General features: G+C 41.3%; 1 protein-coding gene, 1 non-coding gene and 1 pseudogene across 2 annotated transcripts; 2 read left to right on the plus strand and 1 right to left on the minus strand.

The window, feature by feature from the left end:
* Positions 1-2,750: 2,750 nt before the first annotated feature.
* On the plus strand, positions 2,751-36,347 carry LOC116880882 (cytochrome b reductase 1). The gene is made up of 5 exons (XM_032880285.1): positions 2,751-2,795; positions 3,910-4,186; positions 20,961-21,169; positions 35,328-35,482; positions 36,014-36,347. The coding sequence occupies exons 1-5, from the start codon at positions 2,751-2,753 to the stop codon at positions 36,309-36,311; spliced, it is 984 nt and encodes a 327-aa protein (XP_032736176.1). The 3' UTR covers positions 36,312-36,347.
* Positions 10,029-10,135, plus strand: LOC116880974. Its single transcript, XR_004385311.1, has one exon. It is a non-coding gene; the product is annotated as a U6 spliceosomal RNA (small nuclear RNA).
* Positions 12,613-13,455, minus strand: LOC116880873 (annotated as a pseudogene).
* Positions 36,348-72,089: the final 35,742 nt, after the last annotated feature.

Genomic DNA, 72,089 nt, shown 5'->3' on the forward strand with positions numbered 1-72,089 from the left:
CACTTATTCCATAAAGCAAACCACTAGGCAAAATTTATTACACTTTACATTAGAATAGTGGACTTCTGCGTCCCCTGGGTGGCTCAGTGGGTTAAGCCTCTGCCTTCAGCTCAGGTCATGATCTCAGGATCCTCTGATCGAGCCCCACATCAGGCTCTCTGCTCAGCAGGGAGATTGCTTCCCTCTCTCTCTCTCTGCCTGCCTCCCTGCCAACTTGTGATTTCTGTCTGTCAAATAAATAAATAAAATCTTAAAAAAAAAATAGTGGACTTCTGTATGCACCAAAAGAAATGTAACAATACCTCATGCATCTAGGACACCTGGTTCCTGATCTCATGATGGGTGGGGTTTGGATTTTCTTTCTCTATCCCTTCCGGTCCTATCTCTTTACTCTGCATTCTATGTCTGTCAGGGACAAAACAAAACCTATACCGACCTGTGCATGTTTGAAGCATCCCAGGGTTTTAGGAAGACTACCTGTGGTGTGCATTGCCCCACCCCCACCCCCCATCTTCCCCCACAGACATCAGGAATCCCTTTCATAGCATTGCTGACAGATTATCTAGTCTGACTTTGGTGACAAATTGTTTACCATCTCCCAAGGGAAACCTCTGGTATTGAACAACTCCTGTTTTAAAAAGTTGTTAATACTAAGCCACAACAATATTTATTAAAAATGTTTCTCTTTCAAGTGACAAGTTTTATCAAATTTAGGTCCTTCAAGGATATTAAGAAACAAATGGAGACCAGGCTTGAAAATTGCCTGAACAGACAAAATGAGTTTAGCCATACAGGCAAAGCTTAATTTAGCTCACTTTGTAAGACTAATTTGCCAAAGTCATTTTTGGCTTATGCCTCTGGAAATCATAACCAAAACTTGGAGTGTTTCACAAGATTGATATGAGATAACCACTGATCAATTCTCTATCTTTTACAAAAATCTAATATTAAAACCAGTCACTGAGAGGGGCGCCTGGGTGGCTCAGTCCTTAAGCGTCTGTCTTCACCTCAGGTCCTGATCCTACGATCCTGGGATGAAGCATCCAGCTCCCTGCTCAGTGGGAAGCCTGCTTCTCCCTCTCCCATTCCCTTTGCTTGTGTTCCTTCTCTCACTGTCTCTCTCTCAGTCAAATAAACAAATAAAATCATAAATAAATAAATAAAATTAAATAAAAAAGAAAATCTAATATTAAAATCAGTCACTGTGAGGGGCGCCTGAGTGGCTCAGTCGGTTGAGCATCTGCCTTTAGCCCTGGTCATGATCTTGGGGGTCCTGGGATCCAGCCCTATGTCAGACTCCCTGCTTGGTGGGGTGCCCATTTCTCTCTCTCTCTCCCTGCCTCTTCCCTTGCTTGTGCTCTCTCTCTCTGTCAGATAAATAAATTAAAAAAAAAAAAACAACTTTGAAAAAAAAATCACTGTGAAAAACTAATAGTCCCGATTTCTCACTACATAAGCTGCTTTATAACAATATACCTGTATCCCTGAACTTCATTCCATGTTTTGATTTGAATGCTCCTAGTCTGTAAACTGTCTTTTTGCTGTGTGCCCAATAAATAAACTTTTACTAGTAACTACTTGCATGATTTATTGGTTTCCTGTTCTTTCTGAACTCTTGACAAAAAGACTTAAAAGTTGAAATCCTTTCAGTTTAGCCTTTAAGTGCAAGATAATTCAACACCATCCGTACCATTTGGCCATGTTTTCATTCTCCTAAGATGTTTTGTTAAATGGAATGGAATCTATTAACTGGATTGAATGGAATCTGGAATCCCAGAGATTCTTATTTGCTGCTTCTGTGGAGCAAAATAAACTCAAGAGTGGAGTACAGATGTTGAGTAAAGGAGGTGAAGAAGTTAACTGGGGACAAGGAACAGCTACGTTAAGGGAAAAGAATAGGGACACAATGACATTGTTAAAGAATTACTAGCTGAAGATCACAAAGGAAGAGAAACAGCATAAAATTAAATAGGGAATGTTTACGGCACTCAGGAGCCAAAAAAGTAAAAAAATAAAACTGGACGATTCGGTGATAGTTTCTGTTCATTCCTATGGATTTGCTTCTACCCTTTTCCACCCTGCTGTGTGTCCTGGAAGGCTGACCTGTATAGACTACATCAGCTACCCTCTGGCTTCTGAGAAGGGTCAGCCATTTGGGACCCTGGACAGGAGATTGGACGGGAAGAGAGTCAGACTGGAATAGTCATCCTGCCTCTCATTCTTCCTGCCTGTGAGGTCGCTGCAGGCTCAACTCAAGGCCAGAACCTCAGTGAGACTGCCCTCTTTACACAGTTCTCTCGATTCCAGTAACCCTCTTTCCTTCAGGCCTGGGCACTGCCAAACCCTTGTGGTTTCCTATGCCCTGCCCACAACTTTGCAAATAGTCCCGTTCATTATTAAATTGCCCAGTTGGAATGTGTCATCTATTTCCGACCAGGATCCTTATATGCTCAGTCCGCTTCATTTACTGAGTAACTACTAGATGCCAAGGAAGAATAAAATGATAAATCAGACAGTTCATACTCTCAAGGGGACGGTCTGGGGAGTGGAGACAGCCACAGGAACAGATGATTACATCACAGTTTGAAAATGAAACACAGAGGCACTGAATGGGGAGGTGGGTGAGTGGAGGCATAAAGCAGAGGCAAGGGCAGATCTGGAGAAGGTGTGTTGGTGGAGATGGGGTCAGGAAAATTCAAAGGCAAAGATGTGAGTAGAGGGGTCAGGAGCTGGGTGAGAAGTTTACAGCTATGGACGTCAGGGCCAGTCAGGGTGTGAAAGGACGAGAGCGGAGGGTGAGGCTGGGCCAGACCATAGAAAGCCTTATACTGCAGGCACGGGGCCTTCTTTCTCATGTACCTATTCTCCCCCTCTTTCTCCACTAAGGGAAAAATAATGACACAGGTGAAGTGTGCAGCCTCCTACTCTTAACCCTTAATCCTGCCCTACCACCAGGGCTCGACACTCCTACTTCCTTGGTCTTTCTGTTGAAAATCACTTCCACACGCTGCCTGCACATCCGGAGATCTTTCAAAATGGCAACAAGACAATATGGTAAACCAGTCCTTGGAGATGAGCTACAGGAGAAGGCTAGAAGTGAATGTTCCCAAATGCATTCTAGAGGCCCTAACACCCAGAGCCACGTTTTTGGTTTTGTTTTGTTGTTGTTGTTTAAGATTTTATTTATTTGACAGAGAGAGAGCACAGGCAGGGGGAGCAGCAGGCAGAGGAAGAGGGAGAAGCAGGCTCCCTACTGAGTAAGGATCTGGACGTGGGGCCCCATCCCAGGACAAAGGCAGACATGCTTAACAGACTGAGCTACCCAGGGGCCGCGAGAGCCACTTTTTCTTTTATAGCAATAGACAACAGGCAACAGACAGTCTAATGGAGACGGTAACAGGGATGCTGGAAAGAGCGGAAAGAGTCAAGTTTCATTTCATCAAAGTGGGGCTTCGGCCCAGATTAGTTTGTGTAGGTGGGCATTTTTATGATCCATTATTTATCACACTGTGTAGGCAAATTCAAGGTCCAGGAGATGTCTGTCTTCCCTCTCTAAAGCGCAAACTGCAAGCAGTTTTCTTGTTAGGTAGGGCCTCTTGGGCACATTCCTGGCATCTACTGAAGACAGCCAGTCCTCAGGGCTGGGGCTCAGCAGGCTTCGTTAATCAAAATCAATACACAATCCCATCCTCTCTTCTCAAAACCTAGCGGTAGCCCTACTCCTTAATCATCTCACAAACAAGGGACACGGCAAGCGGTGGGTATGGAATCCTTCCAGCTCTCGCACCAACAACGAACTAGATGGGTTATTGGATGCCGGGCCAGGCATCCAATATTCCAGTGGCCCAGAGATTCCAGCGGCTGGCGGGGAAGCCCCTCCTCCCGGGCGGAGGCGGCTCCCAGGAGTAGAAGTCCGAGTCCCGCCCCGGAGTCAGCACCTTAAGGCCGCCGCCGCCTCCTGGCAGAGTTCTTGCGGCTGGCTATGGGGCTCTGATAGCCATGGACGGCTACAAGGGCTTTCTGGGGCTGCTGGTGTCGTCGCTCCTCGTCGGCTTCCTGTCCGTGATCTTCACCCTCATCTGGGTCCTCCACTACCGGGAGGGACTCGGCTGGGATGGGACCGCGCTCGAGTTTAACTGGCACCCGGTGCTCATGGTCACTGGCTTCGTCTTCATCCAGGGCATCGGTACTGGGCATCTCCTGGGAGGCAGCGGGGAGGGACGCAACGGCCGGGGCCCGGGACGGATCGCTCTCACCCGAGTGGGGCCGACGTGGGCGAGCGAGGGAGTGAGGGGGGCGCGCGGGGCGCGAGCGGAGGGTGCCCTGGCGCCGAGACGGCGGGGCGCGGCGGCGGGACCGAGTTGGGGGCCGCGGGCGCGCAGAGCCGTGACTCGGCCGACGTGGGCTAGCGGGCAGCGGCGGCCCTGGGGCGGCGCGCGGGCCGGGGAGCGCGGCCAGACGCCTCGGGGAGGGGGGAAGGCAGAGCACAGCTGCAGCCGGGCGGGTGGCCCGCTCCGCCGGCCCCACTTGGTTAACTCTTTGCTGCGAGTGTCGGGGGCGCGCTGGAAGCGCCCGGTGACCCCCGTAGCCGGGACGCGGGAGGGAGGCTGGACGTCCCTGTGGACGGAGCCTGCGCGGTCCCTGGCGCAGAGAGGCTCTTTAGGCGAGGCCTTTCTCGGAACTTTCTTCAGGGGGGCAGATTGGGAGAGAAACGCAACGGGGGAAATGGTGGGGCGAGAATTTGTCGGTCCCGGTCCCAGCCTCTGTCCTGAGTGAAGGGGCCGGCCGGTCAGCCGGTGGCCAGGGTGAGGAAAGCATCAACTGGGGTTTCACTCCTCGTAGAGCGTTCAGTTCAGTGCAGTCCGGGAAGCCTCCGGGACTCAAAAGGGTGTTAGGCTGCCCTGCCTGGTCATGGGACAGACTTGAGCCCAACTTGTTTTGGTGGCTGCCGACCAGTGAAATTTCCCCTGCGGGCCTTCCCGTTGGGCGCTGGCCCCGAATCGGGCAGGAGATGCCAGGTGAGGGCCTGAGGCCCGCCGCCTGGCTCCCAGACGGGCTTGTGCTTGAGACATCCCTGGGGTTTGCCGTGTCCATGTTTGGCCCCGCACGAGCCAGCTCCGGGCCTGCACTGCCTGGGATGAGGCTGACCGAGAGGGAGGGTTCTGTGGACGGCAGATTTTGTTTTGGTTTTTGTTTTGGGGTATAATTGACACATATGTTTCATGTGTGTAACATGGCCAGGTGTATGATTATATTTAGGATTTATAAATCGGAATGGTCACCACAGTAAGTCTAGTTAACATGCACCCGCTCACATAGCTACACAGTTTTTTTTCTTGTGATAAGAACTTTGAAGATGTGCTCTCTTAGCGACCTTTAAGATCTACTTTCTCATTCACGGCTCAAATATACAATATAATATTATTCATGTAGTCGTCATGCTGTGCTTATTTTATACCTGGAAGTTTGTAACTTTTGACCACCTTCACCCATTTCGCCTCTGCACCCCCGCTTCCTCCCATCCATGGTGGTTTTTACTGTGGCTGTGTAGTGCCACTCAGTGTCCTGACAGTTTCCTTCCTCTGCTGCTTGGCTGGAAAGGAAGCTTTAGCTAGTGGTGCAAGCCCCACTTATTTGTAGACACTTTTCAAAAAGTGGAGTTAAGGCCTGGTTGATAAAGTATTTGGAAGAAGGTAGAAAGCGGTGTGTGTGGGCGGGTGGTTATAGCTCAGAAAACAACGGATAGAAGCATAAAGGTTTCAGAAAGAGGTGCCCACCAGCTGAAACCTCTAAGCCTTGTCTTTGAGCAGGCCACGTTTTCTCCATCAGTATCTGGCTCTCCAAAACAAACAAGTGAAGAAAAGAGCTCTGATCTCTTTCGCAAAGCAAAGATTTTTGTTTCCTTGTAAAACGTTGCTGCCCCCTTCCACGGGTGTGGCCAGCACCCTCTCACCCTGGGATGCAGTGGTAGGTGTTGCTCAGGCTTAGTTCACCTGGGTTGCCATAGGCAACGGGGTGTGAGGGCCATCAGGCAGCCAAGTTATTTCCTTACGTACGTCTAGGTGATTTTGCTACTGACCGAAAATGAAAAAAACATACTCCAGTTCCAAAGTCGCTGTCATCAGAAGCATTCTTTCCTTGGTGGTGGAGCCCTGAAGTGTGGCCAGAGCTGTCAACGTCCTCTGTTTGCTCAAAGTAGGAGAAACAGTCTCTTCATCTCTTCCAACCAGCACTTCAGAGCAGCTCCTAATACCAGGAAATTTTCCAGAGTCTTCTCATAATTGTGAGGATAAGGGAAACACAGATGATACTAGTTGTTTTCTGACTGACCCAAGAGGAGATGGTCATAAAATAGTCACTAACATTTATTGAGTGCTTTCTGTATGCCCACTAGTGCGTTCTTTCACAGGGATTTAAGAATAAACCAAGGCACAGAGCAGCTAAGTACCTTACCCTTATTTTCAGGGTTCATTTCTCTGCCTTTAAGGTAATATACTTACATTCTGCAAAATATTCTTAAGAGGAGCAAACACTTCATCTAAAATACACCTTGAAATTCTTTATTCCTGTTAGAGTCCATTAGAGTTTTCCTAAAAGGGCTTCTAGTTTCTCTAAACTATGCGCTTTTCTTAATCTGTCCATACTCACTTTGGGGCAAAAACATGTAAATGGAAGGGCGCCTGGGTACCTCAGCCCATTAAGCTTGATTATGGCTCAGGTTGTGATCTTAGGGTTGTGACATCAAGCCCCACCTAGGGGAGTCTCTCACTCTCTCTTAAAAACAACAACAACAACAACAACAACAAACCAAAAACTTGTAAATGGATATTTAGGGAATTTTCATCTGTTTATTTTATGCAAACTTTGTTTTCTTAAAGCTTAGTTACGGTATTTGTATCAGTTTTGGAATGTCTGTCCTGTTTACTATTTGGATTCCAGATTTGCAAAGCACTTAAATCAGATAATGCATCTAATCAACATAAACATAAGTTTCTTCCTGCAGACAGGCACATGCATAGTACTCCCGAGTTTTTACAAATCTCAGTGGGCCAGTGTCCCCTCGGGTCCAGCAGTGGAAGGGTAAGTGTTCAGTAATCAACATTATAGGCCAGGAGGGAAACACACATTACAGACCAGTCATGCTAGAACAGGGATTTTTTACTGTGTGTAATTGTTTCAGGGAGGAAATTTTTAGGTTTTGCTCTTTCAGATCTCTAGTAATGAACAGGATGCAACTGAATTTGTCTGTGATGCACAAATATTTAGAGATGAGGAAGGGAAGGCTAAATTACAGTTATTATTCTAAGCATAAAATGCCTTACAAATACAATACACAAACAGTAAGCAATACTTAAAACCATTTGAGAACAATCAAGAGTCTTGTGAAACACCTTTAAAAAGTAAGCTCTGGGGTTAGGTTAACTAGCAGAAAAGTTACAAAATAAATGTGTATACATAGAGGCCCGCAGACACATAGTCCAGATATATTTTGAGAAATACATGTGTTCTAAAAGAGAATATAGCCAACAATGGGATATCTAAAACTGAAATAAAATTTTAAACGAGTGGGATATCTAGTAATTATCTAGTGATTAAGAAAGAGTTTCAGGGCGCCTGGGTGGCTCAGTGGGTTAAGCCGCTGCCTTCAGCTCAGGTCATGATCTCAGGGTCCTGGGATCGAGTCCCGCATCGGGCTCTCTGCTCAGCAGGGAGCCTGCTTCCCCCCCCCCGCCTCTCTCTCTCTCTGCCTGCCTCTCCATCTACTTGTGATCTCTCTCTGTCAAATAAATAAATAAAATCTTTAAAAAAAAATAAAAAAAATAAAAAAAAGAAAGTTTCAAAGAGAACTTAGAAGAGGCTTTGTGCTTCTCTGAAAGGAATGTTTCCCATGAAGTAAATACACTGCCAGGAAACCAGAGAAACAACCCTCAAAAAGAAGGCCGCAGAAAAGACTGAAACAAATAAACCCTCTCAAAGTGGCAGCTGACCTTTTAAAAGGTTCAGCAAGGTGGAATGTGTTATTCAGTAAGAGGTAGAAAATCCAAGTATTTAAATTTGCGGAATAGAAGTCTCAGCAATTCTATCCTCCTCCCTTTTCCACATGTAGAACTCCGTTTACTGTATAAACTGAGGGGAGAGAAACTGAATTGTGTAATGATCTCAAGTTGGCTTTGTGAGAAAACGTAACTACGTTTCAGTAACATTAAAAAAGCTAACAAAAAGAAACTGAGTACTTCTTAAAAGGCAGTTGGCATATCCGATTAATGCCCCTAGAAGTGACCACATTCCAAGTCCACTTAAGTGTATTTGAAAATGCTCTTGGGATAGAGCCTGGCCAAGAGGACAATGGAGAGAATGCCCCAGATACCTACCCCAAAACCAGCCTTGGGAGCACCACCGAGAACAAAACCTACCAATTTTAGGGAAAGGAAGCTTGCTACAAAGCATAAGGACACAATGCAAGGTAACCCAAAACAGAATTTTTGTTATAAATAAATACATGCAGATCTCTTTGTAATATAACTAATAAAAATGTTATAGAAATGATTATTTTGCTCAGTTTTTTTAATATCTGGCTCTAAAATAACACCTAGAACCGACAGACAGTAAGCCAATAAGAATGAAGGAGTGATTAGTTCTGTACCTTCATTAAATTGTTAGTAACAAAATGCAATTTTACTCATTTGGGATGATAATGGTAGCATCTAAGGTAAAAGTGCCCTCCCTTGCCCCTCAGTGATTAGCCTGTTTAGCCAGTTTGGGTGCACAGATTTATTTGGGAAGAACAAGCATCAGATTATATTGGAAATGCATCTTTCTTCTAAAGACCTCAGGTGCATTAGAATGTTGCCATCTAAGTACAAACTGTGTCTCCTCTTGTCTACCAAAGACATCAATCCTCCCTTTTTCCTTCTGCATCATAAACTTTCTTCCCACCGTTGGATTATTTCCAACATGTTATAATGTCTGTCCTCATAAAACCAGCAGCACTCTTAACGCCATGTTTCCCCTTCAGCTACTGTTTCAGTTCTCTGCTTGCATTACCACAGAACATTTTTGGAAATTTTTGTCAACACCTGAAGTATAGACAAAAAAGTATCTCCCATTCCTCTCCCTTGTCCTGTTTTGAAGCCACTCCAGTCAGGCTTTTACTCCACTGCTCAGTCAAAATTGCTCTTAACGTAGTTACTAGTGGCAAGCATGTAGCTAATTCAATGGTCTCTTCGCAGCCCTCATCTTGCCTGATCAGAAAGCAGCATTTGGTGTAACTGACCTCCTTGGGACACTTCCTTCACGTGGCTTCCAAGACACCTGGTGTGCTTGGCTCTACTCTCTTCACTGGCTATGCCTTTCAGTGCCTTTCGCTTGTTCCTCCTCTTCTCCCTGATCCTTTAAATTTACAGTGTCCAAAACCCAGTCTTTTGAGCACTTTTCCTTTCTTGATGCACTCATACTGTTGGTGATCTCATCCAGTCTTGTAGCTTTCAACACTGTCTATTCTCTGAATCCGATATTTTTGTCTTAGGCTTGGACCTCTCCCCGGAACTCCAGACCCACACATCCATCTGTCTACTCAGAATCTCTGTTTGGATGTCAACTAGACGTGTCCAAACCTCAGCTCTCCATCTTCTTCATACCTCCAAAACCACTCATCACACAGGTTCCCCATCTTAGTAAATGGTAGCTTCATCCTTTCTGGACGTTCATATGGTCATCCTGGATTCCTCTTTTCCTACCATACTTCTCATCCAATCCTTCAGAAAATTATATTGACTCCAAACTCAAAATACAGTATTATCCAGACGCTGACCATTGACTATTTTAGTTATTTTTTCATTCATTGTCTGTCTTCTACTAGAATGTAAGCTCCCTTGTCTGTTTTTATCACTGCTGTAGCCATTGTGTGTGGAATGCTACTGAACATATAGTCCGCATTTGATAAATATTTACTAAATTAATGAAAGTTTGGTCAGTGTTCTAAACCAGGAGCCATACTTACAAGGATGGTTTATAAAATCAATATGAGAGTGCTCGCTTCGGCAGCACATATACTAAAATTGGAACGATACAGAGAAGATTAGCATGGCTCCTGCGCAAGGATGACACGCAAATTCGTGAAGCGTTCCATAGTTTAAAAATAAATAAATAAATAAATAAATAAAATCAATATGAGATGGTATAGCACCCACTACTGTGTCTTCCTCTGTTCAACTAAACATTCAGATACACAAGACTGCCAAGACCACACTGGGCACCAGAGCTTGCTGCCAGGGCAGCATTTGGTATTCTTTCGTAATGGGCATCCTTTCTGCAATTGTTTGTATAGCAGCCATATAGCCACCCATAAACCAGTGTCTCTCTGGGAGACCGTTCAGACACTGGAGACAAGATCTGCATTGGTGGCATCAGAGCTTAAGGTCCTCATGCCCCACAAAAGCCAATATGTTATTTTATTTTATTTTTTTTTAACAGATAATGTATTTTTAGTCCCAGGGAAGGAGCCAGTATCTTTTGTAATACTCTACAGACCTGGTTGCCAGTGTCCTTGAAGGGGATATACAGTGAGTTGAACAATGGCCCCCAAAAGACACGTCTAGCTCCTAATCTTACAGATCTGTGAATGTGACTGTAGTATCTTTGCAGATGTAAAGTTAAGGATCTCAAAGTGAGATCATCCTTATTTAGAGTGGGGCTTAAATCCAATGACTTGTGACCTTAGAAAAGAGAAGACTTGGGACACAGACACAGAGGGTGGAGATGATGTGAGGATGGAGGCAGAGATTGAAATGATGTGTCTACAAGCCAAGGCACACCAAGAGTTGCCAGCAGCCACCAGAAGCTAGGAGAGAAGTATGGACTGGATTCTGCCTCAAAGCTTCCAGAAGGAACCAGTCTTGCCAAACACTTTGATTTTGGACTATTGGCCTTCAGAACTGCGGGAGAAGACATTTCTGTTGTTTGAAGCCACTCCGTTTGTGCTAATTTATTACAGTAGCCCTAAGAAACCATCACAGGTTATAACAGTTATTGCACTCTGGGAAGCCCAACGTTTGGCTTTATTGGGTATTTGTAGAATTTTTATTGTTCCTCCCAGTCCATCAGGGGGTAATTTTTATTATAAATGGACGTTGCCTAATAACATTAGTGTCAAGCCCCTGGTATCTGTTTATGACAGTTAACCAAAGGTCAGATCCTCGTTCAACAAAAGGTAAATGCCGTGTGTGTGTGTGTGTGTGTGTGTGTGTGTGTGTGTTGAGAGCGGAGGGGGGATTATAAAGAGTTAGAGAGCGCCTACTCTGGACAAAATAGGAAACCTCTTAGCTGCAGCGAAATGTGGCTGTATGGGGATGCCAGCCCAAAGTGCCTAGAGCTTCCAATTATCCAGGAGAAGCCAGATTTTTAAAAACTGGTTCAATCTAGGGACGCCTGGGTGGCTCAGTGTGTTCAAGCCTTCGGCTCAGGTCATGATCTCAGGGTCCTGGGATCGAGCCCCACATCGGGCTCTCTGCTCGGCAGGGAGCCTGCTTCCTCCTCTCTTTCTGCCTGCCTCTCTGCCTACTTGTGATCTCTGTCTGTCAAGTAAATAAATAAGATCTTTAAAAAGAAAAGAAAAAAAAAAAAACCCTGGTTCAATCTAAAAGTAAACCAGCCACAAAACCAAAACAAAACCCCCAAACATGATGCTGATCAAACAAAACACATGTATGGACCAAACCCATTCCATACCTTCCAGTTTACAAGCGACTCCTGCTAGAGCTTCTCATCTTGATTTTGTGGGATTTAAAATTTTTCCCTTAAAAAGTAGAACAATCTTCTCTTTTAAGAAATTAGGCCAGAAATCTTTGTTATAACTTCTTTTCTTCCTGTAGAATCTTTCTTAAAAGGCCAAAATGGGCTTTGAAATAACGATACAGACTTAGGCCATACTTTTCTAAGTTCATTCATTCATTCAGTTTTCATATCTCACGCTATTTAACTGGCATACATTAATTAAGCACTTATTGCATGGCAGACACTCTGTAAAACAAAGGAGTAAAATGTAGCTTTGCCTACAAGTTGTTCTTATTTGAATTTGCTAGAGCCAAATTATGGTTTCCTTTTGGAAAACCTGAGCCATAGGATTTGAAGTTCAGTGCCTGATTTTAGAGATTTTAGAGATCACAAAGAGGTGATATCGGAGCCAGTACTATTTCTAATCTGTTATAATATTGATACGAGGCATAAGAAAATATAGCTGATGTTTCTAACATGCAGGATTTCTGGATATTTATAAATGTCTAGCAATTAATTGGATTTTTCTCTCTTCACACACTATTTGTTACCAACTAGTTGCCTTTGTGATTTCAGTCACTTCAAAGAGATGTTTAAGTGCCAAGATACTAAAACAAATCTTCCAAATCATCCAAATCCCTTCCTGCATTTTGATTCTCTTAAGGTTTTCAGTTACATGATATTCATGTAGTGAGACAGTTTGAATACACAGGCATGTTTCAAAACTTAGATTCTTTTTTTTCCCCCCAGTGGCAGGTGGATTTTATTGGACTGGGACACACCGGGGATCCTCACCCATGGCAGAGAGTGGGGGACAGGTTGAAGATAAAAATCTGATGGTCACTTGTGGTAGCACCACAAATTCTGGGGCTTTGCTGGATGAGAACCAGGTTGCCTGGTAACTGGGAAGCCCGACTTTACTGCTGGTTGCCTGTTCCCCAGAAGCTGGAGGGAGGCAAAGAGTCCCCGGGGTGCAGGCAGAGCTTGGGGATACATAGGGTGCAGGAAGAGTCAGAAAAACCAGTCTGTTGGTTTCATCTGCTTTTGTAAGGACAGTCTACCGCCAGGCTGTAGGAAACCTGTCTGGGTGGGCGGAAAGTGCACTGCGTAGAGCTGTGGCTTTGGCTGAGACAGGTACCATGCTGCCGGAAACGCCAAAGGTACTCTGAGCTGCAGACTGGGCCTAATGGCTGGCTAAGTGGGTCCATAGTGAGGCAGGCGGTTCCGTAGGCACTGCTGGGGCCGCCTTGGAATTGACCGGGCTCTGGGCTCCCTGCGAAGGCAGGGGCTGAGCCCACATAGTGCCCGGTTCCAAGCACTTGGCGTCTGAACATCTGCTTGGCCCTCTCAGCCACCAGGAGGGTGCCTGGGTAACTGTGTCTTCCAGGGCTCTTTTGCACGCCGAGGAGGTGAGTCCCTGTGTGAGCAGCCAGGCTCTGCGGGGCGCAGCTGATGGCAGAGCGGTCGGGTCCCTCTTCGCGCCCATTCCTCCTCCTCACGTAAAACTTTTCTTGAGCTGCAGGAAAAGCTGGTGCTTCTCTTCCTCTAGGGCCCAAAGCTTCTCCTGCAACTTCAGATTTGTTCCTTGGACTCCTGCAGTGACATTCTCACGTCCATCTCCTTTTTCTTCCTTCTCCGCTGCTCCTCCTTCATCTTCTGTTCCATCATCTTGTCCCCCTCTTCCTCCTACGGGGGTTTGCGCGCAGTCTCCATCTCGATGTTCTGGTGCAACACCCTGGGGGCCAGGAGGCTCCAGAAGGGCAGGCGTGGTGCTGCCGGGGCCCTCGAGGGGGCACCCGGCTCTGTCGCTGCCAGACGTGGAACCGGCCCTACCCGGAGGTGGGCACTCAGGGGGTCACAATGGGCGGTGCCCCGTGGGAAAGCCTGCAGGCCTCCACTGCTGCCGCGTCACCGGGTCCCTGGCCCCGCCCGCCCCGAGTGCTCCGCGTGCGCAGTGCCTGCAGGCTGGGGGTCTCAGGCCTCTGCGCTTCAGAGTTCAGATTCTCTTTGAGAGCCACTGCAGGAATATAAGAAGATTATTTTATTTTATTATAAGATTTTATTTATTTACTTGTCAGAGCTCAAGCAGGGGGAGCGGCAGGCAGAGGGAGAAGCAGACTCCCCGCTGAGCGGGGAGTCCCGTAGGGGACTTGATCCCAAGACCCTGGGATCATAACCTGAGTCAAAGACGCTTAACTGAGCCATCCAGGCATCCCCCCAAGAAGATTATTTTAAAAAACGGTTCTCTGCTTTTACGTGTTTTGTTTTAAGATTTATTTATTTGAGAGAGAGAACACGAACAGGGTGAGGGGCAGAGGGAGAAGCAGGCTCTCCACTAAGCAGGGAGCCTAATGCAGACTCGATCCCAGGACTCCAGAACCATGCCCCGAGCCGCAGGCAGACGCCTGACTGACTAAGCCCCCCAGTCACCCCTGCTTTTACGTTTAACCTTGAGGTCTTTGGATACATTCTGGTACATTTTTGGGTGCACAGGGAAATTAGTTGATAATACTGCTTGGAGCCTATACCGAGGATGTCAAAACAATACTTTATTCAAAGAGTTAAGAAAAGTGTAATAGGTACCCCATATTTAATTAGAATGTATAAGCGTTTAAAATTAGCATATAAAATTACAGTGTACTTCAAACAATAACTTACTCTTATTTTATTTTGGGGTTCACTTAAATCTAACCTAAAGCTGTTTAGTGGGCCTGAGTGTAGAGTACCTATTACTTACTTAAAAAGACTATTTGGTCTTATATGAACTAACACTTGGATCAGCAGTACAAATTGTCTTGAGTTTTTGATTCATGCATTTAAAAGAGGATCTGCTCACTTCCTGGGGAATACTGAATAAGTTACTGTATTTCATTAAATTTATTCATTCAACTTAATGAGTTCTACGGTGTACCAAGCTGTGTGCTAAATGCTGAGATATGGCAGTGAACAAAATAGACATGCTCCTACCTCCATGGATCATAAGATTTGAGCACAGAAGAGCTAGAATCAAATTGTTGTCTATGTTTGGGGACATTTCTTCTTCCAACTGTCCCTCTCTCCACATACTCTTTGACAGATTCCAAATTTGCATTGCCTACGTCAAACCAGAGATTACATCTTTGAAAGTATATATTTTCACATATTCCTGAATTGATTAGGCAGTGAAGAGCTGAGAAATTTTCTAATAAATAAATTCCATTCAAGTTACTGCATTTTTCACCTTCATTTGTCCAAAAAACAATTAAATACAGGTGTTGATTTCCTTTTTCCTTTCCTCCCTTGCTTTCTTTTTAAGTTTATCACAATAGCATATTCCACTACCAATAATTTTTCTTTTAAAAGATTTAACATGGGGCGCCTGGGTGGCTCAGTGGGTTAAAGCCTCTGCCTCCAGCTCAGGTCATGATCTCAGGGTCCTGGGATCGAGGCCCGCATCAGGCTCTCTGCTCAGCAGGGAGCCTGCTTCCCCCTCTCTCTCTGCCTGCCTCTCTGCCTGCTTGTGATCTCTCTGTCAAATAAATAAATAAAATCTTTAAAAAAAAATTTAACATGTATTTCTCATATATATGTGTTCATGTTTTCCATCATTTTCTGGGGGGAAAATGGTCTTGCCAACAAGGGCCTCTAACAGAAAACCCTTGTTTCAGTTACAAGTAGCTGTTTGATGCCATTTCCCCTCTTCATGGGCTTATGAGACCTTTTTCTTCCTTCTCGCTGAACCTCAGGAATGGTGTCTAAGTAAATGCCAAGCCAAAGAAGCAAGAAATATTTAAATTCCGCTCTCCAGGAAGTTTTTATAACTGTTGAGAGTAGCTTCTTGTTTAAGAAATGTCGTTTGATTTGTTCAGGTTGCCCTTTTCTCCTGAAGTCCACCATGGCTTGGTTATTTATACATTTTTAAAAACATGTAAACACCTTATGCAAATGTGGTATTTTGCAGTTATCCCTGATTTACCTAGAGAGCTTTTGAATGATAGTGAACTATGTAGCAGAACTACATAGCCAGGATGGGCAGAAAACTCCATGCCTCACTCACATGAGAACCTCTCCAATTTCCAATGACTTAGTAGAGATTAATTCACTCTTAGGTTTGTGAGCTTACGAAAATATTGTTTTAACTTCAAAACTATTAGAAACTCTTTCAATCATACAGAAAATAACATAACCAATCCCCATGTATTCATCACTCTGATTTAACAGATGTTCCGATTTTTGCCAACATAAAGATTTATAGACTAGAACTTAAAGCTGGTAGGAATAAAAGATAATTCAGGATGATGGAGGGAGGGTAAGCACCCTAACCTGAGCAAGATACTTAAAGAGGAGATTGAAGAACTCTAAACTAGATCCAGGGACTGGAAAACCGTAATTGCCTGGGCTCATGTGAATCAGAGACAAGCCCCTCTCCTGCTCAAAGCCCCTAAGGGCTTTCTCTGGCAAGAGGAGAATATGTTTCATTGGTAACCCCAAATCCACAGTGAAAGATTGAATTGTGTTCCTTTTGTGTTACTGCTGGAGAAGGAAAGCTAGTGTGCACCCAATCTAAAATCATTTAGGTAAATGTGAAAGGTTTAAAAATCCAGTTTTAACATTTAAAGGGGAAAGATTTTAGTTTTATCACATTCCTCTGTGACGCCTGTAGTATTTAGAAGAATAAAAATTCTTTGCTGAACATTTTTGTAGATATTTTAATGAAGAACCACATACATGCAGAAAAATACCTAAATCATAAGTTACATGTTTTCATAACGTGAACACACTCATGTACCCGAATCATGAAACAACATCCCAGGCATCTGAGAATTTTCTTGGTAACCATTGTAACATCTCTCAGTCATGATAACTGCTCCTGACTTCTAACATCAGAGGTTAGTTTTGACTTTGGAAAAAATGCAATATAACAGGATCCAGATGGGGGAGAAAAAGCTGTTGTGATTTATTGTTCATAATTTCCTTTTCAAGCGAACATATTCCAAGTATTTCCTTTTCATATGTAGGTGTTCAAGTTTCCTCATCTAAGATGAGGGCAGTGTCTGAGTGATAGGATGGCAATGAGGATGATGACGACAATAATAATATTAATTTTAAAACACTTATTAAGATTAAGCAAGCTGGGGCGCCTGGGTGGCTCAGTGGGTTAAGCTTCTGCCTTCGGCTCAGGTCATGATCCCAGTGTCCTGGGATAGAGCCCTGCATCGGGCTCTCTGCTCAGCGGGGAGCCTGCTTCCTCCTCTCTCTCTGCCTGTCTCTCTGCCTACTTGTGATCTCTGTCTGTCAAATAAATAAAATCTTAAAAAAAAAAAAAAAGATTAAGCAAGCTACGTAACCTCTCTGTGCCTTAGCTTCCTCCTCTGTATAATGCGCATGGTAACGGTAATCATCCCTTCCTCACAGAGTTGAGGTAAGAATTATAATGTAAATGTAAACATGTAGAGCACTTAGCATGGCGCCTCCTATCTAGCAAGGGCTCAGTTGTGTGTGTGTGTGTGTGTGTGTGTGTGTGTGTGTGTGTGTAATAAATGAGGTTAACTCAGAAGAGGGTGAGATGATTGTTAGATTTTCATATTAGCTACATTTTTATTTTACTACAGCCTGATCACACATATTGCAAAATGCTCTCTACTGTGTGGATGAAAGGTCACAAAGGCATTGGGTCAAGAGGCACTTGTTTTTCTTGAGAACTAGAAAATCCTATATGGTGCGCCACTGAATCAGAGGAGAAAAAGCATAAGGAGGGGAGGCTGTGTGTTTGAGTTGACTTCAGTTTTATTTCTAGACTTTGATCTGCCTGCAGAGAGTGTTTTATATTTATTTTAAAAACACTTAATGGGTCACATACACAAATAAAACTAATGAAATCTGAATTAGGTCAGTGGATTATATTGACGTCAGTTTCTTAGTTGTGATATTGTACTATGGTTATGTAAGATGTTACCATTGGTAACACCAGGTATTGCTAGCTGTGTGAAGAGTATATGGACTCTATCTGTATTATTATTTTTTTTAATTTATTTGACAGAGAGAGAGAGATCACAAGTAGGAAGAGCAGCAGGCAGAGAGAGAGGGGGAAGCAGGCTCCCCGCTGAGCAGAGAGCCCAACGTGGGGCTCGATCCCAGGACCCCGAGAGCACAACCCGAGCACAGGGCAGAGGCTTAACCCACTGAGCCACCCAGGCGCCCCTCTCTGTATTATTTCTTATAGCTGCATGTAAATCTATAATTATCTCAAAATAAGAGTTTAAAAAAAACATGCCTATGGAGCCACATACTTTGAGGCCAGGGCTGTCCTAGTCTCAGGGTACAAGGAGAAACAACAAAATACATTCTTGCACTCAGAGAGGATGAGAAGGGACTTTGAACTAGATTTTAAAAGTTTAGGGGTGCCTGGGTGGCTCAGTTGGTGAAGGATCTGCCTTCAGCTCAGGTCATGACCTCAGAGTCCTGGGATCCAGTTTTGAGTTTCTGGCTCCTTGCTCAGTGGGAAATCTGTTTCTCCCTCTCCCTCTGCCCCTCCACTCCGCTCATGCTCTCTCTCACTCTCTCTCTCAAATAAATAAATACAGTCTTAAAAGAGTTCCAGTTGACTCTGGAACAGCACGGGTTTGAACTGTAGAACAGGTCTACTTACAGGTCAATTTTTTTTTTCAATAAACACACTTTACAGTACTGTAAATGTTTCTCATGATTTTCTTAACATTTTCTTTTCTCTAGCTTACTTCATTCTAAGAATGCAATATATAATACATAAAACATATGAAATATGTGTTAATAAACTGTTTATGTTATGAGTAAGGTTTCCAGTCAATGGTAGGCTATTAGTAGTTAGGTTTTGGGGAGTCAGATGTTATATGCAGATTTTCTTTTTCTTTTTTTAAAGATTTTATTTATTTATTTGACACTCAGAGATCACAAGTAAGCAAAGAGGTAGGCAGAGAGAGAGAAGGAAGCAGGCTCCCCGCTGAGCAGAGAGCCCGATGCAGGGCTCGATCCCAGGACCCAGAGATCATGACCTGAGCCAAAGGCAGATGCCCAATCCACTGAGCCACCCAAGTGCCCCAATATGCAGATTTTCAACTGTGTGGGGATCATTATCCCTAACTTTGCTCAAGGATCAAGCGCTGTAACCTTGTTTAAGGATCAGCTGGTCTACCTGGTTGCACTAAATGGCTTGAAAAGATTCATCAAATATAGAAATGATTATCCGAAAAGTCTCCACGTCCTCAAGGAAGTATAACCAATCATACTCATAAGATATCCATATATGCACTAAAATTAGTAAGTAACAATTCTTCAGACTTTGGATTAGAAAAGAATCCTGTCTTAATGGTGAGGGCTGTCAAGTGTTGTGGAATGGAATGAAAAGATAGGAAGATTGACATCTTGTGCTGAAAGCTTTAAAGAGGCTGAATTCACATCTTTCTTTGTAGGTTTATATGTGTCTCTGCCTGAGAATGGATTAGATAATCTCATACATTTTTGTGATCCTATGAAGTTCTTTATATTCAAATTATAAATGTCTTTAGTAGGAATGTGCCTTTTTTTTTTCTTACTAGAACTAAGCAATATACAGGATACACTGTGGATATAATGGAATCTATCTTGCAAGGAAATATTCAAACTTTTTCAACCTGCCCTACATTTTTAGATCCCTAAATTTTCCCTGACATGGACTGGAGATGTGGGAATGAGGGTGGGTAGCAGCAGGATATTGTCTTCAGAACAAAAATTAATCACATGCTGGTTAAGGTGACCATATAATCTGTTGCTTAAACCAGGACATTTAAAAAAAAATGCTTTCAAAAATGTTTTTGTTAGGGGCTCCTGGGTGGCTCAGTGGGTTGGGCCTCTGCCTTCGGCTCGGGTCATGGTCTCAGCGTCCTGGGATCGAGCCCCACATTGGGCTCTCTGCTTGGCGGAGAGACTGCTTCCCCCTCTCTCTCTCTGCCTGCCTCTCTACCTCCTTGTGATCTCTGTCTGTCAAATAAATAAATAAATAAATCTTTTTAAAGAAATGTTTTTGTTGAAGTTTAATCTACATGCAAGAAAGTGTACACTGAATCTCCCTCAGTGAACACTTATGTAACCTGCACCCAGACAGAGAAACAGAGTATTAGCAGGAAGCTAGGAATCCCTTGTATGTTACTTTCCAGTTACTGCGCACTTTCCTCACAAGGGTAACCAATATCCTGACTTTTCTTATTGCAGAAATGAGTTTTTCTTGTTTTTATACTTTGTATGAATTGAATCCATACAGTACATACTTGTTTATGTCTCATTACTTGGCCTCAACATTATAGGTGGATTCATATTCTTGGGTGAAGTTCTAGTTCTAGTTATAGATTATTATATATATTATGTATATATTTTTATATATAATACATATATATTATATATAGTTATTATTCATTCTCTTTATTGTGTATTCTATGGTGTGAATATATCACAATTTATTTTTTTAAATTTTTTAAGATTTTATTTATTTGACAGAGATTACAAGTAGGCAGAGAGGCAGGCAGAAAGAGAGGGAGAGGAAGCAAGCTCCCTGCTGAGCAGAGAGCCCAATGTGGGGCTCGATCCCAGGACCCTAGGATCATGACCTGAGCTGAAGGCAGAGGCTCAAACCACTGAGCCACCCAGGCGCCTATATCACAATTTATTTATTCATATTATTCATTATGGTCATTTGGGGAGTTTCTAGTTTTTGACCACTACAAATGGTGCTGCTAATAATGTTCTAGTGCATGTCTTTTGGTGAACATAAATACATACTTCTTTGGAGAATATACCCAGAAGTAGAATTGCTGGATCATAAGTTATGCTCAAGTTTAGCTTGTATAAATACTGCTGCTTTTCCAGAGTGTTTGTTCTCATTTATCTCCTGCTGTGGGACATGAGAGCTCTGATTGCTTTCCATCCTCTCCAATACTTGGCATTTTTCATGTTTCTCTTTCTATTTTTGGATGTAGTTTTTGGTAAAATACTGGGATATATTCTTTTGTCTATTTAGATCATGGTGCATATTTTTCTATTTCTTAGTCTATCTTTTCTCATCAAACTAAGACGTACACACACAGAGAGAAACAGTCATAAGATTTCATGCAAGGGAGTGTTAAGTGCATCAAAGTGTTCAACTTGTGTTGATTAAAAAAAATCAACACCTCATTCTGTCTCCCTTCGTCTCTTTCTAGCCATCATCGTCTACAGACTGCCATGGACCTGGAAATGCAGCAAGCTCCTGATGAAGTCCATCCACGCAGGGTTACACACTGTTGCCGCCATTCTCGTAATTATCGCTCTGGTGTCTGTTTTTGATTTCCACAATGCCCTGAGTATCCCCAACATGTACAGTCTACACAGCTGGGTCGGACTGACAGTTGTCATACTCTACATCTTACAGGTCAGTGTTTTGGTGTGTTTATAAACACGTTATAAAAAGTAAAACAGTTCAGATACCAGAGATGTTTTCTATACATTTGTATTTCTTGGAAATCGTCTTGTCATTCCCCCACTAGACTCTGCTCTGTTTTCTTTCCATTGTTAGTATTGTTCCCTGAGGGGCCACCAGAACTGCAGAATTCAGTCTTGAGTGTGAGAGTTTAGATATGGGCATATCTATGTAGGGAAACTGCCATCTCCATAACACAGAGGCTGCCATTATGTAGACCTCAAGTTCTATGTGCCAAATAAACAAGCATAGGTAAGAGCTACAGATTTCTTCCCCATATTTCCTATCACTTCTATTTTCTAACTTTATGAATGAAGATGTAAATTTTACTTCTCTGTTAGATTTTGTAGGCTCAGCGATTAGTTTAGTTTTCCCCTTTCCTCACTTAGTAAAAACACATACTTTGGAGAGCACTGTATTTAAACATAAGTTAATGGAGTTTGAAAGGGATGTGGCTATTCTAGGTCACTGAAGGGAAAGGTTAATTTTAGAAGTCTTTTTGGTGTTAACCACCTTGATGAAAAATCTTTGTCAACTATGTCAACTCATTTCCCTTGTCTTGTACAGCATATATCCAACTACATAATTAGGATATCAATGTAAACTTCAGTTTTCTGTGAATATAGGAGAAGAAACTGGAGTGAATCTACAAAACCCCAAGGCATATCTTTTTTTTTTTTTAAGATTTATTTATTTATTTGAGAGAGAGAGAGAGAGAGAAAACATGGGAGTAAAGGGCAGACGAAAATGGAGAGAGGATCTTAAGCACAGAGCTCAATATGGGGCTCAATCTCATGACCCTGATATCATGACCTGAGATCATGACCTGAGCCAAAACCAAGAATCTGACTCTCAGCCAACTGTACCACCCAGGCACCTCCTGCCACAAGGCATATCTTAAAATATATGAATGTATGACCTCTTAGAAAAAGACCTCTTACCAGGTATCTGTCATTTTTCTTTTTAAAGAAAGGCTTTTAAAGCCATAAAGCTTCTTGAATTTTAATTAAATAAAAGTGAATGTATGTCTGGACTGTATTGATTATTTAAGTTTGCATTACCATGACTGGAGCTAGGGATCAGAGAATGAAAAGGGGCCAGACAGGATGGGAGCACAGAGAAAACCCTGGATCAGACACGATCTTACTGATAAGAAGGAAAAAGAAAAGTATCTCTAATTGGATAGCTGAGCTTAGCTCAGATCTCCTGTCCTCAAGGTGGATTTTCCCTCTGTGTTCTTGTCTGGGAGGCAGCTTCTTTTGTCCCCCAGCAGCTGGTGGATCCTCCCCGTTCAAAGAAAGGGAGGCAAGAACAAAGGCCATTGAGATGCTGCCAGTTGCTTTAGGGCCCCCTTGGCTTCCTGTTGTGTCTTCAGAACTTTCCTCAGCTCCGTGTTCTGCTCTCAGCTGTCCATTCCCCTCACTTTGTCTCAATTCCTCTGCACCACTTCAGAATGCCAAACACAGAAGCCAGAGCACTATGTGAAGCATTCTTCTCTCTCCTGGTCCTTCGTGGGAGATGGCCTTTGCCAGGGCTGAGGAGGCACGAGTTACACAACCAGTGGCAGGGCTGGGACTCAGGCCCAAGTCCGGGGCCCTCCCCACGAGCACTTAGTTCTGCCCTTCCCATGATGTCCCCATGATCACTCAGCTAGCCTTCGAGCATCCTCATCTGGAGGGTGTATCTCTGAGGAACAGAATGGAAACCACCCCAAAGCTATGTAGCTTTCCTGTGAGAGAGTTCTGTGGTTCTGAGTGCAGTAATTAAATCGGACTAGATAAAATAACTTAACTGAGTCATGTGGTTGTATAGAGCTGTCCAGATAATTCAAGATTATCTCCCAATCATAAGATCCATAAACTAATTACATTTACAAAGTGTCTTTTGCCATGTAACATAACATATTCACAGCTTTCACGGATTAGGGTGTAAATATCTTTGTAAGTGTTGGGGGCAGCATGATTTAGCCTACTACAACTATGAATAAAAAAATAGAAGAAATTCTAAATGAAATGAAAAGCTGATTCTTTAAAAGAATAGACAAACTATTGCAAACCTGATTGAGAAAAAACAAAATATACAAACTTCAGAATAAGAAAGAAATATAATCATAGTTACAAATAATATTTTGAAATTAGGACAGGTTATTAAATTTTAATACACAGTAATATACTTAAAAATCTTAAAGAAGAAAGGACTGTTTTCTTACTAAATATAAACTACCAGATTTGATCCAAGAGGAATTAGAAAACATAAACTGGCTAATAATACTAGACAAAATTGGTAAGTTTGTTTGAAATCTATCACTAAAAAAGGCATTGGGTCCTTACTGTTTTATACCTTTGAACTTCTAGGAACAGGTACTTTCAACTATTCCAGGACACCAAGAGAAAACAAATTTTCTTAGATATGGCCCCATTGTGCATTACATACCACACCCAAGATGGCGGCTCCAATGAGAAACATCTTTACTAACACCAGCTGAAACTGTGAAACACTGAAGACATTTCTGTCAAATTGTCATTCAACTTTACCATTTTGGAAATTTTAGCTACAAGATGAAGAAAAAAATCAGTATAAATAATAGAGAATTTATGGCCTTTTTTTGATTTGCGGATCATGTGATGTATGTCTAGTAACCCAAGAGATGGCTAGAGTAATACGAGCATTTGGAAAGGTGGCTGGATATAAGATAGTCATTCATAATTAATTAACTTTTGCCTAAACTGGAAATAACTACTTAGAATAAGAAGTAGAATTCATTTAAAATGTAGATATAAAATTATAAAATACCTAGGGATAAATTGAACAATGAGGGTATAAAATCTATATGTAGAATATATAAAATACTACAAAATCTTATTAAGAAAACATGGTATAATTAGAGAGATACCGTGTTACTAAAAGAGAAAAATTAATATGGAAATATCTGTCCCTCTTCAATCATATTTATGTTTAATATCATTCTCATTTTAAGCCCAATGGGAGTCTTAAACTTGCAGAGCAAATACCAAGGATAATAAAAAAAATTTTGAAAAAGAAGTGAAGGGATACTTGCCTTATTCAAAACAAGTTATTAACACAAAAGTAAACAAAATATAGTCATGGAAAGACCAGAGAGGACAAAAATTGTCCAAGTATGTAGGAGAGCTTTTTTTTTTTAATGACACTATGGTGTTTCAATTTAGTGGGAAAGAATGCTTATTTAATAAATGTTACCATCAGGGGCACCCGGGTGGCTCAGTCCATTGGGCATCTGTCTCCCTTCCACTTGGGTCATGATCCTGGGCTCCTGGGATTGAGCCCGGCATTGGGCTTCCTGCTCAGCTGGCAGTCTGCATATCCCTCTCCCTCTGCACCCCCCCTTGTGCATGTGCACACACACACACTCTCTCTCTCTCTCCCAAATAAATAATATCTTTTTAAAAAAAAAGTTATCATCATAATTGGTTATCCATTTGGAAGAAACCAAATAAATAAGCAAAACAACTCTGCATATAAAACAAAAGAAAATAGATTCCAGATAGATTAAAGTCCTAAATATTACAAAAAAAAAAAAAAAGCCAATGAAAAGAGAAGAAGAAAATTAAGAAGCAGATAATCTGATTTTGGGGAGTCCATAAAGTTGATATGAAATCCAGAAGTCATAAAGGAAAAGAAAGACCTATTTGATTACATAAAATTTTTTAAAAATTATATGGGACGAAAGATACCAAGGTCAACAGAAACTGCACCAGGGGATATGGGGAATAATCATGTCGTGTGTTAAGGGTTAATGCATTTAACATATAAAACAATTCTCTCTTTTTGTTTTAAGATTTTATTTATTTGTCAGAGAGAAAGTGCACAAGCAGGGGGAGTGGCAGGCAGAGGGAGAAGCAGGCTCCCCGCTGAGCAGGGGATGTAGGACTCCATTCCAGGACCCTGGGATCATGACCTGAGCTGAAGGCAGACGCTTAACTGACTGAGCCACCCAGGTGCCCCTAATATATAAAACAACTCCCAAAAATTAGTGTTAAAAGGCAACCTCATAGAAGAATAAACGGAAAATTTGTATAGGCAGGTCAAAAAAGAAAAACTTAAATTACCAATAAGCATATGTCCACCCTCACTAAGAAGTTAGGAAAATGTAAGTGAGGACAATAAATTGGTCATTTTCCCCCACAAGATTATCACAACAACGGTGGTGATGTTCCTTGTTGCCAAGGGTGTGAGGTAAAGGGTGCTCTCTTCTGCTTTTCCACTGCTGGCAGGAAAATACATTGTTACCAAATTTTAGGGAAGTAGTTTGTTAATAACTACTAATTTTTTTTTTTTAATTTGGTTACCCTTAACCTAACAATCCCACATTTGGAGAGAGTGGAAATTAAAAATACTGTTACATGAGGAATTCTAAAAAGGATTTTTAGTGGGGCACTGTTTATACAGACAGGAAGCAACTGAAATCTCCATCAATAGGAATGGTTAAATAATCTGGGGTAAATCAGTGGTGGATATTATAAAGCTACTACAAGGAACGTAGCTCTGTCTACTGACCAAAGTAAAATCATGATACGTTCTTCAGTATAAAAAAATACTGAAGAGGGATGCTTGGGTGGCTCAGTCACTTAAGGAGCTGCCTTCAGCTCAAGTCATGATCCCAGGATCTTGGGATCGAGTCCTGCATTGGGCTTCCTGCTCAGAGAGCACAAGCTGGGGGAGGGGCAGAGGGAAAGAGAGAAGCAGACGCCCTGCTTCTGCTCAGTGAGCCAGAGTCGGAGCTCGATCCCAGGACCCTGGGATCATGACCTGAGCCCAAGGCAGATACCTAACCGACTGAGCCACCCAGGTGGACCCCTACATAGTTTCTAAAACTAAACAAGCAAATGGGTGCCCCTCACCACAGTTGTTGAGTACTCACGTTGTGCTTGGTGCCTGTGGTTGTTTAGGAACCAGGTGAACAGTGTCCTGTCAGGGAAAGAGGACTCCATTCCAGCTTTATTCCTTTGTTGCATGACGGCTGTTTTCAAGTTATTTGCATTGCTTCTCCATGGAAGTAACAGAACTGATCACCCAGGTGTGCTCAGGAAATGATTACACGGAAGAACATTTCCTTTCCCAGAGGAAAGAAACCAATTGTCAGCTTGCTTTCTTCACTTCAAGCTCCCTCCTCACTATGATTTACAAAGATTCCTGCCTGCATAGTCTTAGTTGTAAAAACTGATGAGCCACAAAAATACACTTCACCAGAGACCTGCTTCTGTCAGATTTCTGAAGTCAAAAGTACAAAAGGGAAGCAGTGTCTCTGTCTGAACCAAGATGAGTTCTAGGCGGAGGTTCTTGGAGCTGCCACTTGTGGGTGGAGAACAGGAAGCCCCAGTTTCTTGGAGCAGCAGTAGCTGCCATTTTTCTGTCGGCTTCCCTGGCCCCCCGCAGCCTGCACTAAAGTCCCAGAGTTTAACTGTGTGTGGACCATTCACCGAGTTTGTGAGGTTGGTTTGCACTCCCTGCCCCTACCCAAGAACACTTCAGGAAGCAGTCCTACCACAGAGCGCAGAAGAGATGGTCAAGTTCAGATCCTCTTACCTTAGCGCTTAAGGTTGGCTTAGCTTCCCTGTCAGGATTTATCCACCAAGTGAAGCCAGTGTCAGGTGATTTAAGTAAGTAAAGGAAAGGAAGCAAGGAACAAAGGCCACAACCAGAAAAGGCTGAAAGGTCTTCCTCCTTCCTCAAGTTTCGCTATGGATTGTAAAGCGTTTCAAGTGTAGAATTCTTTTCAACTTGTGACATCTAGCCTCTGGGGCATTTTTTAAAAATAACAAACTATCAGAGGTCCAAACTGTACTCTGGGCTGTGTTGTTGCCTATCTGACCTCTGCTCCCCTCAGCCTGTTGCCAGGGTGGAAATAGGTGGAACCTACGATCCTTGAGCCTACCCCCAAAAAGAGAGGGCCCATCTTTCCTGAGTCCATAGATTAAATTCCATAAAAATGTGTTTGGGTCTACTTGTCTGTTAGATGTTTTCTTGACTGAGGTACTTGGGCCCAGGGTTGGACCAGCCTGGATCATCTAATCTGCTGCCTGCCCCCTGCCCAATTCCACAGCCCCGGAAACAAACACAGGAATGATTCCCCTGCCAAGCAGAGATCCTTTGTTTACCCTTTGGAGGAGGAAATTAAGCTGAAATTTCTTTATGAGAGTCTTCTCCCAGATTTTGCTAACACATATTTTCTTAAGATTTTATTTATTTATTTGACAGAGATCACAAGTAGGCAGAGAGGCAGGCAGAAAGAGGGGGAAGCAGCTCCCTGCCGAGCAGAGAGCTTGATGCGGGGCTCGATCCTAGGACCCTGAGATCACGACCTGAGCCGAAGGCAGAGGCTTGACTCACTGAGCCACCCAGGCACCCGTATTTTCTTTTCCTTTTCATCTCTCTGAGGTATTCCTTCTCTCTGCTTCCAAGGCATCCTCTTAGAGTAGTTCTCAAAGTCTGGTCCAAGGAACCCTGGGCGAGTGGAACCAAGATTTTTCAGGTGGTCTTTCTGTTCAAGTTCTTTTCCAGTTATTTGCATTGCTCTTTTCATAGTACTTTTCATAAGACTAAAATGGTATTTGTCTTTGTCACAGTTTCTCACAAGAGTTCAGAGGGCTTTTCCAGAGGCTGCATTATATATGCTATCCCATAAGACTGAATGCAGAGACAAATAGAGGAATCCAATTACCCATTATTGAACCAGATCTTAAAATGATTTGCAAATGCGCTACTCAGTTCACTATTTGTTTGTCTTACATAATATAGTTATTTTTCCACAAGACATGTTATTTATGTAAATATATAGAGAATTTATTATCACTGTTAAATGAATAAGTATATTTAGAAGTTTCAGCTTTAATTTCTAATATGGTAAATGTCAATACACATAATCCATATAAATAAAAGCTCTTTGGGGTTCTTAATTTTAAAAAACCCTATTGTATGTATTTAGAAGTTACAAATCTTGATAAAGTTACAAGATCATGATAAAATTAACCAGTGCTTCCACTATGCAACCTAATTTAGAAAATATAGAACCCCTACCCACTCCTACCTCAATCCCATATCTCTCTACCTACACCATCCCCCAGTGATAACCATTCCCAGAAATTTTTTTTGTCATTCCCTGTTTTTCTTTATAATTTTGCCAAGTAATATGTTGTTTATTTTTCCTTTTTTACTATTTAAAAAATAGTCTTGTAATATTTGCATCCTATTGCAACTTTTTTTTATTCTGCTGATTCAGCTATTTTGATTCCTCTAGCTATATTCATTTTTATTTTTGTGTCCCATTGTACAAATATGTCATGAATTTACTTATCCATTCTTCTGTTATTAGATATTTGGGCCACTCTCATTTGTTTTTTGTTTTTTTTTTTTAGATTTTATTTATTTATTTGACAGACAGAGATCACAAGTAGGCAAAGAGGCAGGCAGACAGAGAGAAAGGGAAGCAGGCTCCATGCTGAGCAGAGAGCCTGATGTGGGGCTCGATCCCAGGACCCTGGGATCACGACCTGGGCCGAAGGCAGAGGCTTTAACCCAGTGAGCCACCCAGGTGTCCCTCTCAGTTGGTTTTTGTTCCAAACAATGCTATATTGAACATTCATATACAATAGCCTTCATAGGCAAAGATTACTCTGGGTGTATATTTATGAGTAAAATTATATACTCAACCTAAAAAAGAAATGCCAAGTTGTTTTCCAAATTGGTTGATCCCAGTGTGTTCCTGCCATCAGCATATAAGAGTTCCCTATGGTACCTCCTTGTCAACATGTATCCTCTTCAAACTTTTTAATGATTGCCAAACTAGTGGTTATAAAATAATGCCTTCTTGTGGTTTTAATGTTTATTTCACTGATTACTCATGTTTCTCTTCTCAGAAATACCTGTTTGTATCTTTCGTACGTTTGAAAAATGAGGTTTTTTTTTTCTTTTCCTTGAAGATATGTAGGAGTTCTGTGTCAGATTCCTTTTCTTTTATATGTATTGCTTATCTATGTCTTCCAGTTTGAAGCTTATATTTTCTCTTTTATTGGTATTTTCTGATACATAGAAATTCTCAATTTTAATGAAACAAATTAATCTTTTTCTTTAAGTCTATTTTTTTTTATTTCATTTTGATAATCTGTTGGTGAGATTTTCCTTTCCCCTGAGGTCAAAATAAGCCAGAAAATCAGGTTCCACTCCAGATGACTGGATCAGAAACTGGTGTGGGCCCAGCAATATGTGCTCATAGGCCCGCCTGGGGGTTCAGAAGCATGCTGTTTGAGATCAATTAAAAGCTCGTCTTCTTTAATCTATCAATATAATCAATTCAGTAGATTTTTCTAATGTTAAACTTGGGTGAATTAAAAACATTTTAAATGTCTCAAGGTTCTTTTGCTCTCTGAAATACTCAAACTCTTATCTTTTGTTGTTTTATTTGTGTGCTAACTAGGCTTCTCAGAAAGGTCATTTCACAACTTTATGACTTCTGTTAGCAAGAGGAAATATGACCCCTTGCTTCTTTCTCGCTCAGATCCAGAGAGCAAGTAGTGTTTAAGAACATGGGATTTGCTGGGGCACCTGGGTGGCTCAGTGGGTTAAAGCCTCTGCCTTCAGCTAAGGTCATGATCTCAGGGTTCTGGGATCAAGCTCTGCCTCGGGCTCTTTGCTCAGCGGGGAGCCTGCTTCCCCACCCCCCCACCCCCCCGCTGCCTGCCTGCTTGTGATCTCTCTCTCTATCAAATAAATAAATAAAGTCTTTTAAAAAAAATGAACATGGGATTTGCAATCAAGGAGGCCTCAGTTTGAATCAGGTTCATCCATTTGTCGCTAGTGATCTTAAGACAAATTATTGAATCTTTCTGAACCTAGTTTGCTCAACTATAAATTAAGGCTTTTGATATATCCTCCACAACATCATAATCAAAGCCAAATAATGCATAGAAATGCTCAGCCTACGGCTTAGCATACTAGATTGGCACAAGTCAACTATTGTTATTAGAACTTTAAGTCTTGTGGAAGGCTCCTTTCTGACCCGAAGAGGGCATTTTAAATTTTATTTCTGCTATAGATCCCAGGCACCTTCGTGGTTGAGAACATATATTTTGTGTCAATGAAATCTTGTTCATGAGTCCATCCACTCGTTCAACAAAGCTAAATTACCTACTGTGTGTTAGATTCCTTGCTAGGCTGTAGGGTATGTGTTGTTCCACAAGACAAGCATGGATACAAAGAAACATGCTTTCTGTCCTCAAGCAACTTGCAAGGGAGACTGGTCTTTCCCTATTTGGTAGATAAGGTGGGTATGGAGTGTTCTGGGAGAGCTCTCATATGGTATAGGGATTAAAGGAAATCAAACCAAAACCTGAAGTCATGAGGTTGGTGGTGAAAAGGGCATATTATAGGGGGATGGGACAGTATGTGGGTATAAGTTTGTTTTGTTTGAGGAACAAGGAGGTCAGACTACCTGGAGTGGAGTATGGTAGATGAAGTGGAGGCTGATTACTCATGTTTCTCTTCTCAGAAATACCTGTTCGTATGTTTTGTCCATTTGAAAAATGAGGGTTTCTTTTTGTTTTCCTTGAAGATATGTAGTTCTGTGTCAGATTCCTTTTCATTCCTTTCATGTAGATATACTAGCTTGCAAGTATTTATAGAGTTTCAAATGAGAAAGGATTGTGGCCTGAAATGTAGCAGTAGCAGTGACCAAAGTGGATAGTTTCAAAAGATAGTTCAAAGGTGAAATTAATGAGATTTGGAAAGTCAGCATAAATATGGGATGAAAGTCACTTGTAGGCTTGAGCAAGTAGGGGATGAGAAAGGAAACATTAGAGGGGAAGCAGAGGGCTTGAGGAGTGTCAGATGCTCTAAAAAGTCAACGAAAATAAGGTCTGAAAACTGTTCTTTGGGTTGAGTGACCTGGAAGTCGCTGATTACCCTGGAGAGCAATTTTCTTGGAGGACAGAATACAGATTTCAGTGGATTGAAGAAGGGTGGAAGGTGAAAAATAGGCAACTCAGGAGGTTTGGCTAAGAAGGCAAGGGGCAAGAGAGGATGGCAACTGGACAAGGATGAGAGTCAAAGCAGGTGTTTGGTTGTTTTTTCTTTTTCTTTCTTTCTTCTTCTTCTTCGTCTTCTTCTTTTTTTTTTTTTTTTCCCACTTCTTTTCATTGTGAGAAGCTCCGGTGTGTCAAAATGTTCCTAGGATGGCCCCAGTAGAGGAGGAGAGGTTGTAAATGCTAGAGTGAATCTATAGCTATGTCTTCAGGAAGCAGGTTGCCAAGCCCAGCTGGAAAATTGAATAGTAACTATATTGTAATTGAAGAAAGTAGGAATTGTTGGCTTGGGGTGCTTTTTTGGTTTGTTCGATTTGGTGGCAGAAGAGTGAGACTCTGTTTTTCCCATGAGATGGTAATAAACTCATCTGCTGATAGAAGGCACACAGGACAGCAAATAGTTTGAGGAAGAGGGAACTTGGAGGACGAGCTGAGAAATCGGACCATTGAAGGATTGTTGAGCAGTGTTGAAGTGCTCATAGCTGTGAGCATCATAACCATGATTTATAGTGATGTCATTCGCTGTGTGATTTACTTCAGTCGTACCTAGCAGACCAGAGATAGTCCTGGAGATGGCTGAGCCAGTGCTGGGGTATCACCATGTGCTCGTGATGCCAGACAGTGCAGCAAGGAGATGTGGGATACTGACAAGGAGAATGTAGTGTTCACTTTGTGTGTCGTCTCTCTTTATAAAAAACTGTGGACATATTTTAGTTGGTGCTGACTATATTTTTTAATCGCTGGAAGAAACATGCTTTTATATTTGAAGAATGCAACTTGGAAATGGCCCAAGACAGAGCTTCTCAAAGTTGTGGTCCCTAGAACAACATCATTAACATCACCTGGGAAATTAGAAATACAGATTCTGAAGTTCCACTCCAGAGCTGGTGAATCCCATTCTAAGGATGGGACCCAGGAATATGTGCTTTCAATCCAGGAATGAGTGAGTACGTAAATAGAGAAACGGAGAGGACCTCCATCTGTCAATCGCTTGATTGCTCATTAAATCCACCTCTATAGTTAAAAGAAAAAGGAAATCATACCGAACACAGAAGCTAGTTAGGCAGATATTTCCTGGTTTCATTAATGATGTTTGCAAATAAAAGCTCTTGTTAGCTCTTAAAGTTCACATGTATCTTTTTTTAAAAACTCATTTGTTTCATACATGAGATAAAACTGGAGTAGCAAAATATATTTTTGAGTGGATAATAATTAATAATTAACTGAGAAAGCCTAGGTATTTGGTATAGGAACTTTAAAAGTAAACTTTTATTGTCTATTTCCAATTATAAAAGGAATATATATTAACTTTAAAATTTATAAAATATAGAAAAAAAAGAACCAAAGTCATTGATAATGCCATAATCTAGAGATACATTATATTTTGGCTTATTTCCTTTAGGAAATTAGGGTCATACTACACTTTCACTTTAATATCTAAATAATAATTTTTTAATGAGATTTTATTCTTCTTTAGCTCTCTTAAGAACTCCAGTGTGGTGCAGAACAGTTTTCTGCAAGTGATGGTTTCTAAACCCTGGAGCACTTTGTTTGCCCATAGTTGGCTCTTAATACGTGTTTGAGACTGAAGGTGATGGAAGATTCCACCGCCTTCACTGTTAGGGATTTTCCAGACTGCAGTTAACCCATATTTCTGAACCAATGTAAGTGAATCAAAAGCAGTGATCTTCAGACTTTCACATGTATTAGGAATCGCCTGGGCATTCTGGTAAAATGCAGATTGCTGAGCCCAACTCCCAGGAGTTCTTGTTTAGCAGCTCTGGATGTGTCCCAAGTATCTCTTTTTAAAGAAAGGCACAAGCATTTCTGATTCAGGTCCTCAAGAACCACTGACTTAAAAGGACAGAGGGATATTTTTTCAGTCCGCTGGGTTTCAAGCTACCATAGTACTTGTAAGATGGTAAGGCAAAAAGGAAATAAAGAATGATTATTCTAAATTATAAGTTTTTATAAGTTACTATAAACTTGCATCATTTGGAACACTTTTAATCAAAGTGAAGCATTCTGCAATTTTTTCATTTTCCTCTTAAAAGCAATTTTCTTGGTGCGCCTGGGTGGCTTAGTCGTTAAGCCTCTGCCTTTGGCTCAGGTCATGATCCCAGGGTCCTGTGATGGAGCCCCACATCAGGCTCCCTGCTTAGCAGGAAGCCTTCTTCTCCCTCTCCGACTTCCCCGCTTGTGTTCCCTCTCTCCCTGTGTCTCTCTCTGTCAAATAAATAAATAAAATCTTAAAAAAAAAAAAAAAAAATTTATTTTTCCAATTTTTTTCAAAAAAAAAAAATATATATATATATATATATATAATGGTGAAAATAACATTTAAGGGGAGTTAAATCCCCTGGGGTCCTGTAAGCCTATTTCTGGCACCTCACCGTCTTCGATCATTGAGCCATACAGGATTATAAGAGGTACACATGGTAAGTCCTGAAAGAAAGAAGAGAATATACAGTCTTAGGGATGAAGAGTCAGGAGAACAGGAATATGGAAAATACATATTCCCAAGCACAGAAAAGGTGTGATGACTTTACTCACACAAGTGTAGATGCACTAAATCCTTGGTGGCCACTTACCTGAGCTCCCTTTTCATAGAGAAGGCACAACCTGTACATCAGGATGCTTGCCCTTTGATACTAATACAATCACTAAACTTCACTGAAGGAGAATTAGCAGCATTCTGAACCGCCAGGGGGGACCCTCTGTACCATTTTTCATACAGTGAGGCATTTGTGGCCTTAAGTGGACAACAACATAGGCACAACCAGCCTATCGCATGCATTTTTTAACTTCCATTCATTACCCTGTCCCAGAAGCTGATTCTCAATGTGTTTTAGGGTCTCAGACCCCTTCTGCCTTTATTCTTCTGGTGTGACCCCGCATTAGTCCTTTGATCTCAGGAAAGATGAACAGTGATGTTGTGTTTTTCCTGTTCTTCCCTCTTCTCATATTTGTTTTCTTTGGGTGGTAGGTCCAAAGTAGACACCTGAAAAAATGCCCCTTTAAATTCAGCAACTCAGTGGTCATCTTCATTCTCCTGGGGAGAGGAGAATAGTTAATCGTTGATCTGGGCAACAAAACAAAACAAACTGGAAGTGTCACCTGACTTTATTTTCATAAGAATCTTGCTATCCTCTGCAGAAAAATATCCTACTAGGGCTTTAATTGTCAAGCAAATGGACTCTGCAGGATTCATTTTTTCCTCATAAAACAAAATTGTCAACTTCTTGGCACATACTGTTTTAGGCTGAACTGAATGTGTCCTATTGTATCTGCTTTTAGTGACTTGAAAATCTTTTATTTCCTCTTCTACTTGGCAACCATAAGCAAATAGATAAAAACAAACAAGAAGATACCAGAATGTTCACTGTAACTTTGTTAATGATCAGAAAAAAATAGAAACAGGAACATTCATAGAGATAGAATTGAGTAAATTACTAGAACAGTAGCCATGAAAAAGAATAAACCAGATGCACATGAGTTGTCATGAAAAGATCTCCAAGATATACTATTAAGGGAAAAAAGCAAGATGCAGAACAAGTATGTAGAGTAACATGCCATTTATACTTTTTTTTTTTTAAGAGTTTATATATTTATTTGACAGGCAGGGATCACAAGTAGGCAGAGAGGCAGGCGGGGAGAGAGAGGACGGGAAGCAGGCTCCCTGCTGAGCAGAGAGCCCAATGCGGGGCTGGATCCCAGGACCCTGGGACTAGGGACATGAGCCAAAGGCAGAGGCTTTAACCCAATGAGCCATCCAGCCGCCCCACCATTTATACTTTAAAAAATCTCTCTCTGTCTTTACACACACACACAAGCTTGTACAGGCAAAAAGATTTTCTGGAAGGGTACTTGAGAAAGTGGTAAGAGGTGTTGCCTTTGAGTAGTGGAACTAGAGTGTGGAAATACACCTTTCATCTTATGCCTTTGGCTCTGTAGGAAGGTTCTTCCTTTTCCACATAATTGCTTTTACAGTAATAATTTTAAAATTCATTAAAACATAGAATTAAATGATAACCTTTGTACTTGTTGATGTTCAGCTTCTCCTAGGGATTTTCATCTTTCTGCTTCCTTGGGCTCCGCTTTCCCTCCGAGCATTTGTCATGCCCATGCATGTCTACTCTGGGCTCCTCATCTTTGGAACGGTGATTGCCGCGGTGCTTATGGGAGTGACTGAGAAACTGTTCTTTGCCCTGTAAGTTGCATAGTTCTCCTAATTATATTATTTGAGCTATAAAATGTTAAATACTTGTTCCTTGGAAAAGCATAATTTAAAGTAACAAAATTTTAAAAATTAAAATGTATTACACATGTGGTATAGCATTAATAATGCTTGGAAGAAGGACCAAAAAGTCCAAAAAACTGTATCACTCTTACAAAACAACTACTGAAGTTAGGCATGCCCATTAAATCTTTTTGATGTACATGTTTTTAAATTCATTGTGATTATGGTATACATACATTTTTATATCATGCTTTTTCCAATTTTTAAGTGCTCTAGGTGTTCCAGGTTGCTATAGTATGTTCATACTTACCATTTTTAACAGTTTCATGCTATTTCAATTGAGTTATTTTGGCATAACTTAAATTTCTCCTTAATGTCAAACTTTAAGAGAATTTATAGAAGGGGTACCAGTGTGCATTTTTAAGCAGATAAATTCAAGACTGTTTGACATGTGGCTGGATCGCCCTATTTGTAATTGGACACACTCTCTCTTTTTTGTAGGAATAGTTCTGGATACAGTAAGTTCCCACCAGAAGGTGTTTTCACAAATACCCTCGGCCTCCTGATTGTGCTCTATGGGGCGCTCATTTTTTGGATAGTCACCAGACCGCAATGGCAACGTCCTAAAGAACCAAATTCTGTCCTGCTTCAGCCAAACGGAGGCGGTCAAGAGGGAGCGGGAGGCTTAACCGTCAACTTTAGCAATGTGGACACACCAGATTCAAAATTAAACCACGAAGCCTCAGCAAAGAAAAGAAACTTCACTGCTGATGAGGTTGGCCAGAGATCCACCATGTAAAATGTTGTAGAGATGTGACCCGATAACTTCACTTCTAAAAAAAACAGCCTTCCAGTTTAACTTCTCCTATTTAGCCCCAAGATGATTGAGCTCTGCAGTTGATATTTATTTTAATCATAAAGTAGGATTCCTTGGAAGAGTTTGTATGGATTGAGGCCTGTGATCTTACCTGAATTGGAAAGGAGACAATCTGTGTAAATAGTAGAAGATATAAATGGTAGCTATGTTACTTCTTTCTTATCATGGACCAAAATATTTAGCACAGTGCCTTACATAGAACAGATAATCAAAATGTGTCTCTCCAAAACAAACGAACAAAAAACTTAAAAAAAACAAAACCAAAACCAAAAATATGTCTCTCAGTTGGTAAATGTCATCAGTTGGCAGCATCTCTGGCCTCTTGTCATGAAGTCATTTCCTGTTAATTCCAGGAATCCAATCCTAACGTTTTAGAATCAGATCTGGAGCAGGGTTTATACTACACAGATAAGGAGGAGAGTGCAGAAAAATTCAGGAAAGTGACTGGTTCCCTTCTCCCAGTGACTGTCCCCTGCTATTTATCCCCCTCACTCATTTGAGCTCAGATTGGCCCTGGAGACCAGGGTTTGTATTAGAGCATTTTGGAGTGGTGACTGAGCCAAAGGTAGCTAAAGAAATCTTCTCTAGTCAGACCTGGAAGTTTTTTCCAAAACTCCACTTCATCTCAAAGTTTCCTTGGGGTTTGGTGTACTTTCTAATCCAGATTCCAAAACCTATTTAGTAGGGACCATGCCTGAAAGCATAGGTAGCATAAACTGTTCACACCTCAAAGGGCACTTTTTCCCAAGTTTCTGGGTTTTTTGTTTTTACTAAAGATTTTATTTATTTACTTATTTGACACAGAGAGATCACAAGTAGGCAGAGAGACAGGTAGAGAGAGAGGGAAGCAGGCTCCCTGCTGAGCCCAATGCGGGGGCTTGATCCCAGGACCCTGAGACCATGACCTGAGCTGAAGGCAAAGGCTTAACCCTCTGAGTTAAGCACGCTCCAAGTTGCTGTTTTTATTTTTAAAAGTACTTACGTGGCACTTACTACATGCCAGACACTCTTCTAAGTACTTTATAAATATTAACTTGTTCAATCCTCAAACTTTATACTATCATTATCTCTATTTTACCACTGGGAGATCTGGAGGTGAGAAAGGTTAGTAACTCTCCCCAAGGTCATACAGCTCATTGGTAGCAGAACTGAGGTTTGACACGTGGCTGTCTGACTCCTCAGTCCGTGACCCTAACCACTTCACTCTGCTACATTTTCTGTTCAATACTAGTTTGTGCCTACTCTGACTCACCCCTGGATAAACCCCAGTTGCTGGAGTGCAGTGGTGGTGTTAAAGTGTACCTTCTGGCTCTGTCTTCCAAGGCAGATTCCTCAAACAACCAAGAAAAGAGGTCCACCTGTACCTGAAAATAGATCATAGCACCCCACCATTGCCGACCAGCTGTGGCCCACCTGGAGGCCCCTTTGATCTTAAAATTGTGTCTTGGTAACAAAGAAAGGTTTGGGCAAAAACAGCTGTAACTTTCAAGATTAATCAATCACAATTTTTGTTCTTCAGCATCTTAGCTGCTGAATAGCTTTGGGTTTGGGGATTAGAGAGACTCACCTCATGGTCTGCCCTTCCCAGTGGCAACAGCTAAGGTCCTTCCTGACATTGGTGGAGTTTTAGGGGACATCCGGAGCTTTGGGTTCTCAGTAGGAATTGAGACTCAGAGGTGACCTCGTTCGAGCGTGGAGACCGATGTCTAGACTCGGGGCCGACTTAAATTAAAACCTAGAGTTGGGGCACCTGGGTGGCTCAGTCAGTTGAGCGTCTGACTCCTGGTTTCCACTCAGGTTGTGATCTCATGGGTCGTGGAATGGAGGATCCCCTTGGGCTTCGTGCTCATCAGGGAGTCTGCATGAAGATTCTCTCCCTCTGCCCCTCCCCCAGCTCACGTGTATGTGCATGTGCGTGCTCTCTCTCTAAGATAAATACATAAATCTTAAAACACACCCCCCCCCCCACCCTGCAGAGCAGTACCTATGCTGAAATGACGCTTTTCATTTGGGTTTTTTGTTTCCCTGTGATTTTAAACTGGAGCATTTTAATGTGGGTAAAAACGTTACAGTTTACACCAAACACATTTAACTTTTTTGGTGCTTAGTGGAGTTCCTTTTAAGTGAAGTGGTAATTACCTCCATAGATTGAATATGAGCTTCACTCCATCATATCGGTTAAACTTGACGGCTAACCATTGAAGATTCCCTTTTCAAAATACTCTTTTCTTCCTATTTAATTCTATTTCCAAAATTGGTAATGGTGTCGTAAGTATGCCCAGTGCCCAGCCCAGTACCTGGTATGTAGTAGGCACAATTCAATATGGGTAAATCATGCTACAATTTTGGTGTCAGATGGAAGTAATAATTGCACTGTCATACACAAACATATTTTTGATAAATGGATGTTTCTTTATTTAAAGGTGCCCAAAATTCCAGGAGTTTTTGGAAGGGGAAGGGGTCAGTGACAGTATCAATGATTGAGGCCAAGGAAGAGGTTACTAGTGAAAAGTTAATTATGGATTTGGCATGAGAATATTCTATTCCATTGCAAAGTATTTGAGCACCCATCATCTCAGCCCTTTATTTTCTCTCTCTTGTGGGCTAATGTGAGAGCAATCTTACGGATATTATAGGAACTTCTTTCTTTCTCAACCTTTATGAAAACAATGCATAGTAAAATATATCTAGAAAACCTTTCCGAGACTCTTCTTTTAATGGACTTTTTATTCTAATGGTAATTGTACCTTTATCTTTCAAAAGCTGGTATTTCCTACCTAAAGCCATCTCTCCCCAAAATATCTCATTAAAAAGTCCACAAAAAGAAAGAAGGGAGAAGAAAGCCTTAGGTATCATTTCCAAAACAGTGATTGAAATCTTCCCAAGTAATTATAGCTTTTATCATCAGGAGAGGTAGTCTGGCTTGGCTTACCCCATAATCTAATTTCTGGGGTTGGGAGTGGGAGGGAGCTTTATTTTAACACTCATCTAAATCAACACTAAAGCCTTTTCTCTGGAAGGATTTATTGAGAAACTCAAATGAATATGCTTTTTGAATTAATGTTCTCAAAGGCGTACAGTTTCCTGTGCTTCTATGTCAGACTGAATTCACCCTCCAGAAACTCTCCTTCCCTTGCCTTGTGTGGTTTCATGTAAGCCGCTAGTTCGAAAGAGCATCTCAGCCCTTACAATCAAATGACAAAGAAGGCAATTGGACTGTCTCAGGAATACTGACAAGTGGTTTCTGTTTTCTAAAGGACGAAATAAAGAGAATGTCTTGTTTTTAATTAGGCTCTTTTCCCTGCTGAGTTGAAAATTGCAGTACCATACTGCTTGACCACAACTGCCAGATCTAAAAGCGCAAAGAAAGGAGTCAAGTGTTATGCTAATTTTATTGCCGTGTGATAGAATTTTCTATCTTGTTATGCCCTTTCTTAGAGAACTCTGACAGAACACTGCTACGTCTCAGAGCTGCACATAAGGAAAGTACAGTAAAAACAAAAAAACAAAAAAAAACTATTATTTTTTATCCCTTAGGAGATACCTGAAAACTCTGAAGTGGAAAATATTACTGTGTTTAAATTTTGCCTTCTTCTGGAAAAATATGAAGTAACCCAAATATTTTATAATTTTGTAGAAAAAAATACGCATCTATTTTTTCTTGACTTGTTTTTATATAGTAATAAAAGTTATTTTGGAAGCTGTTTGTGTGTGTTAACTATTTGTCCCACTGCAAGTGCACTTTATTCTTTGGCAAGTTTCTGTCTCATGTTTTTTGTTCTGGGGGGAAAATTATTTTTTTAAGTTTCTTTATTGAAAATGCTGTCAGATTTTTTTAAAAAAAGATTTTATTTATTCATTTGACAGAGAGAGAGAGACAGCAAGAGAGGGAACATAAGCAGCGGTGTGGGAGAGGGAGAAGCAGACTCCCCGCTGAGCAGGGAGACTGATGTGGGGCTCCATGCCAGTACCCTGGGATCATGACCAGAACCAGAGGCAGACGCTTGATGACTGGGCCGCCCAGGAACCCTGGGGTCAGATTTTTTTCAAGTGTACTCTGAGTACCATACTGTTTCCATTGCTGGAAGGATGAGAGGATTGTTTCAAAACTGCCAAGGTATCCTCTCCTCTGTGTGGGAGTGGAACTGGAGCCACAGTCCGGGGCAGAAGGGAGCCATAGGTTTATGCAGCCAAAGCAGATACGGTTTAAGTTGGAAAAACATGGAAGGAGGGCCCTATTAAGAGAGCCGATGATCACAGAACTCTGTGCTTACAATCACTCATCCTTGAGAAAGTACATAACTCATTATGGATGAATTGTTAGCTTTTTTTTTTCCAAATAAAAAAGGATTAGTCACATCGAAGTAGTACCGATGCTCCTTGCATCTTAATTTTAACTGCTCATGTAGCTTTTTTTTCACCTACTTTTTATCTCCTGAGAAATGTTAATGGCATTTTATATTGTATACCTATAATAACACCATAATATTACGTATACTATTATGCAATAGAGCAATAATATTGGGTGTGAACTAATTTTTATGTTACATCATATTTTGCCTTTGATTTATATTATTAACTTCAGGGGTACTGTATTTTATTTCAAGTTGACTTTAATAGACAAGTACTTTTGATACTTTATAAACACATGGCTCAAACACAGTAACATGTAATTTTACATATGTTAGCTCATTTAATTTAATTTGCGGTTGTACTGGACAATTACTGAACAATTGTCCACCATGCCCAGCCTTCCCAACACAGCTTTGCTTTACTGACTAGTGACTGTAGGTGATAGATAACCTGTTTCCTTAGCCACAGCTAATTGGTACCACTCGAAGGCCTCCTCTCCATAACTGGCCAACACACTGTGAAGTAGCCTGGTATGAAATGAAAATGTCCTCTTTCATTTCATTTCAGATTGAGGAATGAGTATTTCAGAGGATTTTGGTTCTCTCCCTTCTAGGAATTTGAATAGGGAAATATTTGAAGAGTAAGTCAGGGAGAACAGAAGTTAAATGAATACCTAGAGACAGGAGCCCTGAGGAGATCTAGACCAGGGGTCAAGAAATTGTCTATAAAGAGCCAAATAGGTTTTTTGGACCACATGGTTTCTGTGACAACTACTCAGCTCTGCCACTGTAGCCAAAAGGGGCCACACACAATAATAAATGAACATGACTGTGTTCCAAAAGCTTTATTTATAAAAACAGTGGCAGGCCACATTTGTCCCACAGGCCAAAGCTTGCCAATCTCTGGTCTGGACCATGAGGTAAGACCATGACCTTTCATGAGAGACTGAAAGGATGAGAAATCAAGAACTATGTGATAAAAAGAAAATACCTATCTGTAGAGAGGAAGAATTGGCAGGTAGTAATAGGAAACATAAGTGGGCAGTGGAGTAGTCGTGGGGAGGGTGGCCAACTCAAATTAATGGCAGGTACCAGAGTGAAGAGCCCAGAAATCCTGCTGAGGGTTTCTCAGGGCGGCAATAGATTCAGTTCCATTGAAACTGCCCCTCTGGGAATTATGGGAGATTCCAGTCTCTTTTTTGGTCCTAAATGAAATTCAGTGAGTTAAATACCATGAATCCTGTCATGAATGTGAATTCTCTTAAGGTATGGGCTCAGATTCTCAGAATGTCACTTCTGCATTCAGTTGGCTAAAGGAAGCCAAAAGGTCAGCCTAGATTGAAGGAAGCGGCGACAGATTTCATCTCCTGGTGTAAGGAGCAGTGTGTACATACAGGAGATGAGGAACTGATCGTGGTCATCTCTGGAGATGATCTCTCATGGTGGCGTACCAGAATGTCTACTTTACCTTGTTAAAGATACTTAAGCTTTATAAATGAATAGGTGGTGGTTTATCTTACAATATCAGACGTTGTTTTCTAGATTATAGAGTTTGGTTAGGTAACTTTTGAGCGCACTGAAGTTTTGGTTCAAGAGTGTAGTGAAAAGCATTCTAAATTTAAGAGTCAGAAGACCTGTGTGTGTTTTGATTGTTCACCAGCTGGGGGACTTGGGCAAACAATCTTTCTGAACCTAAGTGCCCTTGTTTGTAAAGCGGGATTCATGGTATTTAACTCACTGAATTTCTCAGGAAAGGAAAGAAGGAAGTTAGGAAGGAAAGAAGGAAGGATGGAAGAAGGGAAGGGGAAGGTAAAAAAAAAAAAATAGCCTTTTCCATGTATTTACCATTTCCAAAGTTCTTCACCCTTCTTGAAGTCTGTTTCCAATAAAGCATCACTTAGCCTCCTATTGAAGAGCTTCCCTTGGTATTTCTTTAGCACAGATCTGCTATTGATGAATTCTTCTTGTTTTCATTTTTCTAAAAATATCCATATAATTTTCATTTTTGAAAATATAGTCCCTGGACATAGAATTCAGGGTTGGCAGACTTTTTGTTGCAGCACTGTAAAGATGTCCTTCTACCGTGTTCTGGCCTCAATAATTTATGATCCTAAAACAGTAGTTCTTTATATCATTGTTCCCTTGTATATAGTGTGTCTTTTGTTCCTGGCTGATTTTAAGATTTTTCCCTTTGTTTTTGGCTTGCAGCAGTTTAATTATGATATATCTGTATGTAGGCTTTTTTTTTTTTTAATCATACTTTGAGTTCATTGTACTTCTTAAATCTATATGTTGATGTCTTTATCAAATTTGGGATATTTTTAACTATGATGCCTTCAAATATTTTTCTGCCCCATTCTCTCTTCTCATTTTAGAATTCCATTTATAATGTGTTTGACCTTTTTTTTTTTTTTAAGATTTATTTATTTATTTATTTATTTGACAGAGAGAGAGAGAGAGAGAGAGCGATCACAAGTAGGCAGAGAGGCAGGCAGAGAGAGAGGGGCAAGCAGGCTCCCTGCCAAGCGGAGAGCCCGAAGCGGGGCTCCATCCCAGGACCCTGGGATCATGACCTGAGCCGAAGGCAGAGGCTTCAACCCACTGAGCCACCCAGGTGCCCCATGTTTGACTTTTTTTATATTGTTCCTACATCATTGAGACTGTTATTTTTTTAAAATTATATACATTTTTAACTATATGAAAGCTCCAGTCATCTTACATTTCTTTAGATATTTTATATTCCCTTTTCTTTACTTTAAAAGAAAACTTTTAACTTTGAAATAATTACAGATTCATGGAAAGTTGCCAAGATAGTACAGAGATGTCTTGTCTATTCCTGATCCAGTTTTCACCAATGATTATATCTTACCTAAGTATAACACAATATAAAATTGATGTTGGTATAATGTATGCATATAATTCTATGACAGTTTATCATGTGTGGACTTGCAAAACCACTATCACAACCAAGATACAGAATTCTTAAAAAAAAAAAAGTTACAGAATTCTTGCATCACCACAAAGATCTGTCTCATGTTATTCCTTTATATTCATACTCACCACCTCTCCCCCAACACCATTTACATCCTTTTACCCTCCCCATTTATAACATTGTTGTTTTAAATATTTCCTCTATCAATTGAGAATCATATCAAACAGTGTTATAATTTTTGCTTCAACCATCAAAAAAAATATTAGAAAACCCATTAAGGAGGAAATTTATGGTATTTGTCCCATATATTTACTTTCTCCGTTGTTCTTTCTTCCTTCCAGATGTTCCAAGGTTCCTTTCTGTTTAGAGAACTTCTGTCGGCTGTTCTTTTCAGTTAGGTCTGCTGGCAACAAATTCTCTTAGTTTTCCTTCATCTAAGAATGACTTTATTTCCTCCTCATTCCTGAATGATGTTTTCAGTGAACATGGAATATGGATTGACAGTGTTAATTTATACTGTTTTCCTTTATAAGGAGGGTGTTTACTCTTGTTGCTTTCAAGATTTTTGTCTTTTTTTCTTTTGGAAATTTGATTATGATGTGCCTTGTTATGGATTTCTTGGTCCACTCATTTCAAGCATATTTTTCATTTATACCCCTGAGCATACTTACAGTAGCTGCTTTATAATCTTTGTCTATTAATACCAGTGTCTGGGTCATTTTGAGATGCAGTCCTATCCTCTTGAATTTGGGCTACATTTAGCTATTTCTTTGTATGTCTACCAATTTTTATTGTATCCTGGACATTGAGAATGGTAGAAGAGACTCTGGCTATGTTATGAAGAATATTGGCTTTTTTTTTTTTTTTAAGATTTATTTATTGACTCAGAGAGAGAACCTGCGCAGGCAAGTGGGGGGAGGGCCAAAGGGAGAGAACCTTTCAAACAGACTCCCCGCTGAGTGAGGAAACTGCCAGAGGGCTCAATCCCACAACTTTACGAGATTATCACCTGGGCTGAAACCAAGAGTCAGACTCTCAACAGACTCAGCCACCTAGGCGCCCCTGACTTTCTGTTTTAATAAGCAGTTAAGTTGGTTAAGATTCAATCTGCAAACTCTATTTACCCTGAGGCAAGCAGCAGCTGAAACCTCTCCTCTGTTCTTTTAGCCTTAGATGGGTTGCTTAGTCTGCCCTATGTTTGTATAGTTCCAGGTTAGCCAGAGATATGAGTAGAGTTAATGTGCAGAATTTAAGGCTCTTCTTAGAGGTTCTCTTCTTTCCAGGACGCTCCCCTTAGTTTCAAGCTGCTGCAGTCACACTGAATTTTGTTCTCTTGTTCTTCAAGCCATTAAACCTGATTTGAGTTTTAGAGGAGGTACTGAATTTAGCAAGGCAGACAAGGCAGGGTGATGTTTGGGTATGTTTTACCAGATCCTGACCATCTTGTAAGCTATTTTAGGGCAGAGATTAGTCCTAAACCTAGCAGGGAACCACTCCTCAGGATAGACCCTCCTCGGCTCCTGCTGCTTGGCTTTCTCTGTTGCTTGGTCTGCGTGAAGTGTTTCTCCTCACAGCGTTGAAAGAACCCTGTTCTCTCCCCCTAACTCTTTTTATCAAACTGTATCTATTGGTCATTATTTCTTCCTCCCTCATTTCTGTAAGTGTTGGGGCATTGGGCTTTGTACCCCAGGCTTATGGTAGGGCCAGAGAGACATATGTTCAATGTTTATGAAAAGTTGATCAACCAGATAAGTAGGCTATGACAGCAAGAGAGGTGGTCAGTGGTATATAAGAGAAGGGAGCATGGGGAGCAGAACTGGTGAGGGCTGCTGCCCCTTTGTGGCTGGACAGGAGGGATTGTTGGTTGGCCCTAGGCTGAATTAAATCTCCCTTCCTGGCTCACTGTCATTTTTTCTTAATTTCTTCACTCCCTAGTGTCTCGGTGCCTTTACCTTACTATTTTTCTCTCATCGAAGGCCATTCGCATTAATGTGCATGGCAAGATGGAAATGAGGGAGGACACCTCTGATTCGAAAGAACTTTCTTGGGACCACTTGGAGAGTTTGATATGTGCCCACAGTGGACTAGTGTCTGCCTCCACCTGGAAAACAGGTAGAGAGACACTCCCCCCTCTACCCTAAAAAGGATGAAGAGATAGGCTAGCTAGCTGTTTAAATGGGGATGGGTGGGGATAGAGGCAGGGGGATAGAGGTTACTGCTGCACTGGGTTAGACCTGCAGATCCAGAAGCTGTTGGGCAAAAAGTGTATCTCCTCTGTCACTTACTTACTCTGTCCTTAGCCAGCACCTAGAAATCTGGTGATACCTATGGCATTTCTTCTTTAAGAGGGTCTTTTGCCTTCTTAGACAAGAGCTAAGATGACTTCTCACTGTGCACCTCCCCTTGGTCCAGATCTCTTCTTACAGAGATGTGGACTTTCTTCCATGATAATTTGATGCATGGAGGACATTCTTGGACCCCAGAGAATAAATCTTTAATTATAGAATGTTAGGTTTTAGGCAGCTAGAAAAGAGGAGAAGAGAGTATAAGTTGAAATGGGTCTTCCTCACTCACCAGGGAGGCATGACCTATAAGGGTACCCATTTTAAGGATGGGCCAATTTGGATGGAGATGATGCTGTGTAAATGAGGTGTATTAGTTCCCACACTCTGCCAATCTCTGTTCTTGTTGGAGGTAGCCCAACATGCTAACGTGTATTACAACTCTGGATAAGAGGGTATGCATTAAAAAAAAAAAAAAGATAAAGACACCCTATGAAATTATCTAAGTTTTCTTATTTAGATCTTAATATAGCTAGGGAGTCAGCTACCATCACTTTCCTCTTGTGAAGGAAGAGTGAGGTTTTATGGATTGAAAAGGGGATGTTCATGAGTGATTGATGAGTGCTCCTTTAGGGTAAGATTTTTGGAAGTGGAGGAGGTTTTCTGATTGACTTTCAAGTACATCTTTGATTGGTTTGGTATCTACTGGTACATAACTGGGATATTTGCAGGCTGAGTGGAGTCATAGGGGTTTTCAGTCTCAACTAGAAGGACATCTGGCCCTCAGCCTCAGGGTCAGAATCTTGCTTAAGCATTTTCTCCATTTGCGCAATGTTATGGTTGAAATTTAACCTGAAGCCCAGTCCAAATAAATATTACATGTACTTCTATCTATTCATATGAATCTATCACACTGAGGTTAGACTGAGGCTTGTTACCAATTTCCTTCTTATAGCATGAAAGTGAAAAGGCAAAATGGAAGCAACCGTAGAATGTTGCATAAGGTCTGGGATTCCTCTGAAGTTAAGATTCGGAGGTAATCTTCCCTAATCTGTGTCGCAGGGGCTGGAGGGCCAGCCCCCAGTTCAGCACCTGTACACACAGATAAGCAGGCTGGAGTCCAGGAGACATTCACTGTTTTTCCCTCTCCCCTGTGGCCCAGCTGGGGGAACATGGAGAGACATGGAAGCATCCTTGTCTCTCCCAGCTCGACCCAGCTTCCTCTCTCTTCTATCAGAACTCCTGTTTCCCCGCATGTGTCTAGCACACTATGGAGGATTCTGGGCCCAGTGAACTCACCTGGAACACTCAAATGGAGGAAGGAAAGCAAAAGAAAGGGAAGCAACAACTTTTCAGTATGACTTTATTCACCATAGAGGGAACAAAAGTACAAGTGTAATTCAAGGGTGCACAGAAATATGGAGTGGTGCTCATGATTCAAGTCCCGTGGGATGGAAAATCATCCCTTCCTCACCTGGCCTTCCACTTCCATGCCCATTCTCTCTTTTTCCCTGAATCAATCTCTCTCTCTCTCTCACACACACACACACACACACACACACATCTATCCCTTCCTAACATGTGATTTATCAGTTTAAACCAGCATGCAAAACTGGATACATGTTTCTTTACTTCATTAAAAAGATTTTTTAAATTCTATTTCTACCCTGCAAGATTATATTAAATTTATAAAGTTGTTCTCCTCACTTCCGTTCAATTCCTTGATTCCTGACCTTACCAAGCACAAATATTTGATTGATTTGGAGAAGGAGACCCACAAGATTTGTGAAAATCTTTGTTCTTTCAAGGAAGACTAGGAAAAGGGCACTGAGGTTAGATGGTCAAGTTCTGTTTTCCTCCAAAGCTCTGGTGGACCCTTGTTCCCAGAGGCAGCCCAAAGTACATGGCCATGCTTTCTTTCTCCTATATCCAGAGCACTGGATTGTGGGTGAGATGCAACAGGAGACTGAGAATCACTACTTCAGTGATTATCTGTACGACAAATCATCTTTAAAGATTTCTTGTCTTTGGAAACAGTGTCCAGTAGAAAGAAAATGGACAAATACAATGTCAAACTATTTAAGAAAAAACTATATTGCCAAAAATTACACTATAGGTGAGTATTTATCAGTATGGAAAACTGTTCATAAAGTATTAATAAGGAAAATAAACAGCATATAAACAACTTGTAAATGTTAATGTGCATAATATATATGGTTATATGGTTCTCATTGAGACAGAATAGGATAATGGACATTTTAAATATCCCTTTTTGTTTTATCTGCATTTTCTATTACCAAAATGTGTTACTTCTATACTGAGAAAATATCACAAATACTTTAAAATATGTATTATCAGATATCTGTGGGGTACCTAGGTGGCTCAGTCTGGTTAAGTCTTCAGCTCAGGTTATGATCCTGGGGTCCTGGGATCAAGCCCCACATTGGGATCCCTCCTCAGCGGGGAGTCTGCTTCTTCTTCTTCCCCTGCTTGTGCTCCTCCCTCCCCACCATCAAATAAATAAATAAAATCTTTTTTTTTTTAAAGGAAATCCATCTGCCTGGTTGACATCATCCAAATCTTTATTTTGCCTAATTGAGCAAGAAATAAAAGATGATATTTTTAAAACCAATATAAATGCTTTATCAACACCAGAAAAGTAGAACCAAAGCATTTACCGGAGCCCAACCTGGTCAGACACCAGACCGGACTGGGGACCCACTTGCTTTGCAGCACTGATGATCCTCAGGTCCCCATAGCCATCAATAACCCCAAGTCTTCCAAAGGTAATGTAAGTTACTGGACACTGGTCAATGTTGAATCAACCAAACTGGATAAAACAGGAAGATGTAGATTCTTGTAAGAACTCTGTCATGGTCCAGGAGTGTAACCTTGGACAAGCCACTTGATCTCTCCATCCTCTCCTGACCCAGGTCCTTCTTACTCACTCACCAGTGATTCATGGAGGTGCTCCTGGGTGCATAGGCACTATTCACTGGCACTGCCCTAGGCTCCTGTTACAAAGCTATGTTATTTTATAGACTTGCCCCCAATTAAATTTATACCACCATTGCCATACTTCAGCACAGAATTATCCAGAATTTTCAAGGCTTAAGAGTGGAGCAGAACTATTGTAATCTAAGTATTGAGTCTTCCAGAAATAAGAAAATTAGTGTGGACTTTTTAAAGCTGACAAAGAAGGCAAGGCTAGGGTAAGGGATAAACTGAATGAAAAGTTAGAGATGGACCAGATCGGAATCCACTTGGCTTAGAACAACTTGGAGGAAGGGGGCAAAGGGGAGAATCCTGGGCAAAAGTAACGGGGAACATTATAGATCATGGTGGTAAATTCCCAAGCATAGTAATCTAAAAGCCTTATTTTCCCTCAATGTACAATTCATTATTCTTTTCAGGCAAGAACAATCTGAACCAAACAATGTTCCTGTGTTTTCTGTTATTGCAAGAGAGGGAGAGATCAAGCCAAACATCTTTGTCCTTGAATATTTAATATTGTACATGATGGTAAGATCATGGATTTTGACAAATATGGGAAACATGGGCCAAAATCAATAGAGACGGCTGTTTTGTTCCAGAAAAACTACAGAAAATAAACATGGCCATACAGGACATAACAGTGGCAGTAAAAGTTATTTTTATACTTCTCAGATTTTTAGATACATTGCTAGGCATGGCAGTTTGGGTTTTGGTATATTGTAATTTGATTTTTTTCTCCATGTTGCACAACAACATGCTTACCAAGAAAATTCAAAGGGGCACCAGTAGTTAACAACTAGAAAACAAGCTAGTTGAAAAATGCTCATATAAGGACATGTACTCACACTCAGATGCAAACACATACAGACAGAGGTATATGTCACATAAGAAAAAGAAATAGGGACACCTGGGTGTCTCAGTCAGTTAAGCATCCACTCTTGATTTTGGCTCAGGTCAAGATCTCAGGATGGTGAGATTGAACCCTCCACTGCGTGTGGAGTCTGCTTGAGATTCTCTCTCTCCTTCTCCCTCTGCCACTCCCCCCCTCTCTATCCCTTTCAAATAAATAAATCTTAAAAAAAAAGAAAGAAATATGAGGTATTCAATAAGGAAAACTGACCACTAACCAGAAATTGAATTATGAGAACAAAAATTCCTTTGGGCAAAAGTTGGTGAGCACACTCCCTCCACTCCCTCTTTATGGGGTTCTGAAGAGCCCACCCAATGTCATGGGGAACAAACTAGTTGAAACAACATCATGTTATTTTAAAGAACTGTGCCATGCTCAGTTATCTTAGCCAAATATGGGGGTAGTAAAGTAAAAGTGCATTGTGTGTCAGAATAGACAGTGTTTGATGGGAAAATCAAACCTATTTAGACGCTCTAAGGTCAGGACTGAAGATGTTCCCGGCCAGTATGACAGTTGGATTCATTAAATGAATAAGAACAGCAAATTAAACTAGCTTTTCATTATATAATAATAATAATAATAATAATAATAATAATGTTCCATGATTCATCAACTCTACAGTTCCTTTACTTGTGTTAGGGAGCTAAGAAAGCTCAATTGAGATTACTAATGTTTACTCTCTGGAGTCCAGAAACATGCCATTTGGGGATTTTTGTAGCTTTTACATGTGCGCAATGTGTTCTATATAGATTCTAACATTAAAGGAGTATTTTGTATGTGCAAAGACCTACTAGAAAACTTCTGCCCTTGCCTCATTCTCCTTCACACATACACATCTCTGCTTTCCTAAGTGAAATGCTGTAGCATTATAATGCTTCATGGAGTGTACATGACATATTATGGAATGAGATATACGAAGTACACTTGATCCTGAGCCTTATCCCTCACTAATTGTAAGATCTTCAGCAAGTTCATTTCTGAATTACAGCTTCTACATCTGTAGAATGGAGCTAAGAATGCCTTTTTATTAGTGGTTTTATAAACAGGTTCTCAAATTTTTTGACACCCCTCCCATGGAGATGTGGAATCCAATTCCCTTCCCTTAAACACATCCCAGACTTGGTGACTCATGTCTAAAGAATGGAATGTGGCAGAAATAATACCATGTGACTTCTGAGACTAGTTTCCCCTGGCTCTCTCCCTTGGAATGATTGCTCTTGAAACCCAACCACTTCACCATTTGGTGGAAAAGCCAAGCTGCCACAAGGAAAGGTCACACATGCAAGTGTTCCAATAACAGTTTCAGATGAACTCCCAGATGACAACCAACATCAGCTCCCAGACACATGAATGAGTTTTCAGATTATTCTAGCTCCCAACCTCTGAGCCACCCCAGCTGACACTGAGCACAGCAGAGAGAAACTGTCTCCTCCAAGTTCTCCCAAAATTACAGAGTAATGAGCAAATAGATATTGTTACTATTTTAAGCCATTATGTTTTGGGGTGGTTTGTTGTGCAACAACAAATAATTGGAACAGATTTGGTACCATGAGAAAACAGAAAACATGTAGCAATGACTTCAGGACCAGTCAGACTGCTGCAGAATTTGGGAAGGTCTTCAAGAAATTGCAAGGGGAAGCTTCATGGCCTTTTTTCCTTTTTTCAAAAAGATTTATTTATTTATTTTAGAGAGTAGTGGGGGAAGGGGCAGAAGAGGAAGAGAGAGAGAATCTCAAGCAGGCTTCACACCCAGCACAGAGCCCCACATGGGGCTCCATCTCACCTCCGTGAAATCATGACCTGAGCTGAAATCAAGAGTTATGACCTGAGCTTAACTGACGGAACCATCTAGGCGCCCCAGCTTCATTGGTTTTGAAGAGGTTATCGGTGAGGGTTGACAGGAAAGTGAGAGTTTCTGTAATGTAGTGGTTATCACATTCGCCTAACATGAAAGTGAGGAAAATGTTACTGCAGCTGTCACAAAGTGGTAGATAGTTCAGCAATGCTGTTATTTGTGGTAATATGGAAAATAGAAAATATACAAATTAACTGAATGACCTAAGGAGACTTTCTGGAAGAGTACTACAGGGGCTGCCTGGTTTTTCTCTGGCTACTGGAAAATGCAAGAGGTGAGAGAGAAGAAAGAACTGTTGTATAGAGAGAAGCCAGAAACTGCTGGGCTGGAAAATAAGTTACTCTTTTCCCACCTCGCCAAATGGCAGATGAAATGGCTTCCAAGTGAAGATCAGATTCAGAATGCTCTCAGGAAAACACAGCTCAAAGGTGACACCACCAGTGTGGCTCTAACACTGGCGAGCCCTGGCAAAGATTTCAGGGGTTGCTTTGTCCACATTTACAAGCCACGGAAGGCCCACAGGCGGAAAGGGTGTTTGCAGACAGCAGCTTTGCAGAATCTAAGGTAGAGAAGGGCTAAGCGAGAATTATGGAAGTGGCTTTTGCCTGAGTTGGTAATAAATTGATTCATATGAAATCACATATTCATATGAAAAAAAAAAACCCACAACTTTTTTTTTTTTTTTTTTTTTTTTTTTTAAAGAATTAACAATCAGCTTAGACTGAGAAGGACAGTCTGGCTGTTGGAGCCCCAGACTTGGAAGGGCTGAGAGCCACGTAAAGAACTACTCGGGGCAAGCATGGGCTACTGTTAGTGGAGAAGGCAGACTGGCTCCTGCGATGGAACCACCGGCACAGTGGGCGGAGCCTACAGCTACTTCTAGGAAGTAGGACTGAGTCCTGAGTGAGGAACAGCGGCGTGAGCTCAGGTGGGTTTCAGAGCTGCTGTGTACCAGTGACGGCCGTATGCCTCCCATTTTTCTTTTTTGTAATTTATTTTATTTTTTAAAAAGATTTTATTTATTTACTTGACAGAGATCACAAGTAGGCAGAGCAGCGGGGGTGGGGGGGGTGAAGCAGGCTCCCTGCCGAGCAGAGAGCCCGATGTGGGGCTCCATCCCAGGACCTTGAGATCATGACCCCAGTGGAAGGCAGAGGCTCAACCCACTGAGCCACCCAGGCGACCCCCATTTTTCTTTTTTGAACCAATGTGTGTACAGTGCTTATCCTGGGCGTGTCCCACCACAGTGTATTAGATGTGGTTGGCAGATGGTTTTGTCTCTTGATTCATTGGCTTTCAGACTGAAAGGAGAACAGTACCCAAGGAGCCTCTGCTCCACCTGGACCTGATTTATATGTCCACATCGTGACCCTCAAGCTTGAATATGAGGTTACAGCAGGTGCAATGTAGGTGTGGGGTGTGTGTGTGTGTGTGTGTGTGTGTGTGTTGGGTGATGAGTATATTTTGTATGTAGGGAAAAATGTAAATAATTTATGTACAGTGGGTGAGTTGTGATCATCTTAAAACATGTCCACAAATTATTTCAAATTCTTCCCAACAAAAAGTAGAGCCTAATTCCCCTTTCTTCGAATCATGGTTGGCTGCAGGGACTTGCTTCTAACAAACAGAATATGGTAGAAGTGATACTGTGTGACTTCTCAGATGAGATCACAAAATGAGAGACAGCTTTCACCCTGTTTTCTTTTTCTTGGGTTGTTTGCCTTAGAGTCTAGCAGCCATTTTGGTAGGAAGACAACAGCCACATGAAAGGGCCATGTATAGGTGTTTGGCTCCAGTTCCAGCTGAGGTACTGGCTCACGGTCAGCATGAACCAGCAAACTGTGAGTAAATGAGTTTTCTGATGGCCTCAGCCAAGAGTTTCAAGCCACCCCAAGTGACAGGGTGCCATAACCCTATCGGGAGCAAGGGAGCAAAGGCCATAGGGAGCAAAGACAAACTGCCTTGCTCAGTGCTGGTCAAATTACAAATTCATGTGAAAAGTAAATGCAGACATTGTTTTGTTTTGTTTTGTTTTTTAAGATTTTATTTATTTATTTGACAGACAAAGATCACAAGTAGGCAGAGAGGCAGGCAGAGAGAGGGGGGAAGCAGGCTTCCTGCTGAGCAGAGAGCCCGATGTAGTGCTCTATCTCAGGACCCTGAGATCATGACCTGAGCCGAAGGCAGAGGCTTTAACGCACTGAGCCACCTAGGTGCCCCATGCAGTCATTGTTTTAAGGCACTAAGTTCTGGGTTGGTTTGTTAAGGAGCAGATAACCAGGTATTGATCTGCAAATACTTACTAGAAATACCCACATATCTAAACAAAACCTTGTAACAGTTACAACATTTTATACATCATAAGTTACAGTTGCTTTATGGTCCTTAGCTTTATCACTTCCCAACTCTGTGGCCTACAGTAGGCCAGTCTTCCTAAGCTTTATTTTCTACAACTGTAAGAAATAAAAAACACTTGTTTTTTAAAAAGCGATTTATGAAGATTATATAGCGACAAAGAAAATGATGATATATTGTAGGTTATAAAACTAGATTCAATCGATTACAACTGTAAATATATGCAGATGAGAAACAGATTAGATTAGTGGGCTTAAAAGTACTTTTCTAAATTTCTGTAAGATTATTTACTTTAGTAATCAAAAAAACATAAGTGTTTAAAAAAAATCTCATTGTGCATTCCCAGCCCAAACCTGGGGAATGGGTTTGATTATTTCTTCTCACTGACATGCCTGCTGGTTAAATCATATAAAGTGGCTTGGAAGAAAAATGGGGACAACACAGCATCCTGTTACTTGGAGTTTGGAGGTCACTCAAGGGTAGACTCCAGAACTCAGATTTCCTGCCTCCCCAGCCAGTGCACCATTCCTTCATAATATAGCCTCTTAATACTGGTTAGTTTTATCTATATGGGCTAAGCATGAAAACCAATGCCACAATAAATGCTCATCTAAATAGCCAGCAGTCCCAGCTATCTGAGCTCAGAGGCCATGGAATCCAATGGTCAGGGCCGTTGGTCAAAATGCATGGGTTGGAAAACTGCCTCCCCCACATATTATCTGGGGTCTTTGCAAATGTAAGTAAGGATCTTGACTGGAGATCATTACATAGATGGGCCCTAAATCCAATGATAAGTGTTCTTATAAAAGAGGAAGACAGAGAGAGCAGAAGACCGTGTGAAAATGGAAGTAGAGATTGGGGTTACATAGCCACAAACCAAGGAATGTCTGGAGCCATCAGAAGACAGAAGAGGCAAAGAAGAGTTTCTCCCTTAGGGCTCCAGAGGGAACACAGCTCTGTGGACACCTTGATTTCAGGCGTCTAGCCCTCAGAACTCTGAGAGAATACAATCCTGTTGTTTTAAGTCACGCAGTGTGGGCTAATTTGTTATGGCAGCCCTAGCAGACTAGTGGAATGGGTGAGTCTCACAATCATAACATTAAACGAAAAAAATACTCAGTACAGGGATAAAAATGATACTTAAATCAAGTTCGAATAACACGAAAACTGGTACTTTGTATTATATTAAAATATTATATATTAATAAAAACATAAAGAAATACATGGGAATGATAAACACCAAATTCAGGGAGTGGGAGCTGTGAAGGGAAAGATGGGAACACCATGAGGGTACACAAAGGGCTCCAGCTGTATTGATAATATTGTTTCTTTTTTCTTTTTTTTTTTTAATTAATATATAATGTATTATTTGCCCCAGGGGTACAGGTCTGTGAATCATCAGGCTTACACATTTCACAGCACTCACCATAGCACATACCCTCCCCAATGTCCATAACCCAGCCACCCTATCCCCACCCCCCCACCCCCCAGCAAACCTCAGTTTGTTTCATGAGATTAAGAATCTCTTATGGTTTGTCTCCCTCCTGATCCCATCTTGGGGGGACCACCAGGTTGCCTAAGGAGGGGGGAACCAGCCCAGGTCGGAAATGGAGCAGGTCAAAACTCCCATGCTGATCTTTTCTTTTTATTTAAGATCTTATTTATTTATTTGACAAAGAGAGCAAGCAAGCACAAGCATGGGGAGTAGCAGAAGGAGAGGGAGAAGCAGGCTCCCCACTGAGCAGGGAGTGGGTCGTAGCACAATCCAAGATCTCTGGGATCATGACCCCAGTCAAAGGCAGATGCTTAACCAACTGAGCCACCCAGGCGCCCCAAAATACTGTGTTTAAGGTGAGTGGTGAGGTCAAGCATGACCAATATCATATTTTTAATACCATTTTGTAGGACTAAACTATTTCATAATAATTAAATTTAAAACAGCATTTAGAAGGAAAAAAAGAGAAGGACAAAAAGGAAGGTTGATAACACCTTGAGAGCGGGTGCCTCTTCCTTGGATAATGCGTGACCTTTCAAATGTCAGCCAGAACAACATGATTTGGTGCGTGTATTATCTCCTGATACTTAACAAGCAGATGAAAATCACTTTGTTAATATTCAGAGTTCTGATGCCGTTTATAAATAATTCCAATAGTAACCTTTTTCATTGGAAAAACACCTGTATAGTGCTGACTCTGATTACTCCCTGTGGATATTGCTTAGCTAAAAATTAATATATCATACTTTCTAGAATGACAGACTGTGGGCTGGAATAAGAGAAAACAGTAATTTATAAGATGGAGTAATTACCGGACCATCCAGGTCCTATTTACTGACTTTCTTCTTTGTTCTCAAGCCAACAAAATTATTGAGTCCACAATCCCAGAGTCTTTTATTAGCCTTAATCTTAGGTTGTCTATCAAAAACAATACTGTCGTGGATTAATAAACACCACCAACCCATAATAAGCAGCACAGGCCCTTCGTCCTCCACGGTAGTAAGTGAGCTCAGCTGAAGCATTATCAAAGTGTGACTGACTAGCTGGGCTGCTAAGCCCGTGCTCCCTCACTATGGCTGAAGCCGCCTCCCCGGCTGCGCTATCTGAAATATCCACGAGGTGGCAGCAACTCCTCGGCAGCCAACCAGGGGCTCCATGGGCAACTGAGGCCGCCTTTAACTTCATTCTCACCAACAGGGCGGTTGTGGTCTCAGCCAGATTTGGTTGTTTCTTTTGAGCTGGGATTTATAAAACCATTGTGACCATTTTCAGTTAGAAATCATTCTGATTGGGGCGCCTGGGTGGCTCAGTGGGTTGGGGCCTCTGCCTTCAGCTCAGGTCATGATCCCAGGATCCTGGGATCAAGCCCTGCATAGGGCTCTCTGCTCTGCAGGGAGCCTGCTTCCTCCTGCCTCTCTCTCTCTGCCTGCATCTCTGCCTACTTGTAATCTCTGACAGTCAAATAAATAAATAAAATCTTTAAAAAAAAAAAAAGAAAGAAAGAAATCATTCTGATTGAATCACAACTAACATAAACCATAATTTGATACCTGCTATAAGCAGTCTCACATTTTTTCCTTCGTTTTTTTTCAATACACTTGGTGAAATATTTTATTTTTAAAACATGTCTGTTTTCCAAAATGCACTAGGCATATGAATAATTCTAACTAATAAGACCTTTATATTATGAAGGTACAGGGGAAGTCAACATCTACAATAATCAAAGAAACAGATAATCTTCCGAACAATTTGCATTTTATAAAGGGCAGAATCATGATAGCAGGTAAAACATGGCTGGTACCAGTGGTCTCTTCTTGTAGGGCACTGTCACTAAAATCCAGACCCAGCTGGGAAATGTCACACCAAGTCTCCAGTTTGCTTACTCTGTCTTATAATGCCCAGATTCAGAAGATCTGAACCTTTGAGCACCTAGGTCCCTAACAGGATGATTAGATAGTGGTCCTCAGAAATTTCTGGACTGACACTGCAAAAAAAAAAAAAAAATTCTTTTTAAAGTAGGCACACCCAGCATGGAGCCCCACACAGAGCCTGAACTCGAGACCCGGATATATAAGACTGGAGCTGAGATCAAGAGTCAGATGGTTAACTGACTGAGCCACCCAGGTACCCCACCTAATTTTCAATTAAAGGAAGACTCTCATGCGTCCCCCAGATGTAAACATTCTAAGGATGCTTGGGATGTATAAAGAAAAAGCACCATGAAAAAAAAAAAGAAAAAGAACCATGAACTAGAAAAATGCCTTCTCTCAACTGTTCATAAATGTAGAACACTAGAAACAATGTGGTGAGAGAAAGAACACTGCCTTCAGCATCTGGGAACACAAATTTGAGCCCTTTCCCTAAGGAACTGTGGGATCTGGGATATCTCTTCTGTGTAATGGATTTAATAACTTCTCTCCTCCTGACCTCCTGGGTCTGTGAAACTCACACATAATGAATTATCTAGCTCAATAATTGTTGAATATTGCTAAAATCAGTATAAATGATGGTGACAGGACTTTAAAAAATGTACTTTAATAAACAACCCAAAATATATAACTGTAGGGTTTTATAACTAAAACATAATGTAGTCACGGTTTGGAGAAATGAACAATGAGTATCCTTCCACCCATACTGAGTAGTGGCTTTCAATCCTGGGAAGCTTTTCAAAATTCCCAGTGCCCAGGGTTTTTGTGTTGTTTGGTTGGCTAGTTGTTTGTTGGTTAAGCCCTCTGGGAGATAATCACAAGCAGCCAGGATTGAGAACCACTGTTCTAATGCAAAAGTTAGTACCATTACCGGATGTTGGTTATAATTGAATCAGAGCAGAAATGAGTTTCTAGTTGAAAAAAATGTCTAGTGTTTCTGGCCAGATACAGGGTTATGTCTGGATCACTTTTCTTTGTTATGACACTCTTCTTTTTCTCTTCGTACAAAAGAAAAATTGCTTGATGCAGAAAATGTGAAAAACACAATGCAAATAAAACAACAAAAAAAGCACTCTACATCTGTAGCCCCCTGACACATTGGGGCATGCCCTTGCAGTTTCTTTTTTTCTTGTATATATATGTCTTTTCTTTTTTTTTTTTTTTTAATTTTATTTATTCATTTGACAGAGAGAACGCAAGTAGGGGGAGCAGCAGGCAGAAGCAGAGGGAGAAGCAGGCTTCCCTCCGAGCAGGGAACCTGATGTGGGGCTCAATCCCAGGCCCCTTGTTCATGAGTTGAAGGCAGACGCTTCACTGACTGAGCCACCCAGGCACCCCTATATGTACATTTCTAAAATGAAAATGGAATCAGGCCACGTTTTGTAGCCAGCTTGTTTACTTGGGAATATGACATGGACATCTTCCCATACCAACGAATGTTCTTCCAGGACATGGCTTTTAATGGCTACTTTGTAGCTATTAGATCCATCATCATTTCTTTAATTTCTTTTTATTTAACATTAGATTGTTTTCAGTTATTCCATTATAAAGATATTACAGTAAATTCTGTAATAGTTTTTGCACAAATCTCTGATAATTTCTTTGAATAGTGGCCCCACCTTTTATATTTACTCCTGATCGGTTTGAGCAGGCTTTAGATGACTCAGCAAACAGGAGGATGAACTTCTTAGAAGTCCTGATACCATTGACCTACCTCCACATTCCAGAAGTAGCTCCAGAACACCCGGATCTCTTAGCTAATACCGTCAGGTAGGAAAGCTCAAAATTAGCCAAATAGTCACTAGAACAGTGGTGGTCGAAGTTCGATGTACATACTTACCTCGTCAAATGCAGAGCTTGTCAAAATGCTGATCTGGGGTGGAGGCTGAGCTTCCAGTCATCCTCCAGGCTCCCAGGTGATGCTGATGCTGCTGGTCAGTGGACCACATCTGAGAAGCGAGGACAAGATTATATTCCTCTTAGACTGAGTATACCTGTGTTTCATCTTTAGGTTTCCTAATTGTATAAAATACAAGGACGTCCACAAATAAAGGGGCAGAGTTAAGAAGAACATCTACTTTCAACAATGTGTTTGTTTATTCAAGCCAGTTCATTTGGACCTTGCTTTGGAAGAAAAAATTTTACTCTTTATTTTTGGCATTTTCTCTAATTTCCAGAGGACCATAGGCAACTTTTCTTTCCATTGTAGTAATTCTGTAAAAGAGAACAATCAAGGTCTTATATCTGAGAATGATGCTTTATCATGGATTCCCAAAGGTGAATGAAGCAGCTTGCCCTTTCCTCCATTCATCACTGGAATCCTTCAACTTTCATGGGTGGCCTATTAGAAATCTGAACCGTGAAGAACATACTTAATGATTGGTGGGATTTTCCAGGAAATATCACATTTTTTTTTAACCAGGAAAAAAAAATACTTCACAGTTTTTGTTTTAACAAGGTAAGGTATCTCACCATATACTTCGAATATTGACAGTTAGCATTTAAACAACTTTTATTACAAAAGAACAATGCGTGTTTATTGTAGGAAATTGGGACACGTTAAAAGGTAGAAAAAAGAATTAAATTCCATCACCCAGAAATAATTATCATTGTTAATAGTCTACTATAGGGATGCCTGGGTGGCACAGTCAGTTAAGCATCCAACTCTTGGTTTTGGCTCAGTCCTGATCTTAGGATCATGAGATCTAGCCCTGTGTCAGGCTCTGTGCTCAGGAAAGAGTCTACTTAGGATTCTCTCCCCCTCTCCCTACTCTTCCTGCTCATCCCTGCATGTGCTGTCTCTCAAATAAATAAATAAATCTTCAAAAAAATCTATTACAAGCATCCCCATGTACCTCAGCAACTTAGGAAAACCCTCATTCCCTCTTTGGTTCATAAAATCCACTTCCAGAGACAAATCTTGTGCAATTTTTTCTGCTCCTTATCCTAGGAAGTTGGCATAGTAAACCCAAGACACTCTTAAGAACTATTTCTTTTTCATACCCTTTATCAGTCCTATTGAATTATTTTATTGAGGGAAAATTATTATTAAATCACCTAAACTTTTATATTTATTCTCCTCAGCAAAATTATTCCAGTTGTTTTTATAAATGAATATTTAATTGTTTAATGGTTTCTAGGTTTTTTTTTTAATATCAATGTAGCAACCCTTCCTTATAGAGTCAGCAGCCCAGAGTATGACAAGCTAATTAAATTAATTAACCCCTGCATGTCAGCTCACATACTGTGTTCAGTCAGTTAAAATACCATAGATACTGCATAATTATTAGATCCATGATTTGATCAGTGTTTCAGACTTTACAATAGGTCCACATAGAGCTATTTCGTATGTACTTTATTATGTTGTCACCACAGCAACTCTGTGAAGTTTTAGTTTTATCTCTGTTTTAAAAGTGACAGAACTGAGGTGCGAAGATGTTAAGTGATTTACTAAAAATCTCACATTCAGGGAGTGACAGAACAGTGAAAATAGTCCCTTCTTAAATTTTCTACTCCTGACTCATTTTGTTCTTAATTTCCCCGTTAAAATGTTCAGAATAAAAAAGACTTCATTTAGGGGCACCTAAGTGGGTAAGAGGGTTAAGCCTATGCTTTTGGCTCAGGTCATGACTGAGCCCCTCCTTGTAATCTCAGGGTCCTGGGATCAAGCCCCTACCCCGCTCTCTGCTCAGCAGGGAGCCTGCTTCCTCCTTTCTCTCTGCCTGCTTCTCTGCCTACTTGTGATCTCTCTCTCTCTGTGTCAAATAAATAAATAAAATCTTTTTTAAAAAGACTTCATTTAAAAATATAAGGTACAAAGATGCAGATGTTTATGCTTCTTGCTATGTTGTAAAAATTTCTTTATCTTTGAAAATAAAAGTATAAGATACATATGGGAACCTTGTACCATCTTTTCAGTTTTTCTGTAAATGTAAAACCATTCTTAAAAAGTTTATTTAAATGGCGGCACCTGGATGGCTGGGCTCAGTCAGTTAAACGTTTGCCTTCAGTTCAGGTCATAATCTCATGATCTCGGAGTCCTGGGATCAAGTACCAAATAAGGGCTCCCTTCTTGGTGGGGAGTCTGCTTCTCTCTCTGCCCCTTCCCCCTCATTTTCTCTCTCTCTCTCTCTCTCTCTTTCTCTCAAATAAATAAATGAAATTTTTTAAAGGTTTATTTAAAATGTAAAAAAAAGATAATCTTGTAAAATTACATATATCAAAATAATTAACATATATCATGTCAAAATATCTCTTATGTAAATAGTTCTTAACTAATTTCCACTTCTGCCTTCACAGCCTTATCATCCTGTGATGTCCTACAACCACAGACCTCTGGTCCTCTTGATATTCAAGACTAGACTGCTAAGATAGTCCTGCCAAAGACACACTCTACAGAATCCAGAGTCTCTCAGTACAATGAAGCATCTTTTCTAGTGTGGCCAAAGACACATTTCCCATCTAGATTTCTAATTCTTTCAGTCCCAGAAATATGCTGGCATCCATAAGTTAAATGTCACCCTTTGGAAGATAAACATTGCTTGGGATGATTGCCTCAGGACACTGGCTGCCCTTTAGGGCCCAGTTCAACATGAATGTGTTCCCACGCCATCCAGGAGTCCACAACACCGCCACAGGCCTGTCTGTAACCGCACAACAGTGACTAGCTGGCAAGTCTTCTGGAAGAATAGTAGCACGAGATCAGGTCAGTTTGCCTGCCTGATGGTATTATACTAAAAGTCCCCTTTCTTTTAGGAGCAAACAGAATTTAAGTGTTTATTAACTCCTTTTGGTTAAAAATGACCCGTCCTTGCCTATTCTTCTCCTTTCCATCTTCTGTCTTCCAACAATGGATCTGCCAGACAGGTTCTTGGAGCATTTGGGAAATTGAATTTGGAGGAAAGACTGAGGACAAGAAGTGCTGAGGCTGGTGATGATCAAAAAATTTCTCAGACAGAACCTCTGATTTTTATATGGGCATACAGCCTTCCAGACCTCTAGCTCCCTCGCAGCTGGGCATGGCCCTGTGGTGTGGCCATATGACCGAATTCTGGCCAATAGGCCGTGAGCCAAAATAATGTGGGCAGCTTCTGGGTTATGCCTCCAAGAGGAAGGGGTGTGTCTTCCCTTCTCTACCTCTTTCTGCTAGCAGGAATATGGGTATGGGAATGGACCATTCTGATCATGAAGATGAGGGCTATATTCAAGAGATAATAGAGCAAAAAGAGAAAAAAAAACCACAACAACCTGGGCCCTTGACTACTTGCCAAAGGAAAGCCACCAAACTTTCATGAGAGAAAAATAATCTTCTAACTGATTAGAGCCATTGCATGCCATTCTTACCTATTTGAGTAGATTTCCTCCCAATGTCAATATCTGTGTCAGCCCCTGGAGTACCTTTTCAGGCACCAGGCCCTCCCAGCACCCTCTACTGCACTATGATTAACTAAGCCAGGTTCAGAATATTACAGAATATAATTTGTTCTGTGCTTTTTCTACTCTCTCTTTCTCCTGTGGTTCATAGAGAACGGTCTCTGCGAAAAGCATTACATAGTGTTCTTTTCCTCATTCTGTTCTTTGCTCTAAGCTTTCAATGCATCAACCTTTCTTACTCTAAGGCTCTGTTATTAAGCACCCCACTTTAGTGCTGTTGGGATCTATGAAGGCTGCACATTCTGTGGTTCTGCTGCTCATTCCCAGCTGACTTGTTGCACAACAGAGTGGGGCAGTTTATCGCCTTCAGAAAATTTTATCTGCACGTACATAGGAAAAGGACAGGTTCTCTCACATAAAAACCACTGGGAAGATTACTTTCCCAAGGAAAACAAACACATTCTCGCTGTCTTATCACATGACCCAGCCACTCTTGCAAGAGCTGGATCTTGACCAGATTCAGAGACTGAAATCAACCGCACCCCATCTCTGCAGGAAAGCAAGCAACTGCGGGGGATGGAGGCAGGTCATTCACACCAGCCAGAGAAAACTGGATCATGAAACAGAACAACTGGTAGTCCAGGCAAGCTGTTGGTGCCGGAAGGATGTTGCAAGAATTACAGTGGCCTCTTTATTGGAACACAGAATGTGGCACTGAGAAATCCAAGAGCAAGTTCTATTTGGAGAGCTAGGCTGGTAGTTGGTAGTAGAGAGGTCTGGCAACGGAGGGCAGGACTCTAAGCATCAGGCAGAAGCTTCATGACCGGATTTTGGGCTCTAGAGTAGTGATTCCCAATTATAGGTGATCTGGTCTCTGCAGAGAACATGTGGCAATGTCTGGAGATTTTTGTAGTTGTTATAATTGAGGGATGTTAATAGCATCTAATGAAGAAAGGGCAGGGGTGCTGATAAGCCTTCCACAATGCATAGAGCAGCCCTTGCACACGGACAGACACAATACAAAACTGTCCAGCACAAAGTGTCAGTCGTGCCAATGCTGAGACACCCTGTCCTAGACAGACTAATATTAAAAGAGCAGAACCTCCATCTCTAGGATGTTGGGGGTCCTGAACAGCCTGCCAAGGGCAAGCTCAAGAACAGGAAAGTAAGATGTGGCCCGGATACCAAAGTCAGGCTGTAGGTCAGACAGGCAGGAAATGAATCCCATTTATCAGAACAGACATAAAATGTTATGGCCAGACTAGGAGCAAAGTAAATTCACACCAAATCCCTAGGGGATCCCACCAGAACAGCTTAAAGCCCTCTAGAAAACTAGGAGGATTGTTTTACAGCAGGATTCTTAACCTAGTTCCACAAATCTTTTGGAGGCAGGGGAAGATCCCTGCACATAGATAAGGGGATCTTGACCTTCCTCAAATTATATGCAAAATTGGGTGTTTTTGCATTTTCCTGGGACAAGGATGCAAACCTTCCTTCAGGATCTAAATGTGGGCAGAAGACCCAGAAGAGGGAAACCCACTGTTGATGGCCTGGGGCACCGGGTTGAGCCCGCAGGAGTAGAACACAAGGTCTTAAGGAAAAGGAAAGATGAAAAACTAGTGAAGACAGCTAGCAGTAATTAAACACTGCATGCCAGCTACTGGTCTGCTGCCTAACGCAGATTGGCTTATTTAATCTTTGTAACAATCTTATGAAGCCCATATCTTTTCAATCCCATTTCATAGATGAAGAAACTAAGGCTAGACTTTCTCTAAGACAATGCTTCCTAACTTTCCTCACAGCATGGCACGCGCGCACACACACACACACACACACACACACGCAAGCTGTTCTATAGAAAAACTGTCAGAATTAATAAGAGACTTTAGTAAGCTTGCCATAAATAAGATCAATAAACTACAGTTGCAAATCTATAGCAACAAATATTTAGAAAACACAATTAGAAGAAAGATGCCAATTGCAGCGATGACAAATTATGAGGCACCTTGGAATAAATCTAATAAAACATATACAAGAGCTTTATGGAGAAATCAAAAACTATAGTAATATCTGTTAAAAGCACAGTGGGGTAAAAGGACAAGGATGCTTATGACCAGAGGCAACTTGACCAGGGGATCCTGCAGCCCCAGGTCCACTCCTCACCTGCCTGCCTTGGCCTCTTCAGGACTGAGGGCTTCAAATCTCTAAAACCCATTCAGAACACACCAGTTTGCTTCCATGGCACAGCAGATAGAAAACTCCGCTATTACCGTTAAAAAAATTGAATTATAAATCTTCCAACAAAGAAAACACTAGGCCTCGCTATTTCTAATGGCAAGAACAGCCAAACATTCAAGAGACAATTTCAATCATACATGAAATCTTGCAGAACAGGAAAAGTGGGAATAGTGTCCAACTCATTATCTGAGCTAGTGTAGCCTTCATACTAAAACCAGGCAAGAATTGGGGAAAGAAACTTTCAGGCCAATCAATCTATAGACAAAACATAATCTCAAATCGACATGTCAGACTGAGAGACATGATGCTAATTACAATGGCAACAAAAAATATAAGGCTCTTGGGATGGATCTAACAAAAGTTGTGCAAGTCTGATGGAATAAATCATAAAACTTCAGTAAAAACGGGTGCCTAGATGGCTCAGTTGGTTAAGCTAAGCATCTGTCTTTGGCTCAGCTCATGATCTCTGGGTCCTGGGATCAAGCAGGAGTGGGGGGCTCCCTGCTCAGTGGGGAACTTGCTTCTCCCTCTCCCTTTCCCCCCGTTCCCGCCCCCCCCCCACTGCTTTAAAACAACCTTCAGTAAAGGACATTAAAGAAAATGTAAACAATATTTCCCTAAGTTGACCTATAGACTTAATGATATTCTATTCATGGAAGTTGATGCTGGTCCTAAAATACAGGTGAACAAAGAGCCACAAATGACCAAAACAATCCTGGAGGTGGACGAATAGAAGCAACGACCCAACTACCAGCTCTTAAGATTTATTATAAGGTATTTAGTAATTTGGAATGTGTTATCTATCGGTTCAGAGATAGATCAATGGACCAAAACAGAGTCCAGAGTCAGACCCATGAATAGATGAATATATAGAAAACTTATCTATGGCATTGTAGGTTAGGAGGAGGAGGACAGACCCTTCAGTATTAATTGATGAGTCATAAGAGGGAAAGAGTTAAGTGAACTTCTACCTCACACCAGACACAAAAATCAAATCTGGATGGATAAAAGACTTAAAGACAAAACTTTAAAAATTAAAAAGAATTATCTAATTATGAGGTAACAAAGGATTTGTTGACACCAAACTGGCAACATAAATTCAGCTACATTAAAATAATAAAACAGCTGGCCCTCAAAAGATATCAAGAGGGTGAAAACAGAACCCAAAAACGAGGAAGAGACTCACTCAGGTTTAGTAACCAGACATCAGCGCTCCTTTCAATTGATAAGAAAAAGGTAACAACCTACTCCACCGATGAACGAATGGGAACAGCCTTGAACAGCAGAACACATCTAGGTGGTGAATAAACGTACGAAAATAAACGCTCACCCTCAGTAGTTATTAGAGGATGACAATGAGCTCCTGTTTTGGCAAAAATAAAGAAGTCTGACGTTAGCAAGTGTTGGTGAGAATTTGTAATAACCGTAATTATCATATACTGTTAGATGGCCATCTGGAACGCTCCAGAAAAGCTGAAGACGTGCATTAACCCTCCCACCAAGCAGTGTCCCTTCGGTGTGGTAAGCGGGCTTTCGGGAGGGCCCTTAATGAATTCCAGCTCTCAGTTTCCCCGCCCGGGGGTATTTCCGTGGGTAATTCCCGCCCCGTGAGGTGGGCTCCACCAATAGAAGACAGCGGAAGTGACGCCAGCCGCCCCCGAGACAAGGGTTCAAATCGCTGACTTCCGCCCAGCTCTGCTCTGGCTCTTCTCGCTTACCTGTGAGAAGCAAGTTGCAGCTGTGCAGAGACCCACATGGCAAGGCGTGAGGACCAGAGAGGACAAGCAGAGAGAACTGAAGCCTCCAGCCCAGCAGCCGGGGAGGAAGTGACTCTTGCCAGCAACCAAGTACGTGAGCCTGGAGCCGGTTCTTCCCTGAAGATGACTCTAGCGCCTGCCCACGTCTTCACTGCAGCCTTGGTAGAGCTCAGAGTTGGGGGACCCGGCAGGGCCGCATCTAGATTCCGGACGCAGGAATCCCGGAAACTGTGAGATAATAACTGTGTAATAGTTACGGTTATTATAAGTTCTCACCAACACTGTGTAATTTTAAGCTGTTAAATCTGGCGGTGATTTTTTTATGCAGCAGTAAAAAACTAGTATGTGTGAGCACAAGCACATGGGTACGTGTGTCCGGAGTGCAGGGGAGCCCAGGATGTTGCTCCTTCGATCCCTGGGGCTGCCAAGACCAAGTAGGTCAAGGCGGGGCTGGGATAAGCAGAGTTCAAAGGCAGCCTAGCCCCAGCCAAGAGCAGCCTCGTCTGTTTACCCGAGTGCGCCATCCCATATTATGGGGTTTTTCTGTATGTGTGCCATTATGTGAAAAAAGCAGGGAAGCATTAGGCTATGAAATACTCTTTCTTGTGAAGAGTGTTTGGTAATTGATATTTTCTGGGACAGTGTTCTCAATGCTTCACCACCTGAGAATGGGCTAAAAATGCAAGCTTTCAGACTCTATCTCAGATCCATGAAATTGGGTGATCTCTTGGGACTGGGGGCAGCAGTCTGTGTTTTTAAAGACTTTCCAGATGATCCGGGTACAGGTGAAAGTTTGAGAAACATTGTTCTAAGAATCTGTGCATCTCATCTGTTTTCAAATTTATTGGCAAAAAGTGTTCAAGATGCTAACTCCTTTTAGCATCTAAGTTATGTACTCTTCTCCTGCTATGTTGTTGGTGTTTTCTCCTCCGTCTTGGTCAAGGTCTTTGAGGGTTTGTCATTACTCTTAATCCTTTCGAAAGAGGTACTTTGCTGTTTATTTTCTGTTTCATTAATTCTTCCGCTTATTATTTCCATCCTTCTACTTCATTTAGGTTTATTCTGTTATTCTGTTCCTGTTAACCAAATATTTGGGGGCACTTTTTTTTTTAAGATTTTATTTATTTATTTGACAGAGATCACAAGTAGGCAGAGAGGCAGGCAGAGAGAGAGGGAAGCAGGCTCCCCGCTGAGCAGAGAGCCCGATGCGGGGCTCGATCCCAGGACCCTGGGATCATGACCTGAGCCAAAGGCAGAGGCTTTAACCCACTGAGCCACCCAGGCGCCCCTTGGGAGCGCTTTTAACCAAATATTTGTCTTAGATTTATTAGGAAGTAGGTAACACAGATAGTATAAATTCTGGCCCCAAACACGTGTTCTAACAAATTTGTGGTTAGATATTCTCCAAGTATTTTTCCCCATTTTTTTCTTTTTATTTAGATCTAAGACAAAAGGTAAATGCCCCTCACTGTTTCTGTCTCTGGAGGGTGTCCCACCCTCACCACCACGCCCCATTCAGCCATCTTGAATGTACCTTATATAACATTTCTGGAGTTCTGGCTTCATGTGGAAAATTTCCAGGCCATCCCCTCAGCGTTTACGGGCCTTGTATTTCTCTGTCTATCCTCTTTGGCATATGGCCACCAAAGTTAGCTAGAAACCTCTGTGGCAAACACCAGCATCAGATAGACTTACCTCTCAGGATTTTTACTTTTTTATTATGTATGGCAGGAGTAGTCTTCCTTTTCCCAATAGCCAGCCAAGTATTTTAAAAGATATTTAAAATTATGTTTCAGGATGCCTGGGTGGCTCTGTAGGTTAAGTGTCTGCCTTTGGCTTAGGTCATGATCTCAGGGTCCTGGGATGGAGCCCCACATCCGGCCCCTTGCTCATGGGGAGCCGGCGTCTCCCTCTCCCTTTGCCGCTGCTTCCCCTGCTTGTGCTCTCTCTGTCAAGTGAATAAAAATAAATAAATAAATAAATAAATAAATAAATAAAAGTATGTTTCATCCAGAATTTTAAATTCCATATCGAAAGACATTCTCTGGACATCTAGTCTTCCACAGAACTAGAAATAGAAGTTAATCCTATTTATAACATAAACATCTTCTTTGTCTTTTTCTTACTTTCTAAGTTGAATGTTCATTTCATTTTTAAAGCTTTCTTATCTTTTTATATTTTAAGCTATAAATTTCCCTCTGAATGCCTTTCTACCCACAGTAATCAAGATAAAATTTCATTACTACTATGCAATATTACCATTGCATAGGTGCAAGGCAAAATGATCTTTATGTATTTTCCCAACAATCTTCACCAAAACCCAGTGAGATATGTACCATTATCATTTATCATTTTATCAATGAGAGAATTGAAGTAAAGAAAAATTAAGTAATTTCCCTAGGATCATCAAAGATAGGTAGCATGTAGGAAAGCTAGGATTCCAACCCAGATTTGCCTGAATTCAAAATGAGTTCTTGCAAGCAATTTAGTTTATTTTCTGGGGCGGGGGAGGGAGGAGGATGGGGAATATTTGAGATGAGAGTGAAAAGGAAAAAAATGACATCATTTGTGTTTAGTGTTATTGTAAAAATTACCTCACAGTTTGAACTAAGGGAAGCTGCAGGTTGTTAAGGGAATAGTAACAATCCAACCCAAAGTCAGAGAACGTGTTGCAAATTGAGGAAGTGTCTCAAGCAGTAACAGGTGTGCACAAACACTGCCTGGGCTCCCAGGTGCTCTGACAGAAATGTGTCTTTCCCAACAATTCAAATCGTTATTAATTTGCACTTTGTTGGCGATATCTCAGTTTATGAAAAAAACAATTTGTAATCCAAATGGCCATATTTGTAATGTGTGGAACCATCACTGATCAACATATTTTTAGCCCAAAACAAAATAGTCTCTTCTGCTAATCCCAGACCTTGGCTCCAAGCCAACTGGCTTCTTGCTTTTATTATTTGCAACAGAATCCAGGATTCAGAGTGAATAAAAGAGCTGAACAAGAATATAACTCCCAGTAATATTGTCTCTGCGACTTGTGCACTTATCCTTTTTGTCTCTCCCCAGGGGAAAAGCGGTTATTCTTACTTATGCTAAATCTAGTTGTTCCCCACAGCGGCCATGTAAATCTTGGCACCGAGAGCGCAGCAGAATAAAAAGTCCAGGCAGTGGGAAGTGCTCACACGAGAGCAACAGGCAGCCACAAAGCCCCAAACGGTTCCATCCATTTTCTGCTAAAAATAAAGGGTTCTATTCATCAAAAACTTTTATATATTCTTATGGTTTTTCTTACAAAAAAAAGCCAACATGATATGCAGGCAAAGAATAACAACTCCTGGTTCACCAACCGTGCCATCCTTTCATTTCCCGGAGTAAGCAAATAATCCAGAGAGAGGACAAGTGGGAGAGGCTTGGCATTTGCCGTATTCGCCAGACAAAAACCGTCTACTGCTTAAAAGGGACCTGACCTCAAATTAGACATCGAAATTGTTCAGTTTGGGGGAAACGGTCTCCTTTCTGCACACAAATGAATTACCCAAAACCTGCACGTGAGAGATGTTATAGCTTCGTTTTAATGTGACTTCTACTTATTATAGGTTTCTTATCATTTCTTCCCAGCCAAGGAGAACTGATTAGTTAGAATTTGCCAAAATTGTAAGATTATTTAGACCTTATTCTTTTTACTGTCTCTCATTTCCTCTCTATCTTTAAGAACGATCTTTCTATTTTAGATCCAAATTATTGTATGCTTTAGAAAGTTTCCTCTACTTATTAACACAATAGTACTAAAATTTTTTAAAAATATTTATTTATTTGACACACAGAGAGAACACAAGCAGAGGGAGCAGCAAGCAGAGGGAGGAGAGAAGCAGGCTACCTACTAAGCAGGGAGCCTGAGGTGGAACTCAGTTCCGGGATGCTGGGATCAAGACCTGAGCTAAAGGCAGCCACTTAAGTGACTGAGCCTCCCAGGCATCCCAATAACTAAAATTTTTGAAGAGTTAAAAAAAAAAAATCCCAATGCCACTCCACTAGAAAATCATCTGGTTTCCATTTTCTAGGCTTCCTCTCTTCCCTAAATTTGCATGCCTTCTTTGTACATACATACATACATATATTGTTGCAATCCTAGCATAGATGGGATTTTAAAAATCCCTAACATTTTATCATGTCCTGACTTTTTTCTGTTTCTTTCTTCCTTTTGCGTTTGCAGATCAGTTTGCCTAGAGAAGGAATCACATTGGACCGGGAGGGCTACTCCTTCTTTGTAATTATTCCACACGAGTAAATCCTACCTCTCTAACAAGACCAGGAAATCCCCCCCCCCTCAATATCCTTATTGGCTTTCCACAGACTCTGGGAGAGTGGTCAGTGCATAGTAAGTGTTTCAGTGGTAGAATGTTTTCAGTTATTCATTTGCTTTGCTAGGTATTCCCTTAAGTGAACTGAGAGTTTATTGAATTGGATTTATTGAACTGACTTAAATTTCTCATTCATAAGACTGGCATTACTGGAAAGACTCGGGAATTTTACTAACCAACACCACCAGAGCAGCCAGTCACTGTATGCCTGGTCTCCCAAACATACCATCTGCTTCCATGCCTGTCTGTCCTTGCTTCTGCTGTCAACCTGGAAAGCACATTTTCATTCTTCTAAACTGTTGTGCAAAGTCTGCCTTGTTTAATGAAGCCTTTCTCTAACCCCACCCCAAGATAGAAATCCCAATCTCTTCTTCAGGCCACTCTAAACTTTGTGCCTCCTTTATTATAGTAATTTATTTATTATATGACTGCCTCCCCATGAGAGTGTAAACTCCCTAAAGTCAAGAACTGTATTTTATTCATCTTTGTACTTCCAGCATTTTCCATGGTCCTTTGGATGTCAAGATCACTTTGGGATGTACATGGAGTGTCAGATGGCTAGTGGGCACCTCCTTAGTGGTCTTACAGCTAATGTAATGGGAAAGCAAGTTTAGGTAATGTCACAGCATGAGAAGCGGGTAGGAGAACAATGTGGCATGCTGTGATGCCACCATTTCTATTTTTCAAATGTTCTGACAAGGAGAATAAAAAACATGCAACAGCAAAAAAAAAGCCAATGGATTCAGACCTATTCTATGAATCTAAAAGACAAGTCAGTCATTTTTAAAATGTTTTTTTTCTTTTTCTTTCCTTTTTTTAAAATTTTTTTTTATTTAAGAAAGGAAGAGAGAGAGGGGTGGGGTATGGG

The sequence above is a fragment of the Lontra canadensis genome, unplaced genomic scaffold, assembly GCF_010015895.1.
Source record: "Lontra canadensis isolate GAN:19392208 unplaced genomic scaffold, GSC_riverotter_1.0 scaffold69, whole genome shotgun sequence".
Taxonomy (NCBI): Eukaryota; Metazoa; Chordata; class Mammalia; order Carnivora; family Mustelidae; genus Lontra; species Lontra canadensis.

Coding starts and splice junctions, on each gene's coding strand:
- LOC116880882 (XM_032880285.1), top strand. CDS start 2,751: ATGGACGTCAGGGCCAGTCAGGGTGTGAAAGGACGAGAGCGGAGG. Junction 21,170..35,327: donor TCATACTCTACATCTTACAG/GTCAGTGTTTTG, acceptor GTTGATGTTCAG/CTTCTCCTAGGGATTTTCAT. Junction 35,483..36,013: donor GAGAAACTGTTCTTTGCCCT/GTAAGTTGCATA, acceptor TCTTTTTTGTAG/GAATAGTTCTGGATACAGTA.